The 72,089-nt window shown below is 43.6% G+C and overlaps 3 protein-coding genes and 1 pseudogene across 3 annotated transcripts in view; 2 read left to right on the top strand and 2 right to left on the bottom strand.

Annotated features, from left to right (window-relative positions):
* The window catches only part of LOC121550198 (KRR1 small subunit processome component homolog), a 12,777-nt gene extending 11,670 nt beyond the window's left edge, over positions 1-1,107 (top strand). Inside the window, exon 10 of the mRNA XM_041862343.1 lies at positions 1-1,107. This exon is cut by the window's left edge and continues 125 nt beyond it. Within this exon, the coding sequence (XP_041718277.1) occupies positions 1-18 (18 nt within the window). The 3' untranslated portion in view covers positions 19-1,107.
* Positions 1,108-1,532: 425 nt separating this feature from the next.
* On the bottom strand, positions 1,533-7,472 carry LOC121550205 (GLIPR1-like protein 1). The gene is made up of 7 exons (XM_041862353.1): positions 7,436-7,472; positions 5,629-5,842; positions 4,781-5,035; positions 2,661-2,779; positions 2,184-2,278; positions 1,953-1,979; positions 1,533-1,843 (listed from the first exon to the last, which is right to left on the bottom strand). Exons 2-7 carry the CDS (start codon positions 5,818-5,820, stop codon positions 1,689-1,691), a joined length of 843 nt encoding a protein of 280 aa, XP_041718287.1. The 5' UTR covers positions 5,821-5,842; positions 7,436-7,472; the 3' UTR covers positions 1,533-1,688.
* A 15,786-nt stretch (positions 7,473-23,258) lies between these two features.
* On the bottom strand, positions 23,259-52,050 carry LOC121548159 (annotated as a pseudogene).
* Positions 52,051-64,828: 12,778 nt separating this feature from the next.
* LOC121550192 lies at positions 64,829-70,456 on the top strand. The gene is made up of 6 exons (XM_041862328.2): positions 64,829-65,170; positions 65,463-65,695; positions 65,988-66,060; positions 66,182-66,272; positions 66,904-67,013; positions 68,606-70,456. The coding sequence occupies exons 1-6, from the start codon at positions 65,032-65,034 to the stop codon at positions 68,956-68,958; spliced, it is 999 nt and encodes a 332-aa protein (XP_041718262.1). The 5' UTR covers positions 64,829-65,031; the 3' UTR covers positions 68,959-70,456.
* Positions 70,457-72,089: the final 1,633 nt, after the last annotated feature.

Genomic DNA, 72,089 nt, shown 5'->3' with positions numbered 1-72,089 from the left:
AAGAAGAAGAAGGGCTAACCTTTGAAAGGCTTGGACAATGGACGATATTTACTATTACTGCATTCAAATGGGGCATGCAGATCACTGACGTAAAGGATGTCAGGTTTGTCAGAACATCGGTTTGGCTAAATATTTATTTGTGATATTAATAGAATATCCCCAATTCCTCACAGAGATGAACCTTCCTCATAGTTTCGATGATTTAAATGAATATTGAATGCTTCTGTCAGCAGTAGAGGAGAGAGTATAGAGTGAAGGTGTCACCCTATATGTGAGATCCAATGCTTCTGAGTGTTACCTAGTTCTTCTGTGACCGAGGCCCATTCTTCAATATTGCTTAGCGACAGTTTCTAAGACGTGCACAGAATGTGATTCACCTGGTTTATCCTAACGCCACAGATTGTGATTCACCTGGTTTATCCTAACGCCACAGAATGTGATTCACCTGGTTTATCCTAACGCCACAGATTGTGATTCACCTGGTTTATCCTAACGCCACAGATTGTGATTCACCTGGTTTATCCTAACGCCACAGATTGTGATTCACCTGGTTTATCCTAATGCCACAGAATGGATTCACCTGGTTTATCCTAACGCCACAGATTCCTCCTCTTGTCCTATTCCTCAGAACAACTTGTACTGCTTTCAGCCAACACCTGTCCATGTTAATATTTGCAGTAAACACTTTACTTTAATGAAGCCTGCAAGTATAATGGCTTATGATTCAGTTAATGCATTTTAAGACTTGTAATGTCTCATAATGATCCTGACTAAATACATTTCGAGTCCGTTGAAAATGTATACTTATGAAAAATAACATGCATACCATTAAAGACGTATTATAAATCATTAACAAAGTATTAAGCTATATACCTGCAGGCTTTGAGAAAAGGTGTTGTGTTTAGGCATTGACATTTTAGTTCATGATTAAATTAACATTGTTGTGTGCAGCTACAGGCGTCAGGTGTAGCAGAAATGGGCCTAGAGGACTGCTGAACAGTGAAACAGCCTTGTGATGTTTAGGAGAACTGTTTTGTGTGGCATTCTTTGTCATTTGGTGCTGCTACTTCAAAAGACTCAATAAAACAAGTATATGATAAACTCTCATTCTGTATTTGTAAGAGTGATTTTCCTGTTAGGCTAAATGAGATGATTTTAGACACCGCTCTTCAACTTTCACAAGCACATAACCTGTTGTGTTATCAGGAGTTCCTAGTTTGTGCTTTTGCCAACACTATTGCTCATTGTCAAGCCAAACATGAATGCGAGACAATTTTTTGGGGGAAACCGTTATTTTCAAATCTTTAACTTAACAGAAACACAGATTGTCATAATATAACTTGAATTGAAGTGTGAGCTATTTAAGACCTATTTTTCATGCTCTAATTTAATGCATTGTTTACTTCAGAGGGCTGTAGAGTTTGTATTAAAGACTGCTGCATAACTCCTTGAGGTCAGAAAATAAAGATTTGGTTACATTTTGGGGTAAACTTTCCCTTTAAGACATTAATGGAAGCAGCAAAAGCAGCATATACATTTTAGTATTAGTAGTAGTTCACTTTATTGTACCACAATGGGAATTTGGTTTGAGTCTCTGTGGCAATTTTAAAAAGTCAGGACCATATTGAGAAAGGCATGCCTACAATGACAACGTCAGTGCAGGACAATCAATCATCTAAACAGCTGAGCTATTCGTAAAAAAAAATGCTTGGGTACAATCTGTGTACTCCAAATACGGCGACAAAGGTGAGGAGGAGGACCAGGGGTCGGATGGCCAATATGGCCATGCAGGAGGGGCCACAGGTGGCCAGGGCGGGGTCCCAGTCGGGAGTCCATCTGTAACCTGTACACAGGTGAGAAAAGTAAAGGCTACTGTAGATCACAAAGAACACATGCTGCCATTGTGGCTTAGGAAGATAATTTAAATGAAGGGTTGCGTGTTCAAAACATACTTTTCTGTTGGTCTCGTTTTGGATTGTCTGTAAAGAGAGACAATATGGCAGCTTTGTTATGTCATGAATGGAAAATAGTATTGGGCGTTGTTGAACATGTAGCATGTACAAGGGAAAGAGTATTGGTGTTGTTGTGAAGGAATATGTTTAACTTCACATTCAGACCATCACACAAGGTTGTCCTGCATCTTATTAGTATATTGGGTGTGGGAAATGGTAACTGAGACTTACGGCAGAGCTTGGCTTGGCATTGATTGTTTGCACCTTCACAAGAGCTGCATTCTTCCATCCCATTCTGGTATGGTAAAATACCAACCACGTTTCCCCTGGAGAAAGCAATGCACATCCTTTTAATTTGTCCAAGATTTTTCCATATTTCTATAATCAGAGCATCTTAGACTTTTTTTGTCAAAGGGAAAGTGCAATATGTGCAGGGTTGCATAATTCCGATAACCTTTCAAAGATCCTCAAGCTTTCCAGAAATGATTCATTTTGCATCATGTGATGCACAACGCAGAATCATATGATGCAAATGCGTCATACTGGCTGTATTTCTGTATTTTGAAAGTTATATCTTTAATTTGCTGACATGCAAAACATTTTGGGACTATGTATACAATGGACTAATGAAACAAATACCCAAAGATAGTTTTTGGGTGGAATTTTCCTTTAAGTGTAAATGTAATATGTGTATTCAGTCTGACTTACGCTTCGGCATAGTTACAAACAAATATGGCTCCCTCTTTATTAGGAAACGAAGTCCTGTCGACACCATTCGGGCATATTTGGACGGCGCACCCAACCTTGTAGCTCGTCGCCCATACAACCTGGGAATGCAAGCAAGCATGCAGTCGGCAAAGATTATGAAATATGTAGTTTCCCCTTTATACCACTGTTTTTACTGTTGGTCAAATAGGGGGTGCTTATATGTGTCTTGTTTCACACATGTACAATTATGCAACCTGTGTGGTGTGAAATGGAAATGTGTTTTTTGCATATCCCACTCTCCCTGAGAAACCCTCGGAGAGTGGGGTCATGGCCAGGGATCAGCCGTTATCGACGGCGATCCTGGGGCAATTAGGATTAAGTACCTTGCTCAAGGACAGATCGATAGATTTTTCACCTTGTTGGCTCGGGGATTTGAACTAGCAACCTTTCGGTTACTGGCCCAACGCTCAAATTGCATTTTGTGGTTTTGATGGTTTTTAACAGTGATGCTTTATTATACAGTAGAGGACACATACAGTGGGGAAAAAAAGTATTTAGTCAGCCACCAATTGTGCAAGTTCTCCCACTTAAAAAGATGAGAGAGGCCTGTAATTTTCATCATAGGTACACGTCAACTATGACAGAAAAAATGAGAAAAAAAATTCCAGAAAATCACATTGTAGGATTTTTTATGAATTTATTTGCAAATTATGGTGGAAAGTAAGTATTTGGTCAATAACAAAAGTTTCTCAATACTTTGTTATATACCCTTTGTTGGCAATGACACAGGTCAAACGTTTTCTGTAAGTCTTCACAAGGTTTTCACACACTGTTGCTGGTATTTTGGCCCATTCCTCCATGCAGATCTCCTCTAGAGCAGTGATGTTTTGGGGCTGTCGCTGGGCAACACAGACTTTCAACTCCCCTCCAAAGATTTTCTATGGGGTTGAGATCTGGAGACTCCAGGACCTTGAAATGCTTCTTACGAAGCCACTCCTTCATTGCCCGGGCGGTGTGTTTGGGATCATTGTCATGCTGAAAGACCCAGCCACGTTTCATCTTCAATGCCCTTGCTGATGGAAGGAGGTTTTCACTCAAAATCTCACGATACATGGCCCCATTCATTCTTTCCTTTACACGGATCAGTCGTCCTGGTCCCTTTGCAGAAAAACAGCCCCAAAGTATGATGTTTTCACTCCCATGCTTCACAGTAGGTATGGTGTTCTTTGGATGCAACTCAGCATTCTTTGTCCTCCAAACACGACGAGTTGAGTTTTTACCAAAAAGTTCTATTTTGGTTTCATCTGACCATATGACATTCTCCCAATCCTCTTCTGGATGCACTCTAGCAAACTTCAGACGGGCCTGGACATGTACTGGCTTAAGCAGGGGGACACGTCTAGCACTGCAGGATTTGAGTCCCTGGCGGCGTAGTGTGTTACTGATGGTAGGCTTTGTTACTTTGGTCCCAGCTCTCTGCAGGTCATTCACTAGGTCCCCCCGTGTGGTTCTGGGATTTTTGCTCACCGTTCTTGTGATCATTTTGACCCCACGGGGTGAGATCTTGCGTGGAGCCCCAGATCGAGGGAGATTATCAGTGGTCTTGTATGTCTTCCATTTCCTAATAATTGCTCCCACAGTTGATTTCTTCAAACCAAGCTGCTTACCTATTGCAGATTCAGTCTTCCCAGCCTGGTGCAGGTCTACAATTTTGTTTCTGGTGTCCTTTGACAGCTCTTTGGTCTTGGCCATAGTGGAGTTTGGAGTGTGACTGTTTGAGGTTGTGGACAGGTGTCTTTTATACTGATAACAAGTTCAAACAGGTGCCATTAATACAGGTAACGAGTGGAGGACAGAGGAGCCTCTTAAAAAGAAATTACAGGTCTGTGAGAGCCAGAAATCTTGCTTGTTTGTAGGTGACCAAATACTTATTTTCCACCATAATTTGCAAATAAATTCATAAAAAATCCTACAATGTGATTTTCTGGATTTTCTTTTCTCAATTTGTCTGTCATAGTTGACGTGTACCTATGATAAAAATTACAGGCCTCTCTCATCTTTTTAAGTGGGAGAACTTGCACAATTGGTGGCTGACTAAATACTTTTTTTCCCCACTGTACCTGTGTGTAGTGGCCACACATTCTTCCTGGTGTACACTTATTGCTTTGGTATGAGTAATCTTTAACTTCTTTGACCCATAAATCCATGGCTTTCATGACGGAGAACATGGAGGGCGGGTATCCTGCCCAGATGTTCTCTCCCACGGAGGAGAAGACAGGGTGGACCCGACTGACCTCTTTCAGGTAGATATTGTGCTGGAAATCACAGTGTCTCGCCCAGGCCCTTGCAGTGATGGCCAAGCCCTCATCCCACGTCTTGAGAAAACAAATTACAACCAAATTAGTGGGTGTCTAAAAAATGACAGTATCTGTGATGTGAAACTGATTACACGCCTCTATGGATCTGAGTGGCCTGTCCTACTTTCATTCTAACATCGTCTTACAGGGCTCTACAGTACGACCATTTTACTTGCCTATGCGCCTACATATTTTGGCTGTGCGACCTGGAATTTTAATTTAGAAGCACCAGTGCGCCTCGATAAAGTTAAGGATTCTAGCTTTATTATCTTACCTCAAATGTTTCATTGTGGTCTTATATTTCTTTGTGTGCGCCTACATTTTTCAACTTAGGCGCACATGTGCTCCTTGTAAAAAAGGACAGTGTAGAACCCTGTCTTATTCAACTATAGCCTGCTCACAAGGCAACGTTTATAAGCATTGTTGTTGCTCTGGGAAGCATTGAAGCACTATTCATGTATTGCATATTCTTAATTGTCACTTCTTTTCCAACTGCAAAAACATGACAATTCTGAATTACTTACATGGAACCAGTCTTGGCTATATTATGGTATTGCTGAGTTTTAAGGTGAGAATCTACAGTGTTGCATGCTCTCATTGCCTCTGCTTACCATGTAGAGCATATTTCTGGCTGGTGGATTCACAGAGGACCGGTTGTCGTTGTGTATCCTCACACAGTCGTCGATGAACTTCTCGTCGGTGATGCCAGGAAATGGGTTGTACTCCGAGGACTCGATATTAGGGACAGATGAGCCCAGGAAAATCACAACCCACAGCGATCCCAGCAGCAGTAGCTGCGCCATGCTTCAGATACAGATGATTGAACTAGGACAGGACACAATTGTCTCACATTACATCTCCTTTTGCAGTAAAGCAGCTTGTTGCACACAGGAACTGACACGTCTTTGCATAGTTTACTGCTGGATGGTGATGAGGAAGGAAGTCGGTGTGAAATGTGGTATACTTGTCAGTGCCAGGTAGTACTGTAATAAACCGCCAAAATATGGAGGTAACCTACTGGGCAGAAACTCATTGAATCAACGTTGTTTCCACGTCATTTCCACCCCCCAAAATCAAAGTGATGACGTTGAATCAACGTGGAAAACTGATTGGATTTGTCATCAACATAAGGGCATTTCGTCTTTTTTTCACCCAACTTTTAACCTAAATCCAATGAAATGGTAACATTTGTTGTTGATTTCTGGTTGAATTCAAGCTAGTTGACAACTCAAACAAATGTAAATCTAGACGTTGAACTGACGTCTGTGGCCAGTGGGAAAGCCTTGGTGATTGTTGCATCCAACTCATAACATTTACATTACATTTTAGTCATTTAGCAGACGCTCTTATCCAGAGCGACTTACAGGAGCAATTAGGGTTAAGTGCCTTGCTCAAGGGCACATTTACTTCATTTAGCAGACGCTCTTATCCAGAGCGACTCACCAATTGGTGCGTTCACCCTATAGCCAGTGGGATAACCACTTTACAATTTTGGGGGGGGGGTAGAAGGATTACTTTATCCTATCCCAGGTATTCCTTAAAGAGGTGGGGTTTCAAATGCCTCCGGAAGGTGGTGAGTGACTCCGCTGTCCTGGCGTCGTGAGGGAGCTTGTTCCACCATTGGGGTGCCAGAGCAGCGAACAGTTTTGACTGGGCTGAGCGGGAACTATGCTTCCGCAGAGGAAGGGGAGCCAGCAGGCCAGAGGTGGATGAACGCAATGCCCTCGTTTGGGTGAGAGATGAGGGTAATTTCATGCCATTGTTGAGAAGGGAGGAGAGAGAGACAGAGGAAGATTCATGGAGAGACATAGCTAGAGTGTTATGGTATCTCTAGGATCCTGTAAGGCTAGGAAGAAGTGTGGTTGTGGTTAGCTAAACCTCCCTTATTCATGTGTGTGAATGAGATAATTTGGCAGTCCTGTGTGAATCTACTGGAGTGTGTGTCTGTGTTTGTCTGTGTGTGTGACTTCAGCAAGGCAAGCATATTATGCTGTGGTTGTCTGAACTTCTCCTATTGAGTCAGTTCTGTGAACTTCCCATCAGTCTTCAGCCAGACAGTAACTATGGGTACCATAGAGGCTCAGAATAAGTTATAGGAAAAACAAAAATAAATGGAGGAACTTATTCAAGAAAGATCAAGCGAAATATATTATAAAAATGAAGTGAACTGGATGGAATATGGGGGAAAATGCAGCAAATTATTTTTAAATCTTCAACAGAGAAATGCTACCAAATATTATTTACTGAAACTTGATTCACCAAACAATATTTTGAAAGAGGAAGTAAAGTACTTTAAGCATATGTTTTCGTTTCAGTCTCCTCCATCTCCGCTAACCGAAGCTAATTGTATGGATTTTTTTCTATTAATAATGTAAAATTAACAGCTGTATAGAAAGACTCATGTGAAGGCTAACTTACAGGTGAAGAACTTCTTGATGCAATTAAAGCCTTTAAGTCCAGGGCTGGATGGCATACCAGTGGAGGCATACCAAACTGTCACGTCTCCTCCCATTGCTCCCCTCTGGTGCTCTGATTCGCCGGTCTACTGAGCCACCGGTCTGAGCGCACCACCTCGGCAACACCGGAATGGAAACCCAACGCACCCTAATCATCTCCAGCGCACCTGCACCTCATCATCTCATCACCACCCCTATTTAGCCCTGGACTGTTCTGGATGATGTTGTGTGTGATTGTTAAGCTTCGTGTCGTTTACTCTATATTTGTTATTTAACTTGCTCATTGTTAAGTAAACCTTGACCTTGTTAATTCCTGCGTCTGCGTCTTCGTATACTCAGTGCGCATCACAGAATCACACACCAAACGAAAATGGATGCAGCAGGAGTTTCCCAGTGCCTTGACCACCAGCAGCAGCAGTTTGCCCAGTTGAACGCCGCCATGCAGGAAGTGCTCCAAACTCTGCATAATCTGCCCAGCGCTCCGGTTCCACCTCAGGGAGCGGCAAGTGCCCCCAATCCACCTGTTCCTGTGCTATCACCCACTCCTGTGGGAACCCTCGCCCTACCGGAGCGCTATGACGGTAAAACTACTAAATGTAGCGGCTTCCTGCCACAGGTTTCCCTTTATCTGACGCGTCAGCCTGGATAGCGCTGGTGATTTCGCTTCTTAAAGGAAAGGCACTGGATTGGGCCACGGCAGTCTGGGAAGGAGAGGAGGCAGTGGCACTTCCCTACTCCACCTTCCTCGCTAGGTTCAGGGCGGTGTTTGATCATCCCATGGAGGGCCCCTCTCTCTACAACAGAGAGAGGGGCCCGCGTCCGAGTATACTCTGAGCTTTCGCACGGTGGCGGCGTCTTCCGGCTGGAATGAGCGTGCTCTGCGCACGGCCTTCAGGAGAGGCTTATAGGAGGACATCAAGACGGAACTCACATGTCGGGACGACGAGATGGACCTTGATACCCTCATCACCACGTCCATCCGTCTTGACGACATGTTGAGAGAGAGACGACGTTCCCAACACCTCCCGGAGCCTCGACGCTCACCCCATCTGAGCTATGGAAGCCGCCCTGCTTCCGAGTCCTCACCCATGGAGGTGGGCAGCATCCCTTACACCACCACGGACAACAGATCTCCTGGCGGCTCCCTATCTAGGCGGTATGACTCCCGTCGCCGCGCCGTGATTGTTACGTCAGCTCCTATCACAAAACCATTGTTTTTAGTTCCCATGACGGTGCCTGGTTATTCCTTCTCTTCCATTTCTACCGCAATGATAGATTCCGGATCAGCGGGGAACCTTATAGATAGGGAGCTGGTATGAATGGGGGTTGCCCACCTTGCCACTGCCATCTCCGCTACACGTCACCTCACTGGACAATAAACCCCTTGTATCAGGCACCATTACACACATCACTCTCCCCATCACCATCACCATTCCCACACTACCGGAGCACCACGAGGAGCTGTCATTCCACATCGTCACCGGATCGTCTTGGGATTGTCCTGGCTCAGACTACACAACCCCACCATCAATTGGAGCACCAAGAGAATCACAGCCTGGTCCACCTCATGCCAGAAGACCTGCCTGCCAGTGGTTTGTTGTTCCACGTCAGTGGAGAGTCAGGAGTCCGCCCTCCAGCCCAACATTCCGTGTGAGTATGCAGATCTCTCTGATGTCTTCTCTTCAATAAAAGCTACGTGTCTCCCTCCTCACAGGCCCTGGGACTGCGCCATTGACCTGCTGGAGGGACAACACCCCCCGAAGAGTAGCATTTACCCCCTTACCATGGCGAAGACTGAGGCCATGGAGAAGTATGTGGCTCGACCCTGAAACAGGGGTTCATCAGACGCTCTACCTCTCCTGCCTCCGCCAGCTTCTTCTTCGTGGCCAAAAAAGACGGAGGACTGAGACCATGCTTTGACTACAGGGGGCTGAACGCAGTCCCCACCAAGTACCGGTATCCCTCCCTCTGGTACCAAGTTGGACCTGAGGAGTGCCTACAACCTGATCCGAATCCAGGAAGGAGACGAGTGGAAGACTGCATTCAGCACTACCTCAGGCCACTTAGAATACTGCGTCATGCCCTATGGCCTCGCCAATGCACCTTCTGTGTTCCAGTCCTTCGTCAATGACGTGTTCCGGGACATGCTGAGTAGACAGGTGGTGGTGTACATCGACGATATCATGATCTACTCGGCTACGTTCGAGGAGCACGTCAGGGACGTCCGAGCTGTCCTACTCCGCCTCCGGGAACACAGCCTGTTGGTGAAGGGGGAGAAATGCGAATTCCACCAACAGGCAATCTCCTTCCTGGGATACCGGATCAGTCCTCAGGGGGTGTTCATGGAGGGAGTGAAGACAGATGCCGTCAGGTCATGGTCAGTTCCGATGCCCTCTCCAGGATGCACCATACCGGAGAAAGGAAGGATCTGGGGGGTCCTATCCTGCCTTCGTCTCTCATCGTTGCTCCTGTTGTTTGGGATGTGGACGAAGACATCCCGCTGGCGGCTCAGGAGGACCCAGCCCTGCCAACGCCCCTCGGGGCGCGTGTATGTACCCACCAGTGTCCGTGACCGCCTGCTAATCTGGGCGCACACCACCCTTACGGCAGGGCACTCTGGTATTACGCGCACCCTGCATTCTCTAGCCCAAAAATACTGGTGGCCCACCTTGGCTTCTGATGTCTCCCGCTACGTCAACTCCTGTTCCATATGTGCCCAAACGAAGACACCTTGGAATGCCCCGGCAGGCAAACTAGTTACTCTCCCAGTGCCTCAGCGACCTTGGTCACACCTGTCCATAGACTTTGTCACTGACCTTCCACGTTCTGACGACTCTCCAAATCATGCTGTTTTTTGCCGCTAACTGGTCTTCCTTCTGCTCTTCAGGTCGCTGAGGTCCTGTTCCAACAGGTCTTCCGGTGTTATGGACTTCCGGAGGACATTGTCTCGGACCGTGGCCCCCAATTCACCTCCCGAGTGTGGAAGGCTTTCCTGTAGAAGATCGGGGCCACGGCCAGCTTCACTTCCGGGTATAGGCCTCAGTCGAATGGGCAGGTGGAGCGCATGAACCAGGAGCTGGGGAGGTTTCTTCGTTGCCACTGTCAGGACCGGCAGGGTGAGTGAGTGAGGTTTTTTCCCTGGGCAGAATATGCCCAGAACTCCCTTGTTCACTCCTCCACGGGTCTCACTCCCTTCCAGTGCGTCCTGGGGTACCAGCCGGCCCTGGCCCCTTGGACACCCAGCCAGACCGATGCGCCCGCTGTCGACGAGTGGTTCCACAGGGCCGGACAGGTCTGGGACGCCGCCCATGTCCATCTCCAGCGCGTCCGGGGGGCGGGTACTGTCACGTCTCCACCTGTTGCTCCCCTCTGGCGCTCTGATTCGCTGGTTTACTGAGCCACCGGTCTGAGCGCACCACCTCGGCAACACCAGAATGGAAACCCAATGCACCCTAATCACCTCCAGCGCACCTGCACCTCATCATCTCTTCACCACCCCTATTTAGCCCTGGACTGTTCTGGATGATGTTGTGTGTGGTTGTTAAGCTTCGTGTCATTTACTCTATCGTTGTTATTTATCTTGCACATTGTTAAGTAAACCTTGACCTTGTTAATTCCTGTGTCTGTGTCCTGCCTCTTCGTATATTCAGTACACGTCACACAAACCTTTTCTGATATACTCAGAGGACCGTTATTAGCATGTTTTAACCACTCCTATATAAATGGTAGATTATCAGACACTCAACAAGAAGGTCTGATTTCATTATTACTGAAACAGGATCCTAGTGGTAAATATAATGATCCTGTCCATTAAAAAAATTGGAGGCCTCTTACACTTCAGTGTTGTGATGCAAAACTTCTAGCAAAATGCATAGCGCATAGAACTAAAAAGGTATTGTCGGATATTATTCATCTTAATCAGACAGGTTTTTTACATGGACGATACATTGGAGATAATATAAGACAAGTACTGGAAACAATAGAACACTATGAAAAATCTGGGAAACCAGGCCTGGTATTCATAGCTGACTTTGAAAAGGCTTTTGATAAAGTACGACTGGAATTTATATATAAATGCCTTGCGTATTTCAATTTAGGAGAATCTCTAATAAAATGGGTTAAAGTTATGTATAGTAACCCTAGGTGTAAAATAGTAAATAATGGCTACTTCTCATGAATGATCTCACTCCAAAGTTATTTTTATAGAAAGTTAGCAAAAATAGATAAGATCTTGCTACAATGGAAAGGAAAATACCTGTCTATTTGTGGAAAAATCACCCTGATTAACTCTTTAGTCATATCCCAGTTTACCTATTTGCTTATGATCTTGCCTACACCTAGCGACCTGTTTTTTTTTTTAATTATATGAGCAAATAGTATTCCATTTTATTTGTAATGGCAAGCCAGACAAAATGAAAAGGGCCTATTTATATAATTAATATGAATTCGGGGGGCAGAAATTAGTGTAACCCTCTCACCAGGCTCGAATTTGACTCTCAAGATATTACCTTATTTAGAATATCTGAACAGCATGGGATATTAGGTGAGAAGGACATCTCCAATAAGAATCCCTATTGTAACTTGCTAGGGTGAATGACAAATAGGGTATTAACTTCAGATAGAATGATTATAGACTTGGTTATTGGTATAAGGATATGCTTTCCCATGCATTAAATGAAACTGAAACAGTAAATGACTCCACCAATACAACAGACATAAGGTTCAATATCTATATTAATGGAATGTTCAATATATCACATCAAAAGAAATACAAATTATAAACCCCAATGATTTTCCCACAACCCATGTCCAAATTATTTGCAAGCTTGCTTAAACCCTGGGCGCGCGTTGGAGCTCATAAAAAAAAATGACGACATGCATAAAGTCCCGAAGTCCACCACACATTTGTAGTTACTCACTACTTGTAGATAATGCCTCAGCAAAATATAGTAGTTCCGTGCAGGTGTCCTCACAAGATCCACAGCAAACACAGCTATCAATGCAGCCAGTAATCCGTAGCAGCAACAGACATCCGTTGGAAACCCGAACTCGTTGGTCGTCACAAGCAATTCTCTCCAAGTCTTGCACGATGCTAGGCTAACCTCTAGGATGTCGAGTGTCTCCACAATGTGACGGCAGCTTCAGTCTCTACTAGGTCTTTCTTAACGAACTAATAAACACTTTCTTATAGAAATAAAATCAGGATTTCCCTTTAAAACAAACTCTGTAGGTATAGTTTTGTTTTATCTTTATCGTTTCCTTGGGTCGTTTTTTCTTCCCCAACGCCACTAACGTCTCTCCTCTTTTTCCTCTCAACTTTTCCCTCTCTTTTCTTCCCAGCAACCAGTCCACTCTCCCATTGGCCACAACTTAACAAGTTACCTCATTGGTCAAAACTTTAACAAGTTACCTCATTGGTCAAAACTTTAACGAGATACGTGGGAAATTTAAACTTAAAAATAAACCAACCTATTACTTGTACATTTTTTTTAAACATTGCTTCAAAAGAAATGCATTAATGACATTACAAATCAGGAGCTATTCGATCACCTTTTAAATCTAATACCAATGAATTATAACAAATAAACTCTATACTTGGTTTTAGCAAGGTATTACACTCTCCCCCCACCAAAATAGGCATGTCCTCATGACTTGTGAACATAAGTGAAATGTAATGACAAGTAAATGTGTCAACTCTTAACTACAACCTACAGCTGAGACAAAACTTGTTAGATAATTGAAAATGAGATACATTTGTGTTTCCCTTATCCAATCCACTTGTACAATGTGGAACAATATCTGACAACTGGGGCTATACTTGGAACTCCGGGTTTATCATAGGTAAGTAATACAGGTGCTTTCTTTACTCTCTGAGATCTTCTTATCCCTGGTCCTTCCATTTCCTCCGAAGTTTCCACTTCTCCCTGAACTTCTCGTTCCTCTTCTGTAATCTCTTCAACTGAGTTAGATGCCTCATTATCATCTACTTCAACTCCAGTTGCGACCTCAGCTTCTTGACTGGACTCTTTTACTTCCAGAACTTGGTCTGCTCTTTCAGGTTCCCCTGTCATTTGATTCCAAACTATGTCTAAGTCCAAGCTAAATGGTTCCGACATCTCTTCCACTTCTCGGCTTATACAGTTTGTATTTGGCACTTCATACCATACTCCGATGTCTTCATCTTCTGAGTCAAAATCCTTCTCATCTTCTGGATTCTCAACCTCTTCAACTTTCTCATCATTCTGAGGAGTACAGTTTCCAGGCAACTTTTCATTTCCCTTTCTCTTCCTCCTTCTTTGCAGGGTCCTTCTACCAGGTGTTGGTTCTATGTTAACCACAGGTTCTATGCGCACTTTCTGCCCCAGTGGTAGCAGGTGGTTTCGATGAAGAATCTTAATGGGTCCATCTCCAATTTCAGGCTTCAAACGAAACACAGGTAAGTTTGACATCTGACTTTCCACCACATATGGCGTAGAGGCCCAGCGATCTGCCAGCTTATGTTTTCCTTGCAGTCCTAGATTCCGTATGAGAACTCTGTCTCCAGGCATAAGTTGCGTGTAGCGGATCTTCTTATCATATCGCTGTTTGTTTTCTTGGTTTTGCTTTCCAGCAGTGCTCTCAGCAAGTTTGTAAGTAGCTTGTAACTGTTTCTTCATATCAGATACATACTTGAGGTAAGTTCTCTCTGAAGAGCTATCACTCGAGACTCCAAAACAAATATCAACAGGCAATCTAGCTTCACGTCCAAACATCAAAAAATATGGCGAATAGCCAGTCGCTTCATTCCGACTACAGTTATACGAGTGCACTAGATGCCCAACATACTGACTCCATTTGTTCTTTCGTGTAGGATCAAGAGTTCCAAGCATGTTCAACAAGGTTCGGTTGAATCTCTCGGGTTGCGGATCTCCCTGAGGATGATATGGTGTTGTCCTTGACTTCTCCACTCCAAGCATATTCAGTAGCTCATGGATGAGTCGACTTTCAAAATCTCTACCTTGATCACTATGCATCCTCTTGGGCAGACCATAATGGATGAAGTACCTCTCCCACAATACCTTGGCGACCGTGGATGCTTTCTGATCCTTCGTAGGAAAAGCTTGAGCGTATCTTGTGTAATGATCCGTAATGACAAGAACATTCGCTGTGTTACTGGAGTCTGGCTCAATGGACAGGAAATCCATACACACAAGGTCCATAGGTCCATCGCTTTGCATATGACCAAGCGGCGCAACTATCTTTGGAAGTGTTTTCCTCTGTACACAGCGAGCACAGGACTTACAGTACTCTTCTACTTCCATCTTCATGCGTGGCCAGTAGAACCGGTCTCTGACAAGTCCATATGTCTTGTCAAATCCTAAATGACCTGAGTCATCATGCAGCGACGTGAGAACCATAGTTCTGAACTTCTCTGGAAGAAGTAACTGAGCACGACGAGTCTTGTTTGGCGGATGTGTGATCCTGTACATAACTCCATCTTCCATCTTTAGCTTCTCCCACTCTCTCAGGAGCAAAGAGATGAGTGGATGTTTTGTCTTGGTCACCCTGGTGATATCATGTTTATTAAGAGCAACCCACATCTCTCCTAAGCAAGAATCTTCTTGTTGCGATGCAGAAAGTTCCATAGTGCTCAATCTGGGCATGTTAGACTTCAGCATGCTCAGGTTACAGTATGCTTGAGGCACAGCATGCATAGAGGCTCCCAACTGATCAATCACTCTACTATGAGATGATCCAGGAGTTATTCTAACAACATTAGACATCTGGCACATGGCTCTAACACCGGATGCAGGAATGTCTCTCCAATCTTGTTCCACTGCATATTGCTGATGAGGGCGGCGAGATAAAGCATCGGCATCTATGTTCTGCCTGCCTGGCCTGTACTTGAGACTAAAGTCATAGGTAGACAACGCAGCCAGCCAACGATGACCAGTGGCATCCAGTTTTGCGGACGTGAGGACATATGTCAATGGGTTGTTGTCTGTTCTAACCTCGAACTTGACCCCATACAGGTAATCATGTAGTTTATCAACCACGGCCCACTTCAACGCAAGAAACTCTAACTTGTGAGCTGGGTAGTTGCGTTCAGAAGCGGTCAGGCTTCGACTCACAAATGCCACAGGACGCAGACCCTCACCTTGGTCTTGGTACAGTACTCCACCTAACCCTTCACGGCTAGCATCTACATGTAGAACGTATGGTAACTGAGGATCAGCAAAAGCTAACACAGGAGCTTTTGTGAGGCTTTCCTTCAATGTCTCGAATGCCAATTCACACTTCTCATTCCACCTTGATCCAAATGGTTCTGAGTTGTTGAAGTAGGCTTTCACCTCTTCCTTGGGCTTTCTCCCTTTCTTGCCTGCGGGAAGATATCCACATAAGAGCTGATTCAGGGGGTAACTCACTTTAGAGTAGTCTTTCACAAATCTCCTGTAATATCCACAGAATCCTAGGAAAGAACGCAGAGCAGTCACAGTTTCAGGCCTTGGCCACGTGGTGACAGCTTCAATTTTTGATGGGTCTGTGGCCACTCCATTCTGGGATATGATATGTCCAACATAGTTGACAGATGTGCGGCAAAACTGACACTTGTCAAGGGACAGTTTTAGGCCTTCACTTTTCAAGCGGTCCAACACCTTGAGCAACCTCTGCTCGTGTTCTTCCAGCGTCCTTCCAAACACGATTAAGTCGTCAAGGTAAACAAGAACTTCGAGTAGATTCATGTCTCCAACTGTCTGTTCCATGACACGTTGAAATGTTGCAGGTGCTCCGGACACACCCTGTGGCATCCTCTCAAATTGGTAAAATCCAACTGGACAGATAAATGCAGTCTTCTCTTTATCTGTGTCACCCATTGGGATTTGATAGTATCCGCTTCGGAGATCTAACACACTGAACCATTTGCTCCCACTCAAACATGTCAGAGCATCCTCCACACGTGGGACTGTGTACTGGTCGGGAACAGTGCGCTTGTTGAGGGTCCTGTAATCAACACACATGCGTATGGTGCCATTCTTTTCCTCACCACCACAATAGGAGATGCATAGGGGCTTCTCGACTCAGATATGATCCCAGAACTTTTCAAGTTATTTAGATGCTTCCTTACATCTTCAACATCAGCTGGAGCCAAGCGGCGAGATCTCTCCCTAAACGGTTTGTCTTCAGTAACTCTGATGGTGTGATGAGTACTCTTTGAACAACCCACATCAAACTCATGTGTTGAGAACACTTCTTTCCGTTCCATCATCTTTTCACATAACCTCTTCTTCCATCCCTCAGGCACTGGAGAATCTCCAAAGTTGAATGAAGAAGACGTCAACTTCTCAGATGAATCCTGCTCTCGTTTCAATGGAAACCCAGGAGCAATATCTACAGGAAACAGATGAGCAATAGGCATACCTCGTTTCAGAGTGATCTCCTTTGTCGAGACATTCCTGACAGTAAGGGTGATTCTTCTAGACGACACAACTGCAACCGTCTGGATTTCAGGCCTCACTAGTAATTCTTCAGGGAACCGGGGTTCTTCAGGCCTCTCTACCAGAAGGGTTTGAGTAGAAGGTACCCCAGGAAACTTTGGAATTCCAGTAACTCTCGCCTGCCCACCAGGTGGCAGGGTGACAGGTTTTGTCTGTGCAAACCAGACCGTTCCTCTCTTCTCATCATCATCAGTTGAGCTTTCTCTCATCCTCTCATATGCCTCCTTGATAGCAGGATGAACTTGTAGTGTGCTAAGGAAACCTTCACCTTCCTTTTCTCTGCAAGCAGTCATAAGTCTCTTCACTACAGACGTATTTGTGCCGACCAGAATAGACACGTCACCTTTCATGGCCGGATCTGGACATACCAACACAAGTGCTTCAATGGTCTCTGCTACGCCCACAACCGATCCCGAGAACTCAAGCTTGAGCGACAAATAGCCATCATATGGATACTGCTCAGAGCTAAGGCCCCATATCTCTAAGTTTCCTATAGGAATCAATGGCAAATGCGTCAGGTACTTGTCATAAAAGGATCTGTAAAGTAGAGTAATCTGAGAACCACTATCTAGTAAAGCTTTAGTATAAACACCTTCAATCTGTACAGAAACGACAGAACTTGGGCCAACTAAACCTGTAGGTAGCATGTCTTTCATGTCTTCATACTTGTGGCACTTTGTGGAACGTGTCTTCACCGGGATGTCAGGCCGCTCCTTTACTGGGTCCCTCTGTAGTTTCCCATAGACCGTTTTTGTTTGATCAGGCGTGTGTTGACTTTCCTCAAGTTCTCTTCACCTTCACAGTTTCTCTTGAAATGGCCATCTTCTCCACATCTATAACAGAACACTCCAGGGTTTCTGTCGGCCTGTGTCTGTTCTTGTGATGGATTTACCCTTTTCTTTTTGCTTTTAAATGCAACATCTGACCTTTGTGTGTCAGAGTGAGCTGCTGTGACGTTAGCAGACATGAGACGTGTCATTTCAATTTTCAAACCTTTTAGCTCTTTTCTCAGCACTTCTATCTCAGTATTAGCTTCTTCACAAACTGTAGCAACAGGAGCAACAGCTGATGACTTCACAACACTCTTCGTTGTGTTCCTGTCTTGAATCATGTCCTCCTCCTCCCTTACTTCCTGCAGCAGCTCAGTAAAGGTTGGTGGATCACGCAGCTTATAGGTCATGCGAATACGAAGCGCAACCATGTCATGTGAGGATGCACCTCTCGCTACTTGGCCAATGCGTGTGCGATTCATCTCTGACAGCTCAATGCCTCCTTTTCGATATACAGCGTGTAACAATTTGTCAAGTCTCAATAGGTAAGCTGAAAGCTTCTCTCCTTCACTCTGGAATGTGCTTCTGAACCTTACCATGAGATCAGGTGCACTTTCGGTGGTACCGAATGCGGTTTCTAGAGCCTTCATGTATTCGATCGCTGTAGCATGGGGGTTTCCGGTCCTAAAGAACCTCACAATGTCAGCAGCAGGCCCTTTAAGACTTTCTATTATTCTCTGTTTTTTCACATTGTCGGTGCACTGCCATTCCTCTAGAAAATGGGTGGTTTGCTCAGCCCATGCATCATACTCTTCCTCTCCACTAGGAGTGGGCTTCACACCTGAGAACATACGTAGCTTACGGTAACTCTGAGTCTCAGATGGCACATTGTTGCATTTTTCTACCAGTGAACTTATGGCCGTAACCAGTTCAGCGTTGAGGTCAGCACCAGAGGGACTTACCAGGCCTTTAACATCAGCCACAGTCTTCCCTTCATATCTCAGAAAGGATAATAGCTTTGCCTGGAAATCTTCACCCTCTCTCTCAACTGGAGATGTGACTTGTGAAACTACATGTACAGGCCAGGGACCCAACTCTCCAGGTATCCCAACAACACTTGGCACAGCTATTTCGTTAAGGTTGTTTGATATCTCTACCAAAACATACTGCTTTTTACCAGCTGAATAGGAACAACGACCATGCAGTCTAATTTTACCAAAAGCCTTAACATAAGTCAGCGTTTCCAGCAGAACCTCATCAGACACATCATCTGTAACACTGCTAAGGACAACTGCACGATTAGTAGCTAGCTGTTTCTCTCTACACCAGGTAACAATCTCTTCAACATGCATGTTGTAGGTTTATGCCTATACAGCAATGTCAGAAGAAAATCCAAAATTTCAATTCAAAATTGTCAAATGGGGAGTCAAAAATATCCCATCAACAATAACCAAGATCCCGGACGAGCCCCCCAAAAATGTAACCCTCTCACCAGGCTCGAATTTGACTCTCAAGATATTACCTTATTTAGAATATCTGAACAGCATGGGATATTAGGTGAGAAGGACATCTCCAATAAGAATCCCTATTGTAACTTGCTAGGGTGAATGACAAATAGGGTATTAACTTCAGATAGAATGATTATAGACTTGGTTATTGGTATAAGGATATGCTTTCCCATGCATTAAATGAAACTGAAACAGTAAATGACTCCACCAATACAACAGACATAAGGTTCAATATCTATATTAATGGAATGTTCAATATATCACATCAAAAGAAATACAAATTATAAACCCCAATGATTTTCCCACAACCCATGTCCAAATTATTTGCAAGCTTGCTTAAACCCTGGGCGCGCGTTGGAGCTCATAAAAAAAAATGACGACATGCATAAAGTCCCGAAGTCCACCACACATTTGTAGTTACTCACTACTTGTAGATAATGCCTCAGCAAAATATAGTAGTTCCGTGCAGGTGTCCTCACAAGATCCACAGCGAACACAGCTATCAATGCAGCCAGTAATCCGTAGCAGCAACAGACATCCGTTGGAAACCCGAACTCGTTGGTCGTCACAAGCAATTCTCTCCAAGTCTTGCACGATGCTAGGCTAACCTCTAGGATGTCGAGTGTCTCCACAATGTGACGGCAGCTTCAGTCTCTACTAGGTCTTTCTTAACGAACTAATAAACACTTTCTTATAGAAATAAAATCAGGATTTCCCTTTAAAACAAACTCTGTAGGTATAGTTTTGTTTTATCTTTATCGTTTCCTTGGGTCGTTTTTTTCTTCCCCAACGCCACTAACGTCTCTCCTCTTTTTCCTCTCAACTTTTCCCTCTCTTTTCTTCCCAGCAACCAGTCCACTCTCCCATTGGCCACAACTTAACAAGTTACCTCATTGGTCAAAACTTTAACAAGTTACCTCATTGGTCAAAACTTTAACGAGATACGTGGGAAATTTAAACTTAAAAATAAACCAACCTATTACTTGTACATTTTTTTTAAACATTGCTTCAAAAGAAATGCATTAATGACATTACAAATCAGGAGCTATTCGATCACCTTTTAAATCTAATACCAATGAATTATAACAAATAAACTCTATACTTGGTTTTAGCAAGGTATTACATTAGTAAATATTAAAGCATTAGACCTCTCACTAAAGGCGTCAGTCATTCAAAAGTTATATTTAAATCCGAACTGGTTCTCTAGAAAATTTGTAAGAATGTCTCACCCCATGTTCAAGAATGGCCTTTTTTTTCCTTTATTCAGATTACAACCTCTCGCTTTTGGTTATTTAAAAATGAAATAATCTCCAAAATATTGCTATTTTTTAAACAAGCCATAGAAAGTTGGTTGCAATTTCAGTTTAATCCACCAGAAAAGACAGAACAAATAATACAACAAATATTGTGGTTAAACTCAAATATACTAATTGATAATTAAAAAAACATTATTTTTCGATACAATGTTTAGAAAAGGTATACATTTAGTAAATTATATCAGAAATAGGACTGGTGGAGTTATGTAACACATGCAGCTAACAAAAATATATGGAAATGTCTGCTCTACCCAAAATTACAACCAACTAATTGCAGCATTACCACAAAAATGGAAGAGGCAAGTGGAATGGGGAAAAAGTAAGGAACTTGTCTGTCGGCCCTGGTTAAAGAAAATTGTGATCAATAAAAAAGTATACCAGTTTCATTTAAGGACCAAAAAATGGACAGCTGTGCCATATAGATTGCAAAATAGTTGGAAAGAGATTTTCGATGTACTGATTCCATGGCACGTGGTTTATGAACTGATACGCAAAATGACGGCGTATTCAAAATGATCATTTTTCAATTTAAATTATTATTTGAAATTCTTTCAAAAATTCTTGTTTATTTCACAATAAAAAATATTTTGCATCTTCAAAGTGGTAAGCATGTTGTATAAATCAAATGATACAAACCCCCAAAAAATCCATTTTGATTCCAGGTTGTAAGGCAACAAAATAGGAAAAATGCCAAGGGGGTGAATACTTTCGCAAGGCACTGTATATGTATGTATATATGTACAGTATGTATATTTATATATATGTGTGTCTGTATGTGTTTGGATGTGTGTATATACAGTACCAGTAAAAAGTTTGGACACACCTACTCATTCAAGGGTTTTTCTTTATTTTTACTATTATCTACATTGTACAATAATAGTGAAGACATCAAAACTATGAAATAAAACATATGGAATCATGTAAAACCAAAAAAGTGTTAAACAAATCAAAATATATTTTAGATTCTTCAAAGTAGCCACCCTTTGCCTTGATGACATCTTTGCACACTCTTGGCATTCTCTCAACCAGCTTCACGAGGTAGTCATCTGGAATGCATTTCAATTAACAGGTGTGCCTTGTTAAAAGTTAATTTGTGGAATTTTTTTCCTTCTTAATGCGTTTGAGCCAATCAGTTGTGTTGTGACAAGGTAGGGGTGGTATACAGAAGATAGCCCTATTTGGTAAAATACCAACTCCATATTATGGCAAGAACAGCTCAAATAAGCAAAGAGAAACAACAGTCCATCATTACTTTAAGACATGAAGGTCAGTCAGTACGGAACATTTCAAGAACTTTGAAAGTTTCTTCAAGTGCAGTCGCAAAAACCATCAAGTGCTATGATGAAACTGGCTCTCATGAGGAACGCCACAGGGAAGGAAGACCCAGAGTTACCTCTGCTGCAGAGGATAAGTTCATTATAGTTACCAGCCTCAGAAATCGGTAATTAACTGCACCTCAGATTGCAGCCCAAATAAATGCTTCACAGAGTTCAAGTTACAGACACATCTCAACATCAACTGTTCAGAGGAGACTGTGTGAATCAGGCCTTCATGGTCGGATTGCTGCAAATAAACCACTACTAAAGGACACCAATAATAAGAAGAAACTTGCTTGGGCCAAGAAACACGAGCAATGGATGTTAGACCAGTGGAAATCTGTCCTTTGGTCTGATGAGTCCAAATTTGAGATATTTGGTTCAAACCGCCGTGTCTTTGTGAGACGCAGAGTAGGTGAACGGATGATGGTGGGTCCCACCGTGAAGCATGGAGGAGGAGGTGTGATGGTGTGGGGGTGCTTTGCTGTTGACATCGTCTGTGATTTATTTAGAATTCAAGGCACACTTAACCAGCATGGCTACCACAGCATTCTGCAGCGATACGCCATTCCATCTGGTTTGTGCTTAGTGGGACTATAATTTGGACAATGACCCAAAACACACCTCCAGGCTGTGTAAGGGCTGTTTGACCAAGAAGGAGAGTGATGGAGTGCTGCATCAGATGACCTGGCCTCCACAATCACCCGACCTCAACCCAATTGAGATGGTTTGGGATGAGTTGGACCGCAGAGTGAAGGAAAAACAGCCAACAAGTGTTCAGCATATGTGGGAACTCCTTCAAGACTGTTGGAAAAGCGAACAGGAAGTACCCGTGCTAAGGACTATTCAAATGTTTAAGTAATACATTGCTAAGGACTATGCAAATGTATTACTTAAAAATCATACAATGTGATTTTCTGGATTTTTGTTTTAGATTCCGTCTCTCACAGTTGAAGTGTACCTATGATACAAATTACAGACCTCTACATGCTTTGTAAGTAGGAAAACCTGCAAAATCGGCAGTGTATCAAATACTTGTTCTCCCCACTGTATTAGTCATTTAGCAGACGCTCTTATCCAGAGAGACATACAGTAGTGTGTGCATACATTTAGGTACTATTTCATACTAGTCCCCTACATGCAGACCTACCAAGTAACAGTAGATGCTATGCTAATTGTTTTCACCATTACATAAAAAAAACAGAATTAGAAAATAAAATGAACCAATTATTTTAACCAATTCGGAAATGAAATATCGTCAGCCACGTCCCTTTTTCCCCGTTTCAGTAGAACAGGGAGGTTGGTGGTGCCTACAGTGACAGGGAGAGCAGCCCTTCTTATTAATTAATGGATACAGGCACAAAGCTTGGTTCTCATGAGACAGAATAGCTTGCTTTTTCTAAGACAATGTACAAGCAGAGCCACTTTCTGTTTGGATTCCCTGGGGTTCAGCAGACCTCTGGTATGATGGCACCTGCTGCAGGAACAAGTCCCAATCCGGCCCAGCGACTGGCAACTCTGTCTGGAAGTGGTTCCAGAACCTGGACAAATAACCAAGACAGGTATAAAATGCAACAGTTGAGAATCGTTGCTCTAGTGTACAGCAACACAACACAATAGAGTTCATAACAGCACACGAGGGCTTACTGGTGGTGGTAGATGCCTGGGTCTGGTAAGGGAGGAAGGAAGGAAGAAAAGGAGGCAAGATGAGGAGACGAGGGCTTACCGGTGGTGGTAGACGTCTGGCTCTCTGCTCAGACGGTTCTGAAAGCCGATGTACAGGTCGTCCCAAAGAAGCCACGTGCCTGATGACTCCGATCCTGCTCTTGATCTTTACAGAAGATAAAGTAGGACACTCTCTATGTCTCAGTCCAATCAAGTTACATGAAATGGAAAACAAACTAATTATCCACTTGGAGATAAATGGGGGTTCCTTTAAAGGCATGTTGGCATTTAGGAAGGCCCGGACTGCCACATTTGCGGTCCCGGGACACCTACCTCCAGAGAGAAAAATGTGCAGTTTTATAATGCTATTCTACACATTTTGACATGAGGCCGAGATAAACATTTGCAGTTTTATAGCTCACCTCATACTGTTCTTCACATTTTGCCATGATGAGAGAACATTTTGCAGTTTTAAAGCTAATTACCTGCAATTCTATACATTTTGCCATGGGGCAAAGAGAAAAATTTGCTGTTTTATAGCTCATCTCATGCTATTCTACACATTTTGCCCTGCGTGCCCGTTCAGTAATCCGGCCTTACACTTAAGGCAGTAGTGAGAACTGAGCCAGCAACAATTATCTTCAACTGAAAACAGCTTTGCATCAGATTTGCATCTGCCAACTACAACACATTCAAACCCTGAAGTTATGCATCGTAGCCTGCCATCTCTGTGCGCCTGTGCCTCATACAGCATTCACCTCTTATGAGAATGACATGAGTCCAGGGAAATGTTATTCTTATGACAGATTTGTGACATGGTATGTTTCTGCCCCTAAATGTTTGAGCCCTAGAAGCAGTTGCTTTTTGTATTGATCCTTCTAATAAGTGGAGTGCAGTGTACAGTGCCTTCAGAAAGTATTCACACCCCTTGACTTTTTCCACATTTTGTTGTGTTACAGCCTGAATTTAAAACGGATTACGTTGTTGTGTCACAATAACCCATCATGTCAAAGTGGAATTATGTTTTTAGAAATGTTTACAAATTAATTAAAAATGAAAATCTAAAATGTCTTGAGTCAATAAGTATTCAACACTTTTGTTATGGCAAGCCTAAACAAGTTCAGGAGTAAAAATGTGCTTAAAAACTCACACAATAAGTTGCATTGGCTCACTCTGTGTGCAATAATACTGTGTAACTTGATTATTTTTAAATGACTACCCCATCTCGCTACCCCACACATACAATTAGCTGTAAGTTCCCTCAGTCGAGCAGTGAACTTCAAGCTCAGATTCCACAACAAAGACCAGGGGAAGGGCACCTGTTGGTAGATGGGTAAAAATAAATAAAAGCTGACATTGAATATCCCTTTGAGCATGGTGCAGTTATTAATTACACTTTGGATGGTGTATCAATACACCCAGTCATTACAAAGATAGAGGCGCCCTTCCTAAATCAGTTGCCGGAGTGGAAGAAAACCACTCAGGGATTTCACCATGAGGCCAATGGTGATTTTAAAACAGTTACAGAGTTTAATGGCTGTTATCTGAGAAAACTGAGGACGGATCAACAACATTGTAGTTACTCCACAATACTAACCTAAATGACAGAGTGAAAAGAAGGAAGCCTGTATAGAATACAAAATTCAACAAGGTACTAAAGTAATACTGCAAGAAATGTGGCAAAGAAATTAACTTTTTGTCCTGAGTACAAAGCGTAATGTTTGGGGAAAACACAACACATCACTGAGTACCACTCTTCATATTTTCAAGCATGGTGTCTGCATCATGTTATGGGTATGCTTGTCATCGTCAAGGAATAGGGAGGATAAAAATACATGGAATAGAGCTAAGCACTGGCAAAATCCTGGAGGAAAACCTGATTCAGTATGCTTTCCAACAGACACTGGGAGACACATTCACCTTTCAGCAGGTCAATAACCGAAAACAAGAGGCCAAATATACACTGGAGTTGCTTACCAAGACGACATTGAATGTTCCTGATTGGCCTGGTTACCGTTTTAACTTAAATCAACTTGAAAATCTATGGCATGGCATGAAAATGGCTGTCTAGCAATGACCAACAACCAATTTGACAGAGCTTGACGAATTAAAAAATAATAATGGGCAAATATTGTGCAATCCAGGTGTGGAAAGCTCTTAAAGACTTACCCATATACAGTGCCGTAAAAATGTATTTGCCCCCTTTCTGATGTTCTCTATTTTTGCATATTTTTAATACTGAATGTTATCAGATCTTCAACCAAAAGCTAATATTAGATAAAGGGAACCTGAGTTTACAAATAACAAAAAAAATGGATACTTATTTTATTTATTTAATTAACAAAGTTATGCAACACCCAATTTCCCTGTGTGAAAAAGTAATTGCCCCCTTACACTCAATAACTGGTTGTGCCACCTTTAGCTGCAATGACTGCAACCAAATGCTTCCTGTAGTTGTTGATCAGTCTCTCACATCGCTGTCGAGGAATTTTGGCCCACTCTTGCATGCAGAACTGCTTTAACGCAGCAATATTTGTGGGTTTTCAAGCATGAACTGCTCGTGTCAAGTCCTGCCACAACATCTCAATTGGGATTAGGTCTGGACTTTGACTAGTTCATTCCAAAACTTCAAATGTTTTGCTTTTTAGCCATTTTCATGTAGACTTGATTGTGTGTTTTGAATCATTGTCTTGCTGCATGACCCAGCTGTGCTTCAGCTTCAGCTCACAGACGGATGGCCTGACATTCTCCTGTAGAATTCTCTGATACAGAGCAGAATTCATGGTTCCTTCTATTAAGGCAAGTCGTCCAGGTCCTGAGGCAGCAAAGCATCCCCAAACCATCACACTACCGCCACCATGAGGTTCTTACTGTGGAATGCAGTGTTTGGTTTTCACCAGGCATAATGGGACCCATGTCGTCCAAAAGGTTGACTCAAGTTTGCCAAAAAGCACCTGGAAGCACCTGGATTATCATCAAGACTCTTGGAAGAATGTTCTATGGACAGATGAGTCAAAAGTATAACTTTTTGGACAACATGGGTCCATTATGCCTGGCGAATACCAAACACTGCATTCCACAGCAAGAACCTCATACCAACGGTCAAGCATGGTGGTGGTTGTGTGATGGTTTGGGGATGCTTTGCTGGTTATTGCTATATTATATTATTATATATTATATATATTAGCGTTTTATTTTCCATTAACAAAAAATAAAATAAATTGTGTCGATCATTGATACAAAATGAGAAAGCAATTTTAATCCCACTTTGTAACACAACATAATGTGGAAAAAGTCAAGGGGTGTGAATACTTTCTGAAGGCACTGTCCTTATCAAGCCCTGCATTTAAGGCAGTAGTGAGAACTGAGCCAGCAACAATGATCTTCAATTGAAAACAGATTTTGCATCTGCCAACGACAACACAGTCAAACCCTTGAAGTTTTGCATAGTAGCCTGCCATCTCATACAGCATTCACCTCTTACGAGAATGACATGAGTCCAGGAAATGTTATTCTTATTGACATTTTACTCATTTATCAGACTATTTTATCCAGAGCGACATACAGGAGCAATTAGGGTTAAGTGCCTTTCTCAAGGGAACATAGTCAGCTCGGGGATTTGAACCAGCAACCTTTCAGTTACTGGCCCAGCGCTCTTAACCGCTAGGCTACCTGCCACCCTTATGACAGATTTGTAACATGCTATGTTCTTTCCCCACAATGTTTGTATTGATCCTTCTCATAAGTGGAGTGCAGTGTACTTAATAGTATATAGGTGAGCAGGTGTTGTAGCCATGCTCACCTCCTCATAAGGGTGCTCTCTGGCAGGCCTCTGAGTAGGGAAGGAGAGATCCATGAAGTCCACCAGATAGTTGTAGCCATTGTCTATCGGATTGAAGTCCTCATCTGTCTCAATGACCTTAAATACATAATAAAAACAACAGTAAGGCTATGTTGTGTTGGAATTCAAACAATTTGCATTATTCACTAACTTGCAGTTATGATAAACACCAGATAACTAGAATATAAATAACCAGAATAACCAGAATCAATAACCAGAATCTAAAGAATGACCAGAATCTAAAGAAGGACCAGAATCTAAAGAATGACCAGAATCTAAAGAAGGACCATAATCTAAAGAATAACCAGAATCTAAAGAATGACCAGAATCTAAAAAGAAAGTAGCATAAGCATGAGAATAATTGGAAAAGATTCCTTCTAATTTCAACTCTCAAACCCACCAGATTTGGGTTAAAAATGTATTTAAATGTTTCAAATTGATTGAGCTTGCCTGGCGCAATGGAACCAGGGGTCATAGTCCAAGCTGCCAAAATCAGATGCTCCAAGGGGCAGTTTCCTGGACACAGATTAAACCTAGTCCTGGACCAAAAAAAAATTCCGATAGAGATTCTCCATTGAGCTTTTTATTAATTTATCTAGGAATAAGCTTAATCTGTGTCCGTGAGAGCGTCCCTAAGTGTTTTAAACATGCCAAAGATCTACAGAGAGAGAGGAAGTGAGTGGAAGGGGTCGCGTTCAGTCGGTACAAAACCAAGAAACGTTTAAAATGGAGATTGTCTATTAATAGATTGTCCAATAATAATTATAATTTTCGTTACATGTTTTTACTGCCTACCGAATGCGAGTCAGGAGTAACCAGGAGTGTATTCATAAGTCGCAGACAGATTGGTACAAAACGTTTGGTCTAAACCGTTTACTCCAAACGGAAAACATTTTGCCACGAAAATGAGAGTTTCTATTGGACAAATTCAGGCTTCTGTTTGGTTCCTAGAGTAAACTGTAATCGGTTTCTGTTGCAACAGACCAACCGTTTTGCAACGGTCAGCGACTAATGAATCCACCACAGGAGTCAGCTTGTAGATGTGCAGTAGAGCACTAAGAGCTGTGAGGACTTTTATATGGACTACAATATTTACCCGAACAACCAGATTGTAGTTTTTAAACCCTGCCCAGGTGTAATAAAATTGGATCCAGCTTTTATGTCTAAATATCTCAGCGGTGATTGCCCTGTTCAGTTCAGCCACGTACAAATCAAAGTCCCAACTGTCCTTATAGATTTGTGTCCCGGTCGGAGGGTCGGTGATGGCTTTCCTGTGGTTATAGTCAAGTCATACATGATTTAAGGTGCATTTTACCTTATTTACAACATACATTTTTTTTTAAATAATGTAGGAAAAAAAAGGGAATGTAGAAAGAGAACATAATGGAAGACAATGTAGAGAAGTGAGGTAATAATGGTAGACAATGTAGGGAAGAGGGGTAATAATGGTAGACAATGTAGAGAAGTGGGGTAATAATGGTAGACAATGTAGGGAAGAGGGGTAATAATGGTAGACAATGTAGGGAAGAGGGGTAATAATGGTAGACAATGTAGGGAAGAGGGGTAATAATGGTAGACAATGTAGGGAAGTGAGGTAATAATGGTAGACAATGTAGGGAAGAGGGGTAATAATGGTAGACAATGTAGGGAAGTGAGGTAATAATGGTAGACAATGTAGGGAAGTGAGGTAATAATGGTAGACAATGTAGGGAAGAGGGGTAATAATGGTAGACAATGTAGGAAAGTGAGGTAATAATGGTAGACAATGTAGGGAAGTGAGGTAATAATGGTAGACAATGTAGGGAAGGGGGTAATAAAGGTAGACAATGTAGGGAAGTGAGGTAATAATGGTAGACAATGTAGGGAAGTGAGGTAATAATGGTAGACAATGTAGGGAAGTGAGGTAATAATGGTAGACAATGTAGGGAAGTGGGGTAATAATGGTAGAAAATGTAGGGAAGAGGGGTAATAATGGTAGACAATGTAGGGAAGTGAGGTAATAATGGTAGACAATGTAGGGAAGTGAGGTAATAATGGTAGACAATGTAGGGAAGTGAGGTAATAATGGTAGACAATGTAGGGAAGTGGGGTAATAATGGTAGACAATGTAGGGAAGAGGGGTAATAATGGTAGACAATGTAGGGAAGTGAGGTAATAATGGTAGACAATGTAGGGAAGTGAGGTAATAATGGTAGACAATGTAGGGAAGTGAGGTAATAATGGTAGACAATGTAGGGAAGTGGGGTAATAATGGTAGACAATGTAGGGAAGAGGGGTAATAATGGTAGACAATGTAGGAAAGTGAGGTAATAATGGTAGACAATGTAGGGAAGTGAGGTAATAATGGTAGACTGTCAGGGCGTGCTGTAGGTGTAGTGGTGGAATCAAACGCAGGACTCAGAACGATAATCCAAAGACTTGTATTAAAGCCAAAACCAAGGCAAAAGGCAACTGGCCCGCAGGCGAAAATACGCACGAAGGCGAAATAGAAAACAGCGCACAAACAGGTGCGAAAATACTCCAGCGCAGTGGAGAGAAGCTCAACCGAGCGAAACACACGACTGACGAAAATCAATTACACACAACACTAGACAAACACAACGAGAAACTTATAGGACACTAATTACGCCCAAACTAGAAACAGGTGTGAAAACAAACAGACAAAAGCAAACGAACATGAAACATACAACGGTGGCAGCTAGAATTCCGGAGACGACGAACGCCGAAGCCTGCCCGAACAAGGGAGAGAGGCAGCCTCGGCCGAAACCGTGACAGTACCCCCCTTTGACGCGCGGCTCCAGACGTGCGCCGACTCGGCCTCGGGGACGACCAGGAGGACGCGTGAGCAGGGCGCGCCCGGATACCCCCGATGGAATTCCGTCAGGAGCGACGGGTCCAAAATGTCTCTCCTCGGCACCCAGCACCGCTCCTCCGGACCGTACCCTCCCACTCCACTAGATACTGGAGACCCCCCATCCGACGTCTCGAATCCAAGATGGACCTCACGGAGTACGCCGTGCCCCTCGATGTCCAACGGGGCGGAGGAGTCTCCAAGATCTCATTTTCTTGGAGTGGGCCCGCACCACCGGCCTGAGAAGGGGACACATGGAACGAGGGGTTAATACACTTATACTCCACAGGTAGCTGTAATCTATAACATACCTCGTTCAACCTTCTCAGGACTTTAAATGGCCCTACAAACCGCCGACCCAGTTTCCGACAGGGCAGGCGGAGGGGCAGGTTTCTGGTAGAGAGCCAGACTCGATCACCAGGTGCGTACACCGGTCCCTCACTGCGGTGGAGATCAGCGCCGCCTTCTGACGTCGGAGGGCCCGCTGCAGGTGGACGTGTGCAGCGTTCCACGTCTCCTCCGAGCGCCGCGCCCACTCATCCACCGCAGGAGCCTCGATCTGGCTCTGCTGCCAGGGTGCCAGAACCGGCTGGTAACCCAACACACATTGAAATGGAGTTAGGTTAGTGGAGGAATGGCGTAGGGAATTCTGGGCCATCTCGGCCCAGGGAACGTACCTTGACCACTCCTCCGGCCGGTCCTGGCAGTATGTTCTGAGAAACCTACCCACATCCTGGTTTACGCGTTCCACCTGCCCATTACTCTCCGGGTGGTACCCGAGGTGAGGCTCACCGAGACCCCCAACCGCTCCATAAACGCCTCCAGACTCTGGAGGTGAATTGGGGACCCCGATCAGCCACAATGTCCTCGGGTACCCCGTAGTGCCGGAACACATGGGTGAACAGTGCCTCGGCAGTTTGTAGGGCAGTAGGAAGACCCGGCATGGGGAGCAAACGACAGGCCTTAGAGAACCGGTCCACAACGACCAGGATAGTAGTATTCCCTTGGGAGAGGGGAAGGTCTGTTATAAAGTCCACAGAGAGGTGGGACCATGGTCGTTGTGGAACGGGCAGGGGTAGCAACTTACCCCTAGGCAGATGTCTAGGCGCCTTACACTGGGCGCACACCGAGCAGGAGGAAACATAAACCCTCACATCCCTTGCCAACGTGGGCCACCAGTACTTGGCACTAAGACAGTGCACTGTCCGGCCGATACCCGGATGTCCAGAGGAGGGTGACGTGTGAGCCCAATAGATCAATCGATCCCGAACCTCGAGCGGAACGTACTTCCGACCCTCCGGGCACTGTGGTGGACTAGGGTCGGTGCGTAACGCCCGCTCGAGTTCAGTATCGACCTCCCACACTACCGGTGCCACCAGACACGACTCAGGCAGTATGGGAGTGGGCTCCACGGACCTCTCCTCCGTGTCATACCGCCGAGACAGCGCATCTGCCTTGCCATTCTGTGACCCAGGGATGTACGTGATTTTAAAAGTAAACCTGGTCAAGAACATACTCCATCTTGCCTGGCGAGGGTTCAGCCTCCTCGCCGCCCGGATGTACTCCAGGTTACGGTGGTCCGTCAAAATGAGGAAAGGGTGTTGAGCCCCCTCAAGCCAGTGCCTCCACACCTTTAGAGCCTGTACCACGGCAACAGCTCCCTGTCCCCTACGTCATAGTTCCGCTCCGCCGGACTGAGCTTCTTAGAATAAAAAGCACAGGGGCGGAGTTTAGGTGGCGCGCCAGACCGTTGTGAAAGCACGGCTCCTAAACCGGCCTCTGACGCGTCCACCTCTACCTGGAACGGCAAAGAGGGATCCGGATGCGCCAGCACCGGGGCCGAGGTAAACAGGTCCTTCAGCCTCCCAAACGCCCTGTCCGCCTCGGCCGACCACTGCAGACGCACCGGACCCCCCTTCAACAGAGACGTGATGGGAGCTGCCACCTGTCCAAAACCCCGGATAAACCTCCTGTAGTAATTTGCAAACCCCAAAAACTGCTGCACCTCTTTCACAGTGGTTGGTGTTTGCCAATTACGCACGGCCGACACCCGGTCTACCTCCATCTTCACCCCTGACGCAGACAACTGATAACCCAAAAAGGAGACCGACTCCTGGAAAAACAGACACTTCTCTGCCTTCACATACAGGTCGTGCTCCACCAGCCTCCGCAACACTCTACGCACCAGGGCCACATGCTCGACACGGGTAGGTGAGTACACGAGAATGTCATCAATGTACACAACCACCCCCTGCCCCTGCATGTCCCTGAAGATCTCATCCACGAATGATTGGAAAACTGACGGAGCGTTCATCAACCCGTATGGCATGACCAGATACTCGTAATGGCCCGAGGTGGTACTAAAGGCTGTCTTCCATTCATCACCCTCCCTGATGCGCACCAAGTTGTACGCGCTCCTGAGATCTAATTTCGTGAAGAAACGCGCCCCATGCAACGACTCAGTCATGGTCGCAATCAGCGGGAGTGGATAACTGTACTTCACCGTAATCTGATTGAGACCACGGTAATCGATGCACGGGCGCAAACCACCATCCTTTTTCTTCACAAAAAAGAAACTCGAGGACGCAGGGGAAGTGGAAGGCCGTATGTATCCTTGTCTCAGAGATTCGTCTATGTAAATCTCCATAGCTTTCTTCTCCTCCTGAGACAGAGGATACACATGGCTCCGTGGGAGCGCAGCTCCTGCCTGGAGGTCTATCGCACAATCTCCCTGCCTATGGGGTGGCAACCGCGTCGCCCTCGCCTTACTAAACGCAATAGCCAAATCCCCATACTCAGGGGGAACGTGCAATGCGGGCACCTGGTTTGGACTCTCCACCGAGGTAGCCCCTACGGAAACGCCCAAACATCTACCCACACACTGAGCAGACCACTCCATCAGAGCCCTCTCCTGCCACGAAATAGCTGGGTTATGGGTACTCAACCAGGGCATGCCCAGCACCACCGGATACGCAGGAGAGTCAATCAGGAACAGCTGAATCATCTCCTGATGACCCCCCTGCGCACACATCCTAAGTGGCGCCGTGACCTCCCTGATTAAGCCCGTACCCAACGGACGGCTATCTAGGGCATGAACGGGGAAAGGAACATCAACAGGAATAAGGGGAATCCCTAACGCTAAACAAAACTTCTTATCAATAAAATTCCCAGCCGCGCCTGAATCTACCAGCGCCTTATGCTGGGAATGAGGTGCTACCTGTGGAAAACGCACAGGCATACAAAAATGGGCAACAGTGAGCTCTGGGTGAGTGGGGCGCCTACTCACCTGGAGGGAATCCCCAGTGCGGAACCTGTCGTCATCTCCCCTAGGAGGCCATCCCCAGCACCTAGCCGCGGTGTGTCCTCCCCGACCACAGTTGGTGCAGTGGATGGACCCCCTAGCCTGCCGACTCCTCCTCTCTCTAGCGCCAGCGCCCCCGAGCTCCATGGGACATGGCTCGGAGGTGCTGGAGGGTGAAATGGACGGACCCTCCGCAGGACGTCCACGGGTAGCCAGCAGGTTATCCAGCCTGATGGACATGTCGACCAGCTGGTCGAAAGAGAGGCTGGTGTCCCTACAAGCCAGCTCCCGACGGACGTCCTCTCGTAGGCTACATCTGTATAGATCGATGAGGGCCCGATCATTCCACCCCTGCATCTGCCGCTAGAGCACGGAATTCGAGCGCGAATTCCTGGGCACTCCTCCTCCCCTGCCGGAGGAAGACCAGACGCTCCCCGCCGCTCCGGGGATGGTCAAACACCGCCCTGAAGCGGCGGGAGAACTCGTCGTAGGTAATAGTCGCGGCGTCGATCTTCCTCCACTCCGCGTTGGCCCATTCCAACGCCTTCCCGGCCAGGCAGGAGATCAGGGCGGACACGCTCTCATGCCCCGAAGGTGCCGGGTGCACGGTGGCCAGGTATAGCTCCACCTGGAGGAGGAATCCCTGACACCCAGCCGCGGTTCCGTCGTAGGCCCTCGGGAGAGAGAGTCGGACTCCTCGAGGTTCCGGCACTGGAATGGGTGGACTGGCCGATGGTGCTGGCAGGGAGGGAGGCGGTGGAGGCGTACCCCAGCCTCGGAGGGTGGTGATCACCTCCTGCAGGGCGGTCCCCATCTGCAGGATTTGGTCCTGTTGTTCCCGAACCTGGGCCTCCAGTCTCGTCTGTCCTGCTTCGGCTCCTGCTGATTCCATGGTAGGTGTGTAATTCTGTCAGGGCGTGCTGTAGGTGTAGTGGTGGAATCAAACGCAGGACTCAGAACGATAATCCAAAGACTTGTATTAAAGCCAAAACCAAGGCAAAAGGCAACTGGCCCGGCAGGCGAAAAATACGCACGAAGGCGAAATAGAAAACAGCGCACAAACAGGTGCGAAAATACTCCAGCGCAGTGGAGAGAAGCTCAACCGAGCGAAACACACGACTGACGAAAATCAATTACACACAACACTAGACAAACACAACGAGAAACTTATAGGACACTAATTACGCCCAAACTAGAAACAGGTGTGAAAACAAACAGACAAAAGCAAACGAACATGAAACATACAACGGTGGCAGCTAGAATTCCGGAGACGACGAACGCCGAAGCCTGCCCGAACAAGGGAGAGAGGCAGCCTCGGCCGAAACCGTGACATAGACAATGTAGGGAAGGGGGTAATAATGGTAGACAATGTAGGGAAGTGAGGTAATAATGGTAGACAATGTAGGGAAGTGGGGTAATAATGGTAGACAATGTAGGGAAGAGGGGTAATAATGGTAGACAATGTAGGGAAGTGAGGTAATAATGGTAGACAATGTAGGGAAGAGGGGTAATAATGGTAGACAATGTAGGGAAGAGGGGTAATAATGGTAGACAATGTAGGGAAGTGAGGTAATAATGGTAGACAATGTAGGGAAGAGGGGTAATAATGGTAGACAATGTAGGGAAGAGGGGTAATAATGGTAGACAATGTAGGGAAGTGAGGTAATAATGGTAGACAATGTAGGGAAGTGAGGTAATAATGGCATTGACAACAGTAGGGAAGTGAGGTAATAATGGCATTGACAACAGTAGGGAAATGAGGTAATAATGGTATTGACAACAGTAGGGAAGGGAGGTAATAATGGCATTGACAACAGTAGGGAAGTTAGGTAATAATGGCATTGACAACAGTAGGGAAGTGAGGTAATAATGGCATTGACAACAGTAGGGAAGTGAGGTAATGATGACATTGACAACAGTAGGGAACAATACTGAAAAAGGGGAACAATGGGGAATAGAGGGAAACATCAACAACAAAAATGTGAATTGTGATTATTGATGATTATTGGCATTTCTATGGAGTATGGACTGATGGACAGACATGGACACACACACTATTTGCTTATTGATGAGCATTCCTACTGGCTGGGGCTCATCAGAGCCAAGGCCAGATCGAGCACAGCACCTGGCTTTGGTGTCCATGTTGTTATGCCTGGAGCGCTCTTCTTGATCAGGGCATTGAGCTCCTCCGCGTTATTTTTCATGTTAGTGTCCTTAATGTACCTGTCAGTTAATGTATGTCAGTTGTCAATGTCAAGTTGTGATGTGTCTTATGTTGAGTGACTGCAATTGAAGTGATAAGAGGGGTCAAAACCTAACCTGAACATAGAAGGGAATTTGTACACAAAATAGTACATGTTTTGTAATACAGATGGGATAGCCAGATTTTATAACTGTGTTGTTTTGTTTGTTCTCTTTTGAGGATATATTACAGTAATGTGAGAATAAACACATGGAAATAACAGCACGGAGAGAAATAGAAAATGAAACCTATTGTGCTCATTATTCCTATATGGTAATGTTCTCCCATCTCAATGGGGATACCTGTCCGAGGGGTGTGCTTCGACAAAGTAACCCGCAAACGGGCAGTAGATCTTTGGCTGCAAGGACTTTATCAGCTGGGCCTTATAGTTCATGAGCTTCTTCCTTTCATTCTTGATGAAATCGGCTTTCCAGCTCTCTGCAGGGAGAACGCAACACTAGTCAGTGAGTGAATCTCAGTTGTATTTAGTTGATTCCTCGCTTCCTCTACCCTTGTCTCCTCCTCAAAATTCATTGGAGGAGAACATCTGAGGGAAGGAACCTCAGATCTGCTCCAATGTGCTTTGAGGAGGAGACAAGGAGATGAGGAGAGAGGAAATACAATTGAGATTCACTCCATGTGTAGGCAATAAGAAGGAAAACCCATTTCTCTGTTATTTTACTGGCTGTACACTTGGACGCTGTATACCTGCCCAACTCACCTGTGGATTGTCCTCCACTGAAGGTCATGGGGAAGCCAGACGCACTCATCATCAGGTCCACATTGTGGGGCAGCCGGCCGTAGTTTGGCCTGGTGCAGTCCACCATGTTGAGGATCATATGACCTGGGTGGGAAAACCAGGATCAGATGCACCCGTCAAATGACGTCAATGAGATAAGGTTGAGATAAGGTTCTAACTTGCACCTCAATATTATTTGTATGCTTTTTATTACTGAATTGACAATGACCTGAATCAAACAGGAAGAGCATTTTCAATAAAATAATTTGGCTTAATTGGAATCTATATTTTTATCAATTTATAATCTGTAGGTCGATAAAGTGTGACAAAAGTCAGAATGTGTGACCTGCTTGTGTTTGTATACTGAGTATACAAAACATTAGGAACACCTGCTCTTTCCATTACATAGACTGACCAGGTGAATCCAGGTGAAAGCTATGATCTCTTATTGATGTCACTTGTTAAATCCACTTCAATCAGTGTAGATGAAGGGGAGGAGACAGGTTAAAGAAGGATTTTTAAGCCTTGAGACAATTGAGACATGGATTGTGTATGTGTGCCGTTCAGAGTGTGAATGGGCAAGACAAAATATTTAAGTGCCTTTGAAGGGGGTATGGTAGTAGGTGCCAGGCGCACCGGTTTCAGTGTGTCAAGAACTGCAGCACTGCTGGGTTTTTCATGTACTCAAATGGTTCCCGTGTGCATGAAAAATGGTTCACCACCCAAAAGACATCAATCCAACTTGACACAACTGTGTGAAGTATTGGAGTCAACATGGGCCAGCATCCCTGTGGAACGCTTTCGATACCTTGTAGAGTCCATGCCAATAGAGTCCAATTGAGGTTGTTATGATGGCAAAAAGGGGGTTCAACTGAATATTAGCAAGGTGTTCCTAATGTTTCGTACACTCAGTGTATATACCACTTAGCAGACTCTTTCATCAAAAGGACTTCCAGTGACTGCAGGAATTGAACCCACGACTCTTTGCTAAGCTAGCGCCATATGCTTTTACAAATGACATGATGAGTACCTTTATATTCAACAATGATACAGGTGTCCATTTCGGGGTGCACTTCATCCTTCAGAATCATGAATCTGAGGTGCTCATCAATCTGATGGAGATAACAACAGGAGAATGCATTAAAGGAGAGCCTTTTGACAGGGGTTCCTGCATGCTATCGTATAAACTGTTCATTCAGAGTGAGCTGTTTGGGCTTACATATTGCCAAACGCCAAAGAGAACCACGTTGATATTTGTCAGCTGCACCTGTCTTTTCTCCAGCATTATTTTATTTATTTATTTTTTATTTTTGGTCATTTAGCAGACGCTCTTATCCAGAGCGACTTACAGGAGCAATTAGGGTTAAGTGCCTTGCTCAAGGGCACATCGACAGATTTTTCACCTAGTCGGCTCGGGGATTAGAACCAGCGACCTTTCATCCTGTAACATGGTTTAAACGAGGACAGCATAAACCCACAAAGGTGACATTAGATTTGTTTTATGGTTGTAAAACCATGTCAATATGTAACATATACAGTACCAGTCAAAAGTTTGGACACACCTACTCATTCAAGGGTTTTTCTTTATTTGTACTATTTTCTACATTGTAGAATAATAGTGAAGACATCAAAACTATGAAATAACACATGGAATCATGAAGTAACCATCTATATTTTTCATAGCTGTCTATTTACCACCACAAACCAATGCTGGCATTAAGATTGCACTGAATGAGCTGTATAAGGCCATAAATCAACAGGAAAACGCTCATCCAGATGCAGCGCTCCTAGTGGCCGGGGACTTTAATGCAGGGAAACTTAAATCCGTTCTACCTAATTTCTACCAGCATGTTAAATGTGCAACCAGAGGAAAAAAACCTCTAGACCACCTTTACTCCACACACAGAGACGCATACAAAGCTCTCCCTCGCCCTCCATTTGGCAAATCTGACCATAACTCTATCCTCCTGATTCCTGCTTATAAGCAAAAACTAAAGCAGGAAGCACCAGTGACTCGGTTAATAAAAAAGTGTTCAGATGACAGATGCTAAGCTACAGGACTGTTTTGCTAGCACAGACTGGAACATGTTCCGGGATTCTTCAGATAGCATTGAGGAGTACACCACATCAGTCACTGGCTTCATCAATAAGTGCATCGATGATGTCGTCCCCACAGTGACCGTACGTACATACCCCAACCAGAAGCCATGGATTACAGGAAACATCCGCACTGAGCTAAAGGGTAGAGCTGCCGCTTTCAAGGAGCGGGACTCTAACCCGGACGCTTATGAGAAATCCCGCTATGCCCTCCGACGAACCATCAAACAGGCAAAGAGTCAATACAGGACTAAGATTGAATCATACTACACTGGCTCTGATGCTCGTTGGATGTGGCAGGGCTTGAAAACTATTACAGACTACAAAGGGAAGCACAGCCACGAGCTGCCCAGTGACACAAGACTTCCAGATGAGCTAAACCACTTCTATGCTCGCTTCGAGGCAAGCAACACTGAAGCATGCATGAGAGCACCAGCTGTTCCGGATGACTATGTGATCACGCTCTCCGTAGCCGATGTGAGTAAGACTTTTAAGCAGGTCAACATTCACAAGGCCGCAGGGCCAGACGGATTACCAGGACGTGTACTCCGAGCATGTGCTGACCAACTGGCAAGTGTCTTCACTGACATTTTCAACATGTCCCTGACTGAGTCTGTAATACCAACATGTTTCAAGCAGACCACCATAGTCCCCGTGCCCAAGGACTCTAAGATAACCTGCCTAAATGACTACCGACCCGTAGCACTGACGTCTGTAGCCATGAAGTGCTTTGAAAGGCTGGTCATGGCTCACATCAACAGCATTATCCCAGAAACCCTAGACCCACTCCAATTTGCATACCGCCCCAACAGATCCACAGATGATGCAATCTCTATTGCACTCCACACTGCCCTTTCCCACCTGGACAAGAGGAACACCTACGTGAGAATGCTATTCATTGACTACAGCTCAGCATTCAACACCATAGTGCCCTCAAAGCTCATCACTAAGCTAAGGATCCTGGGACTAAACACCTCCCTCTGCAACTGGATCCTGGACTTCCTGACAGGCCGCCCCCAAGTGGTAAGGGTAGGTAACAACACATCTGCCACACTGATCCTCAACACGGGGGCCCATCAGGGATGCGTGCTCAGTCCCCTCCTGTACTCCCTGTTCACCCATGACTGCATGGCCAGGCACGACTCCAACACCATCATTAAGTTTGCCGACGACACAACAGTGGTAGGCCTGATCACCGACAACGATGAGACAGCCTATAGGGAGGAGGTCAGAGACCTGGCCGTGTGGTGCCAGGACAACAACCTCTCCCTCAACGTGACCAAGACAAAGGAGATGATTGTGGACTACAGGAAAAAAAAGAGGACTGAGCACGCCCCCCATTCTCATCGACGGGGCTGTAGTGGAACAGGTTGAGAGCTTCAAGTTCCTTGGTGTCCACATCACCAACGAACTATCATGGTCCAAACACACCAAGACAGTCGTGAAGAGGGCACGACAAAGCCTATTCCCCCTCAGGAGACTGAAAAGATTTGGCATGGGTCCTCAGATCCCCAAAAAATTCTACAGCTGCACCATCGAGAGCATCCTGACTGGTTGCATCACCGCCTGGTATGGCAACTGCTTGGCCTCCGACCGCAAGGCACTACAGAGGGTAGTGCGTACGGCCCAGTACATCACTGGGGCCAAGCTTCCTGCCATCCAGGACCTCTATACCAGGCGGTGTCAGAGGAAAGCCCTCAAAATTGTCAAAGACTCCAGCCACCCTAGTCATAGACTGTTCTGTCTGCTACCGCACGGCAAGCGGTACCGGTGTGCCAAGTCTAGGTCCAAAAGACTTCTCAACAGCTTCTACCCCCAAGCCATAAGACTCCTGAACAGCTAATCATGGCTACCCGGACTATTTGCACTGCCCCGCCACCCCATCCTTTTACGCTGCTGCTACTCTGTTAATTATTTATGCATAGTCACTTTAACTCTGCCCACATGTACATATTACTTCAACTACCTCCACTAGCCAGTGCCCCCGCACATTGACTCTGGACCGGTACCCCCCTGTATATATAGCCTCCCTACTGTTATTTTATTTTACTTCTGCTCTTTTTTTCTCAACACTTTTTTTGTTGTTGTTTTATTTTTACTTTTTTGTTAAAAATAAATGCACTGTTGGTTAAGGGCTGTAAGTAAGCATTTCACTGTAATGTCTGTACCTGTTGTATTCGGCGCATGTGGCCAATAAAATTTGATTTGATATGATTTGAAGTGTTAAATAAATTAAAATACATTTTATATTTGAGATTCTTCAAAGTAGTCACCCTTTGCCTGGGCTCCTGAGAGGCGCAGTGGTCTAAGGCACTGCATCTCAGTGCTTGAGGTGTCACTACAGACCCCCTGGTTTGATTCCAGGCTGTATCACAACCGGCCGTGATTGGGAGTCCCATAGGGGGGCACACAATTTGCCCAGCGTCGTCCAGGTTTGGCCGGTGTAGGCCGTCATTGTAAATAAGAATTTGTTCTTAACTGACTTGCCTAGTTAAATAAAGGTTAAAACAAAACAACAACAAAAAGACAGCTTTGCACACTCTTGGCATTCTCTCAACCAGCTTCATGAGATAGTCACCTGAATGCATTTCAATTAACAGTTGTGCCTTGTTAATTTGTGGAATTTCTTAATGTGTTTGAGCCAATCAGTTGTGTTGTGATAAGGTAGGGTTGGTATACAGAAGATAGTCCTATTTGGTAAAAGTCCATATTATGTCAAGAACAGCTCAAATAAGCAAAGAGAAATGACAGTCCATCATTACTTTAAGACATGAAGGTCAGTCAATCTGGAAAATGTCAAGAACTTTGAAAGTGCAGTTGCAAAAACCATCAAGCGCTATGATGAAACTGGCTCTCATGAGGACTGCCACAGGAAAGGAAGACCCATAGTTACCTCTGCTACAGACGATAAGTTCATTAGAGTTAACTGCACCTCAGATTGCAGCCCAAATAAATGCTTCGCAGAGTTCAAGTAACAGATACATCTCAACATCAACTGTTCAGAGGAGACTGCGTGAATCAGGCCTTCATGGTGAAATTGCTGCAAAGAAACCACTACTAAAGGACACCAATAATAAGAAGAGACTTGCTTGGGCCAAGAAACACGAGCAATGGACATTAGACCAGAAGAAATCTGTCCTTTGGTCTGATGAGTCCAAATGTGAGATTTTTGGTTCAAACCGCCGTGTCCTTGTGAGACGCAGACTAGGTGAACGGATGATCTCCGCATGTTTGGTTCCCACCGTGAAGCATGGAGGAGGAGGTGTGATGGTGTGGGGGTGCTTTGCCAGTGACACTGTCTGTGATTTATTTAGAATTCAAGGCACACTTAACCAGCATGGCTACCACAGCATTCTGCAGGGATACGCCATCCCATCTGGTTTGCGCTTAGTAGGACTATAATTAGTTTTTCAACAGGACAATGATCCAAAACACACCTCCAAGCTGTGTAAGGCCTATTTGACCAAGAAGGAGAGTGATGGAGTGCTGCATCAGATGACCTGGCCTCCACAATCACCCAACCTCAACCCAATTGAGACTGTTTGGGATGAGTTGGACATCAGAGTGAAGGAAAAGCAGCCAACAAGTGCTCAGAATATGTGGGAACTCCTTCAAGACTGTTGGAAAAGCATTCCAGGTGAAGCTGGTTGAGATAATGCCAAGAGTGTGTAAAGCTGTCATCAAGGCAAAGGGTGGCTATTTGAAGAACCTCAAATATAAAATATATTTGGATTTGATTAACACTTGCTTACTACATGATTCCATGTGTTATTTCATAGTTTTGATATCTTCACTATTATTCTACAATGTAGAAAATAGTAAAAATAAAGAAAAACCATTGAATGAGTAGGTGTATCCAGACTTTTGACTGGTACTGTATATATACAGTTGATGTCGGAAGTTTACATACACTTAGGTTGGAGTCATTAAAACTTGTTTTTCAACTACTCCACACATTTCTTGTTAACAAACTATAGTTTTGGCAAGTCGGTTAGGACATCTACTTTGTGCATGACACAAGTCTTTTTTCCAACAATTGTTTACAGACAGATTATTTCACTTACAATTCACTGTATCACAATTCCAGTGGGTCAGAAGTTTACATACACTAAGTTGGCTGTGCCTTTAAACAGCTTGGAAAATTCCAGAAAATGATGTCATGGCTTTAGAAGCTTCTGATAGGCTAATTGAAATAATTGTAGTCAATTGGAGGTGTATCTGTGGATGTATTTCAAGGCCTACCTTCAAACTCAGTGCCTCTTTGCTTGACATCATGGGAAAATCAAAATACATCAGCCAAGACCTCAGAAAAAAATTGTAGACCTCCACAAGTCTGGTTCATCCTTGGGAGCAATTTCCAAATGCCTGAAGGTACCACGTTCATCTGTACAAACAATAGTACGCAAGTATAAACACCATGGTGTCACGATCGAGGTAAGGAGTAGACCAAGGCGCAGCGTGATGAACAAACATACTTTAATTAGTTAAAGTTTAAACATGAATACAAAACAAGAACCGACTCGTGACGTCCACGGTATCAATGACCGAAACACGGAACAAAAACCCACAACCACAAAGGGAAAACATACAGTTTAAATATGGCTCCCAATCAGAGACAACCAGCCAACAGCTGACACTCGTTGCCTCTGATTGGGAGTCACTCAGGCAAAACATAGAAATCAACACAACAGAATTACCAACATAGAAATACACACATAGAATGAACACACCCTGGCTCAACATAATGAGTCCCAGAGCCAGGGTGTGACAGTACCCCCCCCTAAAGGCGCGGACTGCGACCGCGCCTCAACTAAACAAAACAGTGGAGGGCTGGGCGGGCATACCTCCTCGGCGGCGGTTCTGGCTCCGGCCTTGACCACCACCCTCCAATACACCCCCCATAGCGCCCCTGGTCCAGTCTGGCCCCGCCGGCTGGAGCCGAACTGGACTTAGCAGGAGCGGTTAGCTTCAGCTCCATAGTGGAGCAGTTGACCGGTACCTTACCAGGCACCGGTGACCTAGGCACGGGTTGTGCTGGACTGACGACGCGCACCCCTGGCTTGGTGCGTGGAGGAGGAACGGGCCTTACCAGGCTGACGACGCGCACCCCTGGCTTGGTGCTTGGAGGAGGGACGGGCCTTACCAGGCTGACGACTCGCACCCCTGGCTTGGTGCGTGGAGGAGGGACGGGCCTTACCAGGCTGACGACTCGCACCCCTGGCTTGGTGCGAGTGGCAGGAACAGGCCGGGCCGGGCTGGCGACGCGCACCGTAGACTTGGTGCGCACCGTAGACTTGGTGCTTTGTGACCATCACAAAGCCCTGACCTCAATCCTATAAAAAATGTGTGGGCAGAACTGAAAAAACGTGTGCGAGCAAGGAGGCCTACAAACCTGATTCAGTCACACCAGCTCTGTCAGGAGGAATGGGCCAAAATTCACCCAACTTATTGTGGGAAGCTTGTGGAAGGCTACCTGAAACGTTTGACCCAAGTTAAACAATTTAAAGGCAATGCTACCAAATACTAATTGAGTGTATGTAAACTTCTGACCCACTGGGAATGTGATGAAATAAATAAAAGCTGAAATAAATAATTATTTCTACTATTATTCTGAAATTTCACATTCTTAAAATAAAGTGGTGATCCTAACTGACCTAAGACAGGGAATTTTTTACTGTATTTGGCTAAGGTGTATGTAAACTTCCAACTTCAGATAACCATTTACATCATTTAGCAGACACTCTTATCCAGAGCGACTTACAGGAGCAATAAGGGTTAAGTGCTTTGCTCAAGGGCACATTGACAGATTTTTCACCTAGTCAGCTCGGGGATTGGAACCAGTGACCTTTCAGTTACTGGCACAACGCTCTTTACCACTAAGCTACCTGGCGCCCTTACCAAACGAGGACAGCATAACCCCACAAAGGTGACATCCTCATTTGTTTTATGGTTGTAAAACCATGTTAATATGTAACATATATATAGTTAACTCTTACCAGAACACTGGCCTTGATGTGTCGCCAACATAAATGGGAACATCGGGTCTCGTTGCAGAAAGAGATTTGACAGTTTTTCTCGATTGTTTACACACATTTTCTGAAAGCATGCCTCATATTCTCAGAACTCTACACACAAATCAAAAAACACACACACAATGGGCAAAACCCCTCAATTCTCCAGCAAAATGAAACTTTACATTCAAAACAATGTTATTTCTTATCAAAATTGTATTTTGTTTTCAAATGACACACACAAACCATCATATGAATAGTCATTTATAAGAACCAGTTGAACACTGATGTGCTCAATGTAAAACACTATGATAAATGGAAAACACTTCTTCTCCATTCATCATAATGACTTAGGCCTTTTTTTGGTTCAGTGTTGCCATTACTACAGACAGTACATTCATAAGTGTGTTGTAAAATATTTGAGAATATTGTTTTTATACTCAGAACACACAAATACACGGTAACAAATATATTTCATTTTTCCCACAAAAACAATGTACACAGTGTACATCCCATTCCCAACCAACACAAAGTTGCACATACAGTGGTCTACATACAAAACAGAAGCATTTAATGTATACAGTTACAGTAAAAAAATAAAAATAAAAATAAACTATGCTGCATCCTCTCTTCTGTTGCGGTCTGGCCACAGCACCTCATCCACATCACAAGCAATGTTTTCCCTGGCCAAGCAGCGGGGGAAATATCGCCTAGCATGGCGATTCCAGCCATGAAAAGCATCAGCTGCTATATCTCCACATGCGTCTTCCATAGCTTGGAGAAGAGGTATACGCGTTTGTGGATTTCGGTCATACACTTTCCATCTCCAGGCAGAAAAAAATTCCTCAATAGGATTGAGGAATGGAGAATATGGAGGGAGATAAACAACTAAAAAGCGTGGGTGGGCAGTGAACCAGTTACGAACCACAGCAGCCCTGTGGAAACTTACGTTGTCCCAAATGACAACGTACCTGAGCTGCTCTGGGCCATCTACCTGATCTGGTGGAATGAGTGTGTTGTGTAGGGTGTCCAGGAATGTGATCAGATGGACGGTGTTGTAGGGGCCAAGGGTAGCATGGTGATGGATGACGCCGTGGTGGGTAATCGCTGCACACATTGTGATGTTCCCTCCGTGCTGGCCAGGGACTTGAACAATGGCACGCTGGCCGATGATATTCCTTCCCCTCTTTCGTCTTTTTGTGAGGTTGAATCCAACCTCATCAATGAAGATGAACTGGTGCTCCACTGCAGCCACCTCTAGCTCAAGGACTCTCTGAAACACACATGACAATATCAGAAATAGACATGGAGTGGTCACTATTGTGAAGCACAATCATTATGATTACAATACTGAAATATGTATAATTTATACAGTGTTGAGAGTATGCATCAATTGTGGGATTGTATAGGACTCAATTGCACATAGTTATATAGCAATTCTTTGACTCTTTCTGATTTGCGTTCAAATGGCACCCTGTAGACCTGCTTCATCCTGAGATTATTTCTGCGCAAGACACGGTCCAGTGTTGATAAGCTTACCCTATCAATATTTTGAAATATCTCATTGTTTTCTATTATTTTCCTTTGTATTTGCCATAATGTTATGGCGTTATTTTCTAGGACCATGTTCATGATTTCAGTTTCCTGTTCAGGAGACAGAACACGTTCCCGACCACCTTGTGTTGGTAATCTTTCAGTTCTGCCAAACAAATAGTAAAATGCTGTAAATACAAAGTAGAAATACATTTCCCAAATACTTGAAACATACTTTATTTTTTACAGTCCTACAGAACAGTCCACAGGCAATACTGTACTAACTGTACTCATTGAGTACTATATTGATATGCAGTACTGCAATTTTCTAGTGAGAGTAGATTTCTTACCTATTCTCATTTCGGAATGTCCGGATTATGGATGCTACAGTGTACCTGCTCAAATTTGGCTGTACTCTTTGCCCAGCCTCCCTCATTGTTAGACCATGGTTGACCACATGATCAACCAAAGTGGCTCGGATCTCATCAGAGATTACGGTCCTTGGCCTTCCTCGTCCTTGTCCTCCCCGTCCTCCTCCTCTTACTCTCACTCCTCTGGCTCTGCCTCTGTTTCCAATGTTGGCATCCATTGCTCCAAAACAGAAGAGCTCACCTGTTGCCCTTTTATGCTAAAGCTCTGATTGCTAATTGTAAAACTGTGTGACGGGTGTTTGCCCATGTGATGAGTCAGTGTGCATATTTGAATGGCAGTGTGTTCATTGTGAAAACAAGAGATTTTCTACATGAAAATTGTGCCAAATGCAAAGATTTGTGTGTAGTGTTTTGAAAAAAGTGTGTTGTAGAACTGCAATTTTAGTGTAAAGCAGGAATTGTGCTTGTAGTTTAGCAGAATTGGTTCAGGGGGTTGGTGCATGAGTTACATGTTGTGGTCATTGTGTCTCAAGTACCAGTATTTGTGTGTAAACAATTGAGAAAAACTGTAAGGTTGGGTAGCTGAAAATACATTTTTCAGCAATTATCTTAAAACTTCCTGCCTTCTGTGTGCTCATCCTCATGAAATTTCTGTTTACTTCCGGAATTGAAACTAGAGTCCCATATACACGAAGTACTTAAAGGCTTAATATAGCTTACATAAATGCTTCACATATCATCTATAAACCTATCTCATACTCTAAAAATGGTGTATAAAAATACATAGTGTATACACCATTTATAGAGTATGACATACGCTTATAGATTATAGATATAGCATTGATGTAGTGCTTATGAAGGTTTATGCATTCTATATGTTTAAAGTGGGACCGAAATGATAAATACATTGAAATCAGTGGTGGCTGGTGGGTGGAGATTTCGGAAGACGGGCTCATTGTAATGGCTGGAATAGTATGTGTTTGATGTGTTTGATACCGTTCCATCCATTCCCTTCCAGTGACGTTGAGCCTGTCCTCCTATATCAACTCATTTCATTCTCCCATACTCCATACTGGTAACATCTCTACATACCTGAGGTGGTCGGAGTGCATGTGGCTGATGTAGATGAGGTCCGCCCTGCACAGCCTCTCCATGGAGTCAGCAGGGGGCTCGTGGAGCAGCCACCAGCCCCTGGCGAAGGCCGGACCCGTCAGCCAGGGGTCGAATATCATCTTCTTCCCCCCTAGCTGGAGCTCCATGCATGCATGGGTGAGGTAGGTAACCTGGAGGAACATGAAGGTCGAGTTTGGAGCAGAGAATCCTGTCGCCCGATGTCACGCCCTGGCTCTGGGGACTATGTTATGTTGAGCCAGGGTGTGTAAGTCTATGTTTAATTTTCTATGTTGGTCTGAGTGACTCCCAATCAGAGGCAACGAGTGTCAGCTGGGTGTCTCTGATTGGGAGCCATATTTAACTGTTTGTCTTGCACTTTGTGTTTTGTGGTTTCTTGTTCCTTTTGGTTTGTGTATCAAAGGACTTCACGTTTCGTTCTTTGTTTTGATCGTGTGATCTAGTCATTAAATATAAATATGTTCACCCGCAACGCTGCGCCTTGGTCCTCTCTGTTCGACGATCGTGACAGAAGAAACCACCTTAACCAGACCAAGCAACGTGTTCAGGAGCCATCGCTGGCAGATCTCCGTGGCAACCTCGACTGGATCAAGCAGCGGGACGAGGAGAGAGGATGGACGTGGGAGGAGATGATTGCGAGTCTGGCAAGAGGGAGGAGAGACCCCCAGGAAATTTTTAGGGGGGGGCTCACGACGTCGGGCCAGCAGGTGTACGGGTTAGAGCGGTGCAAAGCGTTGGCAGAGAAGGCCGCCAGGTTAGGGGGGCCACTGGGCACAGAGGAGAGGGAAAGTGTGGAGGCACGGCGAGAGGTACTGGGGTGTGTTACCAGTCCGGTCCGGCCCGTTCCTGATCCCTGCGTGGGGCCAGTGGTGTGTGTCCCCAGTACGGTCCGGCCTGTTCCTGCCATTCCCACCAAGTCAGTGGTGCGCGTCGTCAGCCCAGCCCGGCCTGTTCCTGCCATTCCCACCAAGTCAGTGGTGCGCGTCGTCAGCCCAGCCCGGCCTGTTCCTGCCATTCCCACCAAGTCAGTGGTGTGCGTCGACAGCCCAGCCCGGCCTGTTCCTGCTCTCCGCACCAAGTCTGTGGTGCGCGTCGCCAGCCCAGTCCGGCCCATCCAAGCTTCCCGCACCAAGCCAGTGGTGTGCGTCGTCAGTCCGGCACGGCCCGTTCCTGCTCTCCGCACCAAGTCTGTGGTGCGCGTCGCCAGCCCAGTCCGGCCCATCCAAGCTTCCCCGCACCAAGCCAGTGGTGTGCGTCGTCAGCCCTGTCCGGCCCGTTCCTGCTCTCCGCACCAAGTCTGTGGTGCGCGTCGCCAGCCCGGTCCGGCCCGTCCAAGCTCCCCGCACCGGGTCAGTGGTGCGCGTCGTCAGCCCGGTCCGGCTCATTCCTGCTCCCGCACCAAGTCAGGGGTGCGCTCGTCAGCCCGGTCCGGCCCGTTCCTCCTCCACGCATCAAGCCAGGGGTGTGCATCGTCAGTCCAGCACAACCCGTGCCTGGGTCATGTCCGAGCCGGATCCGCCGCCGAGGCGGAGTGCCCACCCGGTCCCTCCCCTGTTGTGGTTGTTTGGCGCGGCCGGAGTCCGCGCCTTTGGGGGGGTACTGTCACGCCCTGGCTCTGGGGACTATGTTATGTTGAGCCAGGGTGTGTAAGTCTATGTTTAATTTTCTATGTTGGTCTGAGTGACTCCCAATCAGAGGCAACGAGTGTCAGCTGGGTGTCTCTGATTGGGAGCCATATTTAACTGTTTGTCTTGCACTTTGTGTTTTGTGGTTTCTTGTTCCTTTTGGTTTGTGTATCAAAGGACTTCACGTTTCGTTCTTTGTTTTGATCGTGTGATCTAGTCATTAAATATAAATATGTTCACCCGCAACGCTGCACCTTGGTCCTCTCTGTTCGACGATCGTGACACCCGACGTGCTATCACTTTACATTTGATCACGGCGCGGTTGACCATCAATCACATCGATATAAATTGCGTGTCGGCCATGTGGGGAAAAACTCAGAGGTGTTGGAGTTGGGACTGTCGTTTCCGTGTCTCTGGAATTTAAATGAACACATAGGAGAGATGGTCAAAAGCCATCTGTGACCACTGTTGTTGGGCACGGCTGTGATCGGAGGTCTATCCCGATTCGTCATGTAGAATCTTGGATGGAAGTTGGTGATAGCTTTCAACCTATGCCCATCTCCCCTATGTGTCCCAGGCTTAAGCGTGGCACTGCAGCCTTTCAGGTGAGAACACAGCCTCAGATCTCACATTATAAAGGCGGTGATAGTGATGGGATCAAAGATGAGTCAAAGATTTCGGTTATCATCTTAAGGCTAATATTTTATTCACTCCGGGTAATTACTAACTAGCCTTGGATCATAGCTAGTGTTTGTGTTCTTGTCACAAATTTGTGACTAAACAACATGGGAATGTGTTCCAGATTTGTTTCAACTCTGTTTTACCACCAGCCAGGTGAAGACATCTTTTTCATGACGAGATCAAGATCACAACCAGATCAAGACATATTTTTCTGACCTTAACAAAACATCCTTATACAACCAGTATACATCCGGACCATGACGTCATGTAAGATGTCATAATGTAATTGCAACCAGTTTTGCCCACTGGGGAAGGCCTCAGATCTGTCCAGCCGTGGGTGTGTGGTGTGTGTGACGCGGTGTACTCACAGTCACCTCTCACTCCTGCAGTTCCTGTGGATCCTGGGGGTCTGCCAACCAGGGGTCCCACACGATCACCTCCACGAGCTGAAGACCACCCTCGTCCGTCATCACGACGTCTGCATTAGCAAAATCAAGCCAAAGTCAAATCTCTTCCGACTAATAATCAAATTAATTAATTTGATTTGATTATCTTAATGTACATATAGACATATTAAACATCAGACTTATTATTTACACTGTGATCCTCATTCATTTTAGAAGGCCAAAGGGATGGACAGCTGAGCACTCAACCAACAGGACGCTGAACAGCTTCTACCCCCAAGTCATAAGACTGCTAAATAGTTAGTTAGCCAATAGCTACCTGTACTATCTGCATTGACCCTTTTGGCACTAACTCTTTTGACTCATCACATACGCTGCTGTTACTGTTTGTTATCTATCCTGTTGCCTAGTCACTTTATCCCTACATATACTGTATGTACATATCTACCTCAACTACCTCATACTCCTGCACATCGACTCGGTACTGGTACGGCGTGTATATAGCCAAGTTATCGTTACTCATTGTGTATTGATTCCTTGTGTTATTATTTCTATTTTTTCTCTCTGCATTGTTGGGAAAGGCCTGTAAGTACGCATTTCACTGTTAGTCTACACATGTTGTTTACCAAGCATTTGACACATACCATTTGATTTGATTTGATTATCAGTATCACACAATGTGTACAAATATACACAATTGTCAGAGAACACAAAACATCAGACATTACCTGTTAGTATGACCTAAAATGGCAAATAGACTAATTCAAAAGCCATTCAATAGCCTTTCAGGTTCAAAAAACGGACACTTGTGGCTGCTTCACGTGATGTATTGTTGTCTCTACCTTCTTGCCCTTTGTGCTGTTGTCTGTGCCCAATAATGGTTGTACCATGTTTTGTGCTGCTACCATGTTGTGCTGCTGCCATGTTGTGTTGCTACCGTGTTGTTGTCATGTGTTGCTGCCATGTTGTGTTGTTGACTTAGGTCTCTCTTTATGTAGTGTTGTGGTGTCTCTCTTGTCGTGATGTGTGTTTTGTCCTATATTTTTATTTTAAATCCCAGCCCCCCGTCCCCGCAGGAGGCCTTTTGGTAGGCCGTCATTGTAAATAAGAATTTGTTCTTAACTGACTTGCCTAGTTAAATAAAAAAATTAATAAAAAAACTAAAGAAAATAGCAGTTCAATTTACCCAGCTCCATCCTGTGTGAAGCTGTCGGGAGGGTTCACATACTGCATAGTTGAGACGTTCAGCTTCCAGTAGTGTTTGATACATCGGACCGTCCTGTATCAGAAAAACCTTTCAGTCCCATTGAATAGATATGTTATATCTAAGCCTCTGTATTTTACAACTTGATGTTAGATGGTTCCTCTGCCTGAAAGTAGTCTATGGGCCAGGAGAAACTGTAATCCATGGTTTGGTATTCTCTAAACAGCCACTACAAACTTCAGCTATCTTAAGTTGTAGAATCCTGAACTTCCCCTTTAAGTCTACTTACCTTCCATCTAAGTCCTCAATGTCTTTGATGAACAGGCCTCCTTGGTGTTTGCATTGGTTCTTGCAGGCCTTCAGCTCTCCATTTTCTTTGTATATGATATAGCACTTCCCATCATCTGGGCTCTTCTTAAAGTTGATGTCATCTTTGAGCGAGCGCACCGCCTCAGAGTCCAGGGACAGCACTGTCTTTGAAGACTGGGCTGTCATTTGAGTGGTTGAATTGAAGTGCTGATGAGAAAAGCAGGGGAGTATAAGTGGATCGCAAGAGGAATTTACAGGTGAACAAAAGAGAAGAGCAGTCGCAAATAAAGTCAATCAAAAATCTATCCAGTTTATTACAAGTTGCAACAGGGCGATACTTCCAGCACAGAAGCAGAGAAAATGTCTAACTGACCTTATATCCTAATCAGCAGACAACTGTTCTTTAAAAATCAGCCCCAGAGGCCTTTGGAAAGTCAAAACAAAAAGTAAGTGACTTTGCCACCGGCTACAGAATCACAGTGTTCAGACAATACAATAATAATCAGTGTGTCCTCGGTCCTTGTATCTCCAGTCTGGCGTCAATCACTTTCAACAGATATGAGTTTAATCCATAACATACAGCATCGAGTCTAGTGGCCATCAACCCAAGTGTTACAAACAAAACACTGGAAATCGTGTATTACAGAAAGGAGAAATATATGAATATGCGGTAACACTTTACTTGACACCCAGCGTCATAACACGTTCTGACACGGTCATAACCATGTCATAATATGTCATAACAGCTGACATAACTTGTCAGAACCTGTCATAATATGCTCATAACACTGTTACATATATTTAGACCTGTTGTATCATATATTGCATTATTTTATGGCTGGTTATGACACCTACATAAGAGTGTCAAAACCCACAAAACCTACCACACAACGCAAAACATTCCATTACACCATAGCCTATTTGTCAACAGTATGTTTATGTTATATAATGTTTTCTGAAACTGACCATATTCAATTATCATTATAATTGCGCACACATTGATGTCAGACATGAACTTACCCCAATGCTCTGTTGCTGATGACAGGGATGAATGCAGGAGCAGATTTCAGGAGCAAGACACCCTCTTTTTGACTGATGACTGACATAAGGGCATGTATGTGATCGGCCTATCTGGCTTTAATGATTATGATGGTCATACTTTTTTATGACAGTGTTATTTAAAATATGAGAGAGAGAGAGAGAGAGAGAGAGAGAGAGAGAGAGAGAGAGAGAGAGAGAGAGAGAGAGAGAGAGAGAGAGAGAGAGAGAGAGAGAGAGAGAGAGAGAGAGAGAGAGAGAGAGACCTGAACCTACATTTTAGACAATAGCACAGGTTCAAAGAACGAGACAGTATATCGGTATATTTACATGTTCATGATTAGTTCAAATGATTAATATCTAAATTCAAACAAATGTCAGTTCCTCATACAGTACTGTGACACTTTGGGAACTAAATATTATATAGCAATGTATGGAATTATCATTTATATTTTAAATACTTATTTTATGTGTGTATATTTAAGTATTATGTGGCCAAAATCCGCTACCTCTTTTAACATTTCCTACAAATAGCCTACCATCTGAAAACTATTTTCAAATATTGTTTCCAAACACATTCTTGTTACAGGAGGGGGTCGCAGTTCCGGAGCGACCCACTAGTTGTTATCCTCCGACAACCTTAGGCACCTCCTTACTCACAGACTGGACTAATCATTATCCTATTGGTGTCACCTGTGTCTACCTGTTCACCTGTGTATTTATGCCCTCACTTCCCTGTGTTCCCTTGCTCAGTTTTCTCTGCTAGTTTCTCTATGCTCAGCAGTACTAATCAGTGTCTGATCACTAGAAGTATGTACAGGTACTCGAGAAGTGTTCTCCCTGTTTCTTTATTATTTCAGAGGTAGTTAATCTTTCGTATTTTGGCTGTCAGACTGTTTTTGGAGACTTAAGTCTGTTGTTTTGTATCCTGCTTAGGGACCACCAGAAAAGATCCTTGTTTCACCATCTCTGCCTACTGCCTACTGTCTATCCTGCACCACACCTTGGTCACACCTCACACCAACCCTTACATTCTTCCAAATACCCTAGGAACAAACAGACGTTGTGTTCAAATGCATAAAGTATTTAAATATTTTATTTGAATATTTTCAAATGCAGACAAATACCTTCCAAGTGTATTTCCAAATACATTCCAATATTCAACTACTTGTATTTTCAAGTAAATACTCACTTCGAAAGGTCTTTGAAAGTTATTGAAATACACAAAATTTGAACCTGGGTCTGATTTGGAGACAATTTTTTGGTTTTAAGAGCAATCAATCATATTTCAGCTCATATGACTGAAATTCATCCAAAGTTAACTTGTAAAACTCGTCATGAAATGCAACTAACAGTTTCAGCAAACTCTTTCTATCAGGGCTTGACAGATAAAAACAATGTAGAGTTGAAGATTATATTTGGTATGGTCAGTGATATCCGGTATCCTTGGGACGTCCCTACCCTAAACATAACCTGAACTTCAATGGGGTAGGGAAGTCCCAAGGATCCCGGATAACACTATTTGGTGTACAGCACACCGATACAGACAGAAAGTGGTTGATATGATACAAGGCCAGATCAGTAAAGCAAAAAATAATCTGTTAATTTATTTTTTGTTCTTATCCGTGTTTTTCAGTCAAATTTTTTTTTATTCATCTTTTGAACTCTCATTGTAATTCAATGTAATTCTTCTGCATATTAATATTTAGAGAGTTCACAATGAGCTTAATTTATGTAAACTACCATGAGCAAAATATATTAATTAGCTAAGTGTTTTACAGTTTTTTTCCAACTGCTTACACACGTTTTCAAAACTGTCTCCTTTTTTTCAAAACTCTACACACAATTCCCAAAACTGCACACACAAAATGCAAAATGCTTCACATCTCCTTCAAAATGTAACACTGCATTCAAAATGCCATAAACACATGTCAGAATGAAGCATTTGCATCAAATGGCAAACACTTCTTTCATATTAGTATATTTTTGAATATACCATGTAAACACTGTTGTTTTAAATCTAAAGCTCTTTGGTCTTCCATAGGCTTCTATCTACATTTCAATACAATGTTCTACAGTGAAAGTAATCTGCTGAGAGGGGTAACAAGTACACTGTAAACACCAATGCAATGTAGAAACAGAAAATATTTATTAGGCCAAATATTACTGTTGTATACAGTAGCATACAACAAAACCATAAACATATGTAAACCTAAAGTATATTCTTTAGAATACAGTAAAGAACACAATTGTGTGTGTGGGGTCCCGGGGGGGGGCAGTCCAGGAATTGGTAGGGGTAGGGGGCAGTCACCAGTGCTAAGCTACGCTTCATCTCTTCTCCGGGCTGGGTCTGGCCACAATACTTCGTCCACAATATATTGCCAAACATCGAGGGAAGTATCTCCTAGCATGGCGAATTACATGGGCATCCATCTCCAATACTCTCTGTAACAGACAAAAGGATATACAGATGAGTAAATATGGTATGTCTGAAGTACTGGAAGTAGTGTTGCATACATACCTCTACAAAGTCATGTCGCAGATTCTTGACTCTGTCAGAGTTTCTCTCAAATGGCACCTTGTAAAATTGTTTCATCGTCACTTGGTGTCGTTGGAGGATGCGTTGTATGGTCGACAGGCTTACAGCATTGATGTTGTTAAATATGGTGTCATTATTCAAGATATGCTCTCTTATCTCTCGAATCCTAATTGCATTGTTGGCCAAAACCATATTTATAATTGCAGTCTCTTGTACATCTGTAAACAAGCGTCCTCGTCCTCCATGATGTCTTTGCCTTTCCACTCTGTACAGAATTCAAACACAGTATGTGTTCAGCATAGGAACTGTAAACAATGTACAAAAAAATGTAGTACAGTATGATAACCAACCTCATTCATTCAATGCAGTGCAGTAAATGGATGGCTTAGAGTTGCAAATGTTTATGCAATACTATTCAGTCATACGTATTTTACAGTATATTACTGTAATGCTAAAATAGTAATTAGATAGTTGCATACCTGTTCTCATTTCTGAAGGTTCGAATTATGGACGCCACTGTAAATCGACTCAAGTTGGGCTGGACTCTCAGTCCAGCCTCTCTCATGGTCAAACCGTGGTTGATCACATGATCAACAAGTGTTGCCCTAATCTCATCAGAGATGGCTCTCCTTCCTTCTCTTCTTTGCTCTCGTCCTCTTCTTCCTCTTCCTCTTCCTCTTACTCCTCCTCCTCCTCTTCCAACTCTTCGTCTTTGAATTTGTCCTCATTGTTGTCCCCTGCCTCTCCCTCCTACTCCTCTTGCTCTCTGTCCATTGTTGGCATCCATTGTTCAAAACAGGTAATCTGACCTTTGACCTATTTATAGGCCTATACTACAGTAAAGCAGTGATTGGTTAGTGATCAGTTAAGCAATTAGTGTTTGCACATGTGAGGAGTTTGTGTGTGACCTGGTGAACAAGTGTATCATTTTGATTGGTTGTGTTTGGAAAAGGAAAGCAAGTCACTTCCTGTTAGATTTTTGTGTTTTAGGTAGAGAATTGTGTGTAGTGTTTTGAAAAAAGTGTTTTATGCAATTGAGCAATTGAGTCAAAGGCTGAGAAATAGCTTAGTTTTGGAGATTTGGTGTGTAGTTTTGCACTTTTAGTGAGAGGTTTCAAAAATCGTGTGACATGAAAAGATTTTGTGTGTAAGCAGTTGGAAAAAACTGTAATTAATACTATTATAGTTTTTTTCAATTGCTTAAGCACGATTTTGAAAACAGGGCCCGGTTTTCAAACCCCTTCACATAATTAGCACAACACTACACCAAAGTAGCACAACACCTCAGATAATTTGCAAAATGGAACACTTTTGTCAAAACTATACAATGTCTTATAAAAACCTTATTTTGTTGTTATAACATAAACCCAACCATCATATGGTCAGATTCTGTTTGAATCAGTTAAACACTCCTGTGCTCAACCTAAAACACTTTTAGCATTTACACAGAGAAAGTGTCAAAATAAATTCACCAACACCACATGACAACAATTGTGCAGACTAATGAAAATATGTATTTATTTTCATGTACTCAAGTCAGTCAATACTGAACATTTCAACAAAACATTCATAACAAAACATTTAAGTTTTCATACAATATTACTGAACGTACCATTGTACTGTAAGCTTAAAGTAATACTGTAACATAAATTACATATCCAGTTCAGTACCGAATAAAAAAGAAAAATTACCTAAACATCTCTCCACCTAGCTGGATCTGGCCACAGGGCCTCGTCAACATCACAGGCTATATTTTCATTTGCAAGGCAACGTGGGAATAATATTTTGGAGTGACGAATCCACCCTTGTATGGATGCTGCTTCAATTTGATCACATGCATCCACCATAGCTTGAATGAGGGCCATCTGGACATAGGGCCGGAGATCATAAACCTTCCACCGCCATGCTGAGAATAACTCCTCGATGGGGTTTAGGAAGGGGGAGTATGGTGGAAGGTATTGAATTGTAAATTGTGGGTGTTGATGAAACCAGTTTTGGACAAGAGCAGAACGATGGAAAGCTGCATTGTCCCAGACGACAATGTATTGCATATAATGTATTGCATCTGGTCCCTTTGGTTTGCTGCTGTGATAATATTGTGTAATCTGTCAAAAAATGTAAGAATGAGGTCAGTGTTGTAAGGACCCAAGTTGGCATGGCGGTGGAGGACCCCATTCTGTGTAATGGCAGCACAAAGGGTAATGTTACCCCCACGTTGCCCTGGTACATAGACAATAGCCCTGTGGTCAATTATGTTTCTTCCCCTTCTTCTCACTGTTGTCAGGTTAAATCCAGCCTCATCAATGTATATAAACTCATCCGGGACTTCCTCCGCATCCATTTGCAAAACTCTCTGAAATACAGCAAAAGATCACATTGTGTAGATCAATTTACTGTAGGTCTGCTATACAGTAAAATGACATGTACAGTAAAAAGGTTATGTGTGCAGTACACAATACTACAGTCAGTGAACAAAACGTACCAACACATATTCCCGCCGCAGGCCTTTCACCCTGTCTGAATTTCTTTCAAATGGCACTTTATACAGTTTTTTAAAAATCAGAACTTGATGTTTTTTAAGGATACGGGCTATTGTTGACAAAGTGACCCGTTGGACATTATTGAAAATTTGGTGATCATTGACAATATGGGCTTGAATTTCTCTAAGTCTGATTGCATTATTGGCCAAAACGAGGTTTATGATCTCTCTCTCTTGCACCTGTGTGAATATGGGGCCCCTCCCTCCTTGGTGTTCTCAACGTTCAATCCTATGTTGGCCAAACAAAATATATGTAGCTTACTGTAAAATTATACAGGAATAGATACCAAAACTGTTGATATAGTACATGCAGTAAGCTATGGATTTTCTGTTGACAGAAGATACGTTTCTCACCTGTGCTCTTGACGAAATGTCCGAACTATTGATGCCACCGTGTACCTGCTTAGGTTAGGCTGTACTGTCAGTCCAGCCTCCCTCAGTGTTAGTCCGTGGTTTATTACATGGTCCACAATTGTAGCACGAATTTCGTTACACAGATTTGGTTGTCTTCTTATTTGTGCATGTCCTACCCCTCCTCCAGGTCTTCCTCTCCCTCTTCCTCTTCCTCTTCCTCTTCCTCTTTCTCTTCCTCTTCCTCTGACACCGTCCATTTTTTTTGAAGACAGGTGAACTTACCTGTTGCCTTTTTATAGTGCTTAAACCTGATTGGTGTGTCTACAATTAAGCACCAGTGTGTGTGCACACCTGGTGGCTGCGTTTAACCAATTGGTTCATGGGTGTGTTCATTTGAAAGCCTTTGCTTTGAAATTGCAAGGAAATGGCATCATGATACATTTCTGTGTCAAATGCATACAAATGTGTTTAGTGTTTTGCAAATCACTGTGTGTAGTGTTTTGCAAAAAGTGTGAAGCTGACAATGTGCTTACAGTTGTGCAAATCTAGGCCGGTGTTTTGCTCCTTGAGTGTAAGGTTTTGCTAATTGTGGGAAAGTTTTAATTTTAGTGTGTAAGCAATTGAAAAAAACTGTAAGTGCTATCCTCTGGGAAAACAATGTACATCTCGATGTATATGTTTGTAGCCAAATAAATTACATTCAATATTATAATGTATTTATCTGTTAAAAAACATGAAAACGTTTGCCTGTCACCTTTAAACAATGTACATTTCTTACAGTTTTTTACAATCACTTTGGCACTAATTTCAGAACCTTGACGTCATTTTTCAAAACTCTAGACACAAAACTCACAACCAATGATCAAAATGCACATTTTTCAAAACTCTAACACTTTTTTCAATTGCTTGGATACAATACACATAAAACTAAGATCATTTGTTCATTTAACAAAAGTCACCTGTTCAATATGACACAACTTAACATCAAAGTACTATTATTTCAAAAGGCAATTCACACATTACATTTCAGATGAGTGTCTATTCATTTCATTACAATTATCCAACTATCAATTGATACAACTGCTCAAAATGATAAGTAACTGTTGCATTGCTCTTAATGCATAGTTGTATGGAAACAGACAAACAATATTCCATGTTTAGATCATGAAAGTTTCAAAGTAACGAGATTCATTGTCACCAATTAGCGTGGAGCATGAACCAATTAGACTACATTATCTATGGATGTAATATTTCATCATCATTCTTTATCAGACACCGTTTCTATGGTCCCCTTGTAACCTTCCTTGATGAGCTCGATCAGGCCTGTAGAGCTGGTGGCGTGACCTATGTCATTGTGTGGGATAATGTCAGGTTCCACCATGCTCATATGGTGCAAGCATGGTTTCAGGCCCATGCACAATTTACCACCCTGTATTTACCCCCATACTCTCCTTTCCTTAACCCGATTGAGGATTTTTTCTTCACATGGAGATGGAAGGTTTATGATAGGCGCCCTCATGAATAAGTCACTCTTCTCCAGGCCATGGATGACGCATGCAATGACATCACGGCAGACCAGTGTCAGGCCTGGATTCGCCATGGCCAAAGGTTTTTTCCAAGATGTTTGGCTAATGAAAACATCCATTGTGATGTAGATGAGAACCTGTGGCCAAAACCACAAGACAGAGTTGATGAAAATGTAGAAGTACAGTAATCACTCCTATGTTTTGCTTTTTACAGTACAAGCAAGCAAGTTGAGGAACACTGCATTTGATGTTTTACAGTACTGTATTGTTTTTCATCAATATATTTCAGATTTTGTTAAATGATTCCACTGTGTCTGTAGTATTCTCTCTACTACTGCAGTACTTTTACAGGGATGTATTTACATGTAGTACCATAATGAAACATGTATCACCTATTTTGTACTACAATATTTAATGATCGTACGAACAATGACACAGTGAAACTATCGGTTGCTTGTGTGTGGGTGATCTAAATTAACGTTTCATTGGTATTTCACAATAAATTTGTTTTTTGAACCAATGATTGTGCAAGTGCAAGATTTCTTTAAAGATATGAATGCACAATGCAATGTTTTGAACATTGGACAGCCTATGTTACAAGTAATGACCGTTTTGAGTTTTGTGTCTAGAGTTTTGAAAAATGACGTCAAGGTTCTGAAATTAGTGCCAAAGTGATTGTAAAAAACTGTAATAGTCACAACATAGCAAATATTAAGAGAGAAGCATAAATAATGTGTGTGTGTGTGTGTGTGTGTGTGTGTGTGTGTGTGTGTGTGTGTGTGTGTGTGTGTGTGTGGTGAGGGTGTGTGTGTGTGTATGTGTGTGAGTGTATGTGTGTGTGTGTGTGATGTGTGTGTGTGTGTGTGTGTGAGTGTGTGTGTGTGTGTGTGTGTGAGAGAGAGTGTGTGTGAGTGTATGTGTGTGTGTGTGTGTGTGTGTGTGTGTGTGTGTGTGTGTGTGTGTGTGTGTGTGTGTGTGTGTGTGTGTGTGTGTGTGTGATGCTCATGGAACAGGTGTTTTGACCTAGCTGTGTGTGTGTGTGTGTGCTGACGGGATGGGTTTTGTGACTTGCCTCAAGCAATTTTATGTTTTCCACATGACTGGTAGGTGTCATGAAGCAGAGCCTGACACGCAGTGAACTATTGATGGTTGTGAATTAGAAGTAGTAGTGGTAGTGACGGCAGTAGTAGTGGTAGTGATGGCAGTAGTAGTGGTAGTGACGGCAGTAATAGTGGTAGTGACGGCAGTAGTAATGGTAGCAATAGGTTTGTCATCGGCTATGGGTTAGTTAAAGTGAGTTGTTTTGGGGTGGTTTGTAGGTGTGGAGTTATTATAGTAGGTTATAGTGGGCTTATATTGTAGGCTAGAGGGAGTACTATAGCATTATAAGCCATATAATGGGTTTTTAAGCACCCTGTAAGTTCTGTGGCAGTGACTCCAGTTAAGAATGTTGAAGCCTGCATTCCGTCATTGAAATGAATGGGGGTACAACAAGCTTTATAGTGTATAAAGTATGAATGTTTGCATAAATCTGTGTTGAAGCAATCTAATTTGAGTCAGTCTGCACATTTCAGCGTTTGGTTGGTATTTATAGTTTAAACTCTTCAAGAGCAGTGGCGAATCCACATTTTGCCTTTGAGGTCTACAGTGCTTTTATGCAAATTTAAATTGGTTATAGTTCCAAAATTACAAATAGTATCCACTATCTTTTGACGAGCAATCTAAGTTGAGTCAGTCTGTACATGTCAACATTGGTTTGGTGTTTTGTAGCTTTAACGGTTCAAGAGCTGTGGCGAATTCAAATACTTCCCAATGTAGCCTATGGAGCATTTGTGCAAATTTGACATGGTTATAGTTGAAAGATGTATGCAAGCAACCTATTCCAGAGATGTCTGTCACCAGTCCGTAGCCCTAATTATCTATCGCTGCAACTCCCGTACTGACTCGGTAGAGGCGAAGGTCGAGAGCCATGCGTCCTCCGAAACACGACCCTGCCAAGCCGCACTGCTTCTTGACACACTGCTCGTTTAACCCGGAAGCCAGCTACACCAATGTGCCGGAGGAAACACCGTACAACTGGCGACCGAAGTCAGCTTGCAGGCACCTGGCCCGCCACAAGGAGTCGCTAGAGTGCGATGGGACAAGGACATCCCGGCCGGCCAAACCCTCCCCTAACCCGGACGACGCTGGGTCAATTGTGCGCCGCCTCATGGGTCTCCCGGTCACGGCTGTCTGTTGTGACGCCTTAGACTGCTGCGCCACTCGGGAGGACCCTCTTGTATTTACTTCTATTGTGAGTTAGCCATGCAGTGCAGGGGAACATCCTGACTGGACTTGTATTTGGGCGAAATTCAATATTATTAAATTATCTTATTAAAATGTTATAAGATATCATAATTAAACAATGTGCGATCTAGGACTATTGTTAACAAAGAGGTGGGTGCATGTGTTTGCACTCCAGGTCAATAAGTGACAGTAACATTCACTAGGTTAACTCAACTACAGTAACTGAAGAAGCCGCATTACTACACACAGTCCAGGAAGTCACACAATTACAGCTGCTAATCTTGCAACGTTTATAGTCATGTCACAGCAGTGAGTAGGAAGGAGATTCCAAGATGTGGGAAGTGTGCAGGAGGGCATGGGATAGAGGACTGTGTAGTTTTGGTGGATAAAGTTGTGTGTGTTAACGGTAGGGGTGCTCATGTTGCTCAGGCTCGGAAGTGTCCGGTGCGAGAGAGGCAGGTTGAGGTGGCTAGAGTCAGAGTAGTGCAGAAGGTGTCGTATGCTGAGGTAATGAAGAAAGGAGAGGAGGATGGGTCAATGGTGAGGGATCCTGAGAGGATTCCAGTGAGTAGTAGATTTGTGCCAGCACAGAGGGATAGGCCAACAAGTGATTTATGCTTCAGTAAGGTTGGCTTCTTAGCGTTCATATCAATGGTTATCAACTGTACCGCAGAAATGGAATGTAAATCACAGAAAATAGATGTTGTGGTGGCAGCTGCAGAGATGTATTCAGCTATACGAGATTTGACTTCAGAAGGGTTACAGGGTGTGTTGAGTGGTGGTGTCCTGTCCTCCCAGGCTGTTGGCATGGTGCAGGAGCAGATAGGATCAAAGTAGTGGAATGGGGTAGTGAGTTTTTAATTAGTGTAGGTGGTGGAGTCTAGGGCTATATTTCACTTTCTTAGAGGAAAAGGACTAATGAAGATAATGTATACTGAACAAAAATATAAACGTAACATGCAACAATTTCAAAGATTTTACTGAGTTACAGTTCATATAAGGAAATCAGTCAATTGAAATTAATTAATCAGGCCCTAATCTATGGATTTCACATGACTGGGAATACAGATATGCATCTGTTGGTCACAGATACCTTTAAAAAAAAAAGCTAGGGGCGTGGATCAGAAAACCAGTCAGTATTTGGTGTGACCACAATTTGCCTCATGCAGCGCAACACATCTCCTTCGCATAGAGTTGATCAGGATGTTGATTGTGGCCTGTGGAATGTTGTCCCACTCCTCTTCAATGGCTGTGCGAAGTTCAGCTTCCAGGATTTGTGTACTGATCCTTGTGACATGGGGCCATGCATTGTGATGCCGAAACATGAGATGATGGCGGCGGATGAATGGCATGACAATGCAGTGGTGGAAAAAGTACCCAATTGTCAGTAAAGATACCTTAATAGAAAATGACTCAAGTAAAAGTGAAAGTCACCCAGTAAAACACTACTTGAGTAAAAGTCTAAAAGTATTTGGTTTTAAATATACTTAAGAATCAAAAGTAAATGTAATTGCTAAAATATACCTAAGTATCAAAAGTCAAAGTAAAAGTACAAATTATTTCAAATTCCTCATATTAAGCAAACCAGATGGCACCATTTTCTTGTTTTTTTTATTTATGGAAAGCCAGGGGCACACTCCAACTCTCAGACATAATTTACAAGTGAAGCATGTGTTTAGTGAGTCCGCCAGATCAGAGGCAGTAGGGATGACCAGGGATGTTCTCTTGATAAGTGCGTGAATTGGACCATTTTCCTGTCCTGCTAAGCATTCAAAATGTACTTTTGGGTGTTAGGGAAAATGTATGAAGAAAAAGTACATTATTTTCTTTAGGAATGTAGTGAAGTAAAAGTAGAAAAAAATATAAATAGTAAAGTAAAGAACAGATACCCCAAAAACCGACTTAAGTACTTTACACCACTGCGACAATGGGCCTCAGGATCTCGTCACGGTATTCTCTGTGCATTGAAATTGCCATCAATAAAATGCAATTGCTTAAGCTTAAACCTGTCCATACCATAACCCCACCGCCACCATGGGGCACTCTGTTAACAACATCAGCAAACCACTCGCCCACACGACGCCATACACGTGGTCTGCGGTTGTGAGGCCGGTTGGACGTACTGCCAAATTCTCTAAAATGACGTTGGAGGTGACTTATGGTAGAGAAATGAACATTCAATTATCTGGCAACAGCTCTGGTGGACATTCCTGCAGTCAGCATGCCAATTGCATGCTCCCTCAAAATTTGAGACATTTCTGGCATTGTGTTGTGTGTCAAAACTGCACATTTTAGAGTGGCCTTTTATTGTGCACGTCACAAGGTACACCTGTGTATTGAGCGTGCTGTTTAATCAGCTTATTGATATGCCACACACGTCAGGTGGATGGATTGTCTTGGTAAAGGAGAAATGTTCACTAACAGGGATGTAAACAAATTTGTGCACAGAAATTTGAGAGAAATAAACTTTTTGTGCGTATGGAACATTTCTGGGATCTTTTATTTCAGCTCATGAAACATGGAACCAACACTTTACATTTTGCATTTATATTTTTGTTCAGCATAGATAGGCTGTGACTGGCCTCACACTCCAGTACAGTAGGCGGCGGTGTATGCACCTGAAAGTTGGATGCGATCCGCCAACCAAATCCCAACGAAGAAGAAGAAGAAGAAGAAGAAGAAGAAGCAGCAGCAGCTGTTTATCTTCAGTCAGCACCATTCAGTGGTCAATACAGGGTTTGGGTGGTTTTCATTTTGAAACGTCATTGAGTCAGTGTCCCTTCTGCGTAATAGCCTAGAAACGCTAAAGATTCGGTGTTGCACGTCTGGACCAAAGGCTCCGATTGTTTTCGTCGCTGTTCTGGTGCTTTACGTTGCAGAAGAATATGGTTTTCTCATCGTCCCAACAAGTGGTGGTCGCATTTACGGCGGTGTTATTTGCGTTTGTGGTGTTCCCTAGAATGTTCGGCGTAGGGTCCGGGGCGAAGGAAACAAGAGGTTTTGATGCACGCTACAACAGAAAAGGTTGCATGAATTAAAAATAGTATTGGAAATGGCAATGTGACGCCACCGTCATATTGTGTAGGCCTAGCCTATGCAATGTTTTGCTCTTGCCATGATATATTTGTTTAGTAGCCTAACGTTTTACTATGTTCAAAATTGTCAAACTTATTCAAAACAAGATATCTGTCTATTTGTAAAAGTGTGCAGCATGGTAGCCTCTAAAGCCTTTAGCAATAAGACAACTGTCATGAATAGGCCTGTTTATCATCGTCGTCATCATCATCTTCTTCCTCTCTCATGTGTTATTTCCCAGCGGGTCCGGGACCTGGACCAGGTGCAGTGAGAGGGCAGCCGGTCAACAAGAACACGGCCGGCTCCATGAACAAAGCTCAGACCCTGGAGAACATGCAACAGATGAAGATGATGATGGAGCAGGAGATGAAGGGTGACAAATACAAAACCAACAGCAACAAGGGCTACGTTTTCACGCTGATGCCGCTCTATGCCATCGGAGTCGGCCTCTTTGCAGCATACAAATTTCTGAAGGTATCGGCTGGAGCAGGAATTCCACCATTGAAAAATGTAGCAATGATGATTGTGATGAGGTTGCTTGGGGATATCTCTAAACATGCAAGCATGCATGCACACGCCTACACACACACAAACACACACACAGACAAACACACACAGACAGAGAGCAGGATTGGAGTAAAGTTGATTGCTAATCAGAGCAAACGTGATTGTGTGAACTATGGTAATACTGGCAGTCTGAGCCTGAGTCGACTAAACACACATACTGCGCAGACTTTAAAATTGATGTCTCCCTTCTATCTCCAAGATCAAGTCTGCAGATGACTCCCAAGCCCAAAAGAAGAAGGATGCAAAAGGTCCCAATAAGTCGGAGGAGACAGGTGTGTGCTGTATCTGTGGTGTGCCACAAGGGTCTGTTTGCATACCTTTGTTTATCTTACCCGTCATGCAGATGCTTTTTTACATGGTTTTACATGCTGGTGGCTTTGTGTCTTTCCATAGAGAATCAGCTTACAGAGCTGGAGCAGCGGCTAGCGCAAACAGAGAAGATGCTCAACTCCATTCTCACCCAACTGGACCCATTGACAAGTTGGTAAGTAAGCCAACTCACCCATTAAACTACAGAGCTCCGGTTTGTCTTCTGTTTCTGTGTAAATATTGCTCTGTAAATATCACCCCATGTAATTAAGTACATGTCTGTCGTGATTAACACCAGTTTATCCAAACCAGGTAGTTATAACAGTTGTAAAGTCACATCTCATGGTCTTGATAAACTGTTGACCCTGCTGAATCTAATAGCGTTTATCGTAATGGGACTCTGGGGTGTGTTGACCAGGCACCAAATGGGAGATAATGTCAAGTCTAGGTATTTTCGCCTCCGTACTTTCTCTCGTCTGGTACCTGTGGACTAAACCTGACCTTAGTGAACTGAACTTTTAAAGACTGTGGGTAACTAAATCTAGTTCAAAGCAATTTCTGTATCAACTGGGTGTGGGGTGAAGTGGCCCCTAGGGCCTAGATGCAGATTTTGAGTCTCAGTTTCGCATTTCCCCACTAATGGTTAAGGTTAGGATTGGGGAAGCTGATCCTAGATCTGTACCTAGAGAAACTTAATCCCGGAGCTATGAACTGAACCTACGAAGGGCAACCGGTCAGGGACTGCGTTTCCCAGAGTTCTTTCCTCAGTGATCTCACTCTCTTCTGTCCATTTCGCTCCTCTCCAGTGTCAAGTCTGTGGCCCAGGAACAGAAGAACGAGATCATGTCCCAGCTCCAGTCCATCCGCCACCTGATGAAGAAGAGAGGCATGGACTGTCCACCCCTCAACATTGAAGGTATGTGACCCCACCCCCTGCTGGGGCATGTTCATTAGGCACCAAATGGAAGAAAACAAACGAACAGGGAGTACCTGGGGCCTCATTTATCAAAGGTGCATACGCACAAAAAAGACAACCTTGCATTCTGCATGTTTTCTCACTAGGGTTGATATTGATCATATTTTAACTTTACGGGATAGTGTACATAGCTCCACACACACCTCAGACTGTGGTTAGGCACAACTTCTAGTGGTTGAAGAATTCTATTGCAAGCAAATATTGTTATTTTGGGGAAGCTGTGTTGCTTGGTGACACAGGAATTACTGTAATTAATAGCAATGCTAATAAACACATTAAAGCATAATGATGAAACAGATGCACATTTTCCGTTGGTAAGGAGATCGGTGGCCTTGTATATTTATTTTTCTTTCATTATGTAAATCATAGTCATATTGCAGGACATCTCTCCTTTTCTGATATGAATTGTTTATTCCTGCTACTATACGACAAATAATTACCATTCAATAGGCCAAGCTACCTGAAAGGAAATAGTCTAGGCTACCGGTCTATTTAAAGTATTTGACAGTAGGCTATGTGGTAGAGTATTGCTGTGCAGGAGTGTGACATCATAACCTATCTAACCTCAGAGCCTATACCAAGGCAGGAGATAGAAACGCGATCATCTATTGATAAACAAAATATTGAACAACAGTTTGTCTTTTGCGTTGAAGCAGTGTGGGCTATAGCACTTAGTTGAACGTTTCTCTAATGGACAGTCAATCTGGCGCAATTCACGGCCAGAGTTTGGCTCTCGCATGTTTAGTTTGAAAAAGTAACTGCAAAAGATGAAAACATTCTGCCAACACCTCCACAGAAATGTGATCAAATTGACCATTGTCCTTTCTTTGAGAAACCGCAGCTGCCTAGTTCCAATTCATACCGCAAATGAGGGCCTTTTTGTCACCATAAAAGGTGAATACACAGTGTTTTCCAGGCGGGGTTGTAATGTTTGTTCACGTTTGCGCATCTATGGTTCTGATTAATCAATGAAAACAATGAGCGCCAGTCTGATCAATTCCATTAATTTGTGGCGTACGCAAATCCTAGGATTTCCACGTGCACAGAGTTTAGTTAGAAATTCAGCACGGTTGATAAATGAGTCCCCTGGACAAAAATAAAGAAATTGTTGTTTTCCGTTGCAAAAAAACAATTTTTTCTTTCGCGTTCCCTATTTTATATTATCCAGTTTTTTTGGTATGGTAGGGTATCCAAAATGGGTCAGCTTTGAGCACCGCTATCTCCTAAATGGTTTGGCATTCAGGTCCAAAAAGTCACTTTCTGACCATTAATACAGTGAACAAACATGTATGGAATTTTTTTTTGTGTAATTTTTAAAAAAATGAATAACTTTATTTGTCCTGTGGGAAATGAGTTGGGCAGGAAGAGTCACACACGCCATCTAACATGATCCACATGAGCAATATTGACATCAAAACATGACATGTAAGCCGTATCTTTACCTGACTCAAACACACCCATCCTGAAATGGGGCGCCTGTTTGCGGTGACTGTAGCGCACGGTCGCAACTTTTGCTCTTTTCCATCTTTCAGAGCCGCAGTGCGAGAGGAACCTGGATGACCTCATCGCGTCTCTGGCAGCCCACGACGACACCCAGCCAGAGGGGGTCGCTGCTGCGGCAGACGAACAAAGTGGTGTCGGGAAAGAGGCACCAGAGCCAGTCCACAACCAGCATCACCACCCCGAAGCTAAGGACGAGTACTCAGCGACAGACGCTGGAGGGGAGGAGGAGCAGCTGGAGGAGGAGGAGGATAAAGATGACAGTGAGGTCATGCCCTCGTTGGAGGATTCTTGTGAAACAAACATTGAGGACATAGGGGTAGCACAGAGCATTCCAGAAGAAATGCCTACAACTGCGCTCAGACGACGCAACAGGCTGGAATGAACAGGGAAAAAAGGGTGTATTTTCTCATTCTTAATGGCACTACTGCGGTCTTTTCAATAATGCTCTTGCTTTGGGGTCGCAGTTGAATAAGAAAGGGCAGCTATCAATGTGAAATTATTTTGTCCAAGGTTCTTCCTGACAAAGAAAATCCCCAAAAGCCTATCTCCATATAGCTTTTGACTTGGGTCTGGAGGTTTTCTTTGTCAGGCCCCAAGTATGAGGCCTGTTTTCCATCCTTGAACCAAACGTTAGTTAGTACGTAAGGCACCTGTAAATGTGTTTTCATCACGTGACTGCTGCTTGGAAACCCTGTACATCTCATTATGTGCTGCCATCTTTTAGAAAGGGTCGTTACGGCCCTAAATATCAAGACTCCAAAGTGTGTGTTGTTGTTATGCAATCCGTACAACATAGAATAGTCAAAATAATTAAAAATATGTCAAACATAGTCAGCTATAAATAGCTACATTTAGATTTTTCTACTAAATACACAGGTGCAAGTTTGTGACGTTTGGCTTGTCGTATCATTTGTCTGTTTTCAGACATCTTATGCATGTGTTTTTCTCTGCAACTGATCTTGAATGTCCTGGTGAATACAACTGCATGAGTTATCTTACTAGAGGGAGATGCAGGACAATCATGAATTTATTGATGACTTAGAGTCTAAATCAGGGCTCTAACCCTGTTCCTGGAGATCTACTGTCTAGTAGGTGTTCTCTCCAACCCTAATCTAGCACACCTGATTCTAATAATTAGCTGGTTGATTAGCAGAATCCAGTTAGTTACAACTGGGGTTGGAGTGAAAACCTACAGGAGGGTAGCTCTCCAGGAGCAGAGTTGGAGAGCCCTGGTCTGAATTAATTTGCGTTCTGATCGGGTCTTGGTCCATTTTGTTTAGTCAACACAACCATGCATTTAATTCTGTTTTTTATATTTGTTTCCTTTTATTTAAGTATTTTATGTGGTAATCTATCATTGACTGTAGTTAACACAAAAGTTAGTCTCTGGTTAGCACCAACACTACAGGATAAAACTACAGGAGGAACAGAAATCAAATAATCTCATTGGTTTTGTCTTAAATCGCACCCTACCTATTCCCTATATAGTGCACTACTTTTAACCAGGGCCCATAGGCCTCTGGTCAAAAGTAGAGCACTATGTAGGGAATATGGTGCCATGATCTGTGTTGAAATACTTTACCAGCAACCAAATAATCACGTTGTCTGTGTAGAAACGCTGTACCGCAAGACTTTTCAAAACTCTGACAAATGTCCAAGCTTATCTTGTGATAATTAACGTTTGGAGCAAATATTCAGCATTTAGCAAACGCACAATTCATATCTTTGGAAACAATGTTTGTCTCCTTATGTTTGTGAGGTCATTTGTTGGCTAATTATATTTATTTGTATGGCTGTGTTCTTGGATATGCATAACTGAGGAAAGATGGGAACAAATGTTCCACGCCTTACTAGAAAATAAAGGTGTTATGTGGCTACTCTTTTTTGTGAATATGTACTCCATTTCATTAATCTATTTGATTGTTGATTAGATTTTGATTTGCAGTATGTCATTCATACCTCAGGCTGACTTGTGGTTGAATGAGTTAAGCACAATAGAGCTTTAAGTCAACAACCAACACACAGCAGGCAGCGGATATGTACTGCACTGTGTGTAATTGTCCTCTGTATACAGCAGATGGCGATAGAGGAACACAATACTACAACGCAATTCCCCAGCAGAATCTTCCTCAAACACTCAACACTTTTAGACCTGCTTGCATCTGAGCAAAATCAAAATGTCAGTTCAAATGTAAAACATTTCAACTATTGCTTCTCTACATTGAGAGATATCACAAATATTCTGACTGTTGCCTTATATAACAGTATATGCCTCTAACGAGACATTTTTATCCAAAGCAACCTACAGTATATGTATTTGATTCCCTGCGGGAATTGAACCCACAACCTAGTCCTAGATGTTGCTTGCTTCATGCTCTTACCAACTGAGCCATATAGCAGTCAGAACTGCATTGCCTTGACTGAATGTCAGACAAACACTTCAAATTAATTGACCTGATTTTTTTAGCAAGAGGGAAGAAACTGTTTAACAAACATTAAAATCCCAAAGAAATATCCTGAAACTATATTAGCTAGACATGTACTGTATCCTTGTAGCTTAATTGTGAAGGTTCACAGTCATTCACCACAAATTAATATGCCTCTTTTAATTAGCAGAAAGCACCTCAAATCCCATCTAATCAGGTCAGAATTTACCCCAGGGATTCAACCGACTTTCACTGCAATACCCAAGCTTGTCAATTAGTTAAATAAACTTAAATTACACTTAGTGGCAGCAAAGGGAGTCCTTTCACATGTAACCAGTGCTATGATACCAGGGTTGTGTTCATCAGGCACCAAATGTTTTGAGTTACATGACGTAATGAACACGACCCTGTGGTACTGCTTGTTGTGGTCCTCTTGTCCATGCCCCCTAAACCCTGTTAAGGAAACTACAAGTTAAAGTGCAACTGACGTCATTTGGAATTTAGAGTTCAAATCACTTTCAAAACTTGAATAATGCATATGAATATGCTGTTTAACCTAAGGCTGTGTTTACACAGCCACCCAAAGAACCCGAAACAGATTTTCATTCTATATCCTATCTTTTCTTCTGAAAGTCCACACTCAGTTTTACATGTGACCCATATCAGATTTGCGTATTCACACTGATGTGAACCAGTACACAGATTCAATGTTAATTTCCTGTCACTGTTCTTTTAAATGTTGGGGTGGTTGTCATGGGAACGGCAGATCCTGTGCAAAAAACCCCACACAAAAACCACTTCAGAGCAAAAATATCTGATCTGAGCCTCCAGACAGAGGTCGCATATGGAGGATAGGGTTTGTATCAGGATTGGTGCTATAAATCAGAAGTCAAAAGATCAGATTCCATGTGTTTTTTTGTTGTTGCTGTTTACACAATAGGGAGAAGATCAAATAGGTATCAGATATGCAAATAATTGGCAAAAGATCTGAATTGGGCTGCCTGTGTAAACTCAGCCTAATAGTGGCAGAAGAAAGGCTATGTCACCAAACGGAAGCAAACTATACCTAAATCCTTACTAATTTGGG

Source organism: Coregonus clupeaformis, unplaced genomic scaffold (genome assembly GCF_020615455.1).
Source record: "Coregonus clupeaformis isolate EN_2021a unplaced genomic scaffold, ASM2061545v1 scaf0126, whole genome shotgun sequence".
NCBI lineage: Eukaryota > Metazoa > Chordata > Actinopteri > Salmoniformes > Salmonidae > Coregonus > Coregonus clupeaformis.
Note: the sequence above shows the minus strand (reverse complement) of the source record. Positions and strands in the feature narration are given on the sequence as shown.

Coding starts and splice junctions, on each gene's coding strand:
- LOC121550205 (XM_041862353.1), bottom strand. CDS start 5,820: ATGGCGCAGCTACTGCTGCTGGGATCGCTGTGGGTTGTGATTTTCCTG. Junction 2,780..4,780: donor TGTGTGGCCACTACACACAG/GTACAGTGGGGA, acceptor TTGCATTCCCAG/GTTGTATGGGCGACGAGCTA. Junction 2,279..2,660: donor GTTTGTAACTATGCCGAAGC/GTAAGTCAGACT, acceptor TGCTTTCTCCAG/GGGAAACGTGGTTGGTATTT.
- LOC121550192 (XM_041862328.2), top strand. CDS start 65,032: ATGGTTTTCTCATCGTCCCAACAAGTGGTGGTCGCATTTACGGCGGTG. Junction 65,696..65,987: donor CAGCATACAAATTTCTGAAG/GTATCGGCTGGA, acceptor TCTATCTCCAAG/ATCAAGTCTGCAGATGACTC. Junction 66,273..66,903: donor CTGGACCCATTGACAAGTTG/GTAAGTAAGCCA, acceptor GCTCCTCTCCAG/TGTCAAGTCTGTGGCCCAGG.